This window comes from Protobothrops mucrosquamatus, unplaced genomic scaffold (assembly GCF_001527695.2).
Source record: "Protobothrops mucrosquamatus isolate PMUCROS unplaced genomic scaffold, P.Mucros_1.0 scaffold1558, whole genome shotgun sequence".
NCBI classification, from domain to species: domain Eukaryota; kingdom Metazoa; phylum Chordata; class Lepidosauria; order Squamata; family Viperidae; genus Protobothrops; species Protobothrops mucrosquamatus.
Window position 1 is genome coordinate 44,095 of NW_015387727.1, and position 72,089 is coordinate 116,183.

The 72,089-nt window shown below is 35.2% G+C and overlaps 3 protein-coding genes across 3 annotated transcripts; 2 read left to right on the top strand and 1 right to left on the bottom strand.

The window, feature by feature from the left end:
- Positions 1 to 4,882: 4,882 nt before the first annotated feature.
- On the top strand, positions 4,883 to 22,169 carry GUCA1C (guanylate cyclase activator 1C). The gene is made up of 4 exons (XM_015822416.1): positions 4,883 to 5,074; positions 14,895 to 15,044; positions 18,229 to 18,316; positions 22,039 to 22,169. Exons 1-4 carry the CDS (start codon positions 4,883 to 4,885, stop codon positions 22,167 to 22,169), a joined length of 561 nt encoding a protein of 186 aa, XP_015677902.1.
- Positions 22,170 to 34,582: 12,413 nt separating this feature from the next.
- LOC107293268 lies at positions 34,583 to 46,132 on the top strand. The gene is made up of 9 exons (XM_015822415.1): positions 34,583 to 34,607; positions 34,987 to 35,033; positions 36,172 to 36,226; positions 37,009 to 37,070; positions 38,169 to 38,244; positions 40,442 to 41,955; positions 42,609 to 42,672; positions 43,567 to 43,654; positions 45,545 to 46,132. The coding sequence occupies exons 1-9, from the start codon at positions 34,583 to 34,585 to the stop codon at positions 45,657 to 45,659; spliced, it is 2,046 nt and encodes a 681-aa protein (XP_015677901.1). The 3' UTR covers positions 45,660 to 46,132.
- A 1,483-nt stretch (positions 46,133 to 47,615) lies between these two features.
- On the bottom strand, positions 47,616 to 56,860 carry LOC114922994 (T-cell receptor-associated transmembrane adapter 1). Its single transcript, XM_029285355.1, has 5 exons — positions 56,741 to 56,860; positions 55,841 to 55,871; positions 53,974 to 54,044; positions 51,074 to 51,132; positions 47,616 to 48,951 (listed from the first exon to the last, which is right to left on the bottom strand). Exons 1-5 carry the CDS (start codon positions 56,856 to 56,858, stop codon positions 48,694 to 48,696), a joined length of 537 nt encoding a protein of 178 aa, XP_029141188.1. The 5' UTR covers positions 56,859 to 56,860; the 3' UTR covers positions 47,616 to 48,693.
- Between the last annotated feature and the right edge of the window lie 15,229 nt (positions 56,861 to 72,089).

Here is a 72,089-nt window from a genome sequence, read left to right on the forward strand (position 1 = left end):
AACTTTTAATAACTTTTGGTTGCAAGATAAAAACTGCATAGGGCAAGTAGGGACATTCTAAAATGTAGGTAATGGGAGAATAATATAAAAGTATTTCTTTAAATGTCAGAAGTCTGGAGTTTCTATTAAGACAAAAAGGATGGTTAATTATATTAAATAATTTAAACCTCGTGGTTATGTTACAAGAAACACAAGTGGGCTGAATGATAGGTATTTTGATAAACACCTTTGTCTCTTTATCTATATAGGGAATTTGATCATATAATATTAACTCTAGCATTTATTTATACCTCTAATCGGGTCAGATTGATAACTGACAAAAGATTACAAAAAGAACAAAAGTAATCCAAATAATATTGATGTATTAAAACCTCAGACTGGAATGCACAAGGAATTTTAAAATTCATCTAAATTACGGATTTTTTACTTTTGTGCAATGCATTGCACCAAGAATCCTTTATCAGAATCCTGGAAATAATTTAAGATAATTTTGAACCTTAAATTGAATAAAGACTCCCAGGATTTGGCATTTTATAAACTCTTGTTGCTTCTCAGTATTTGCAGCGTTGACATACGTATTATAAACTTTATACTAAAATTTTAGCTAACAAAAGTGATTACAAGTAAAATTAACCATATGAAACAATCTGGTTTTATTTCACACTGTAATACTGTATATCTACCCAGATCAGGAAACTATTATACAAATAATTAAAATTAATAAATCTTCATTAAGCATATGTTTTAGATATATTAAAAGCCTTTGACTCTTTCAAAGTACAGTTTTTAAAACAAGTATTAATTAAATTTAAATTTAGTTCTAGCATCTGTAAGATAAGTTATCTATGGACCAATTAAAATCTAGATAAGATTTAACTGTTATGATACAAATCCAAGCAGTACTAAGCAGGATTGTTTTTTATCACTTTTATTATTGAATTTAACTATAGAAGCACTGGCAATAGCTCTTAGATTCAGTAATCAGATTAATGGTATAAAATAGGAGATAAGGCATATCTTTTAAATTTGTTTGCAGATTTAAATTTTATTCAGCTAGTTATGTTAAGGAATTAGAGGAATTTGCAGAGGTATCAGGACTAACATTAATTTTCATTAATCACATTTAATGTTTTCCCAATATATCCCAAAATATTCAAATGGAAATTTGCACAGTTTTAAGGATTCCAATAGCATATACATCTTTAAAATACTTTAATAACCAAAATATTATTAAAATATTTACAAATAATTATGTACCAACTTAGAAGAAACTACATAATGAAAACCTGGAATCAGAGACAGGGACCACAATTTTATTAAACTTAATAGATTTTACAGTTTATCGCAATAGCAATAGATTATAATCTGGTATATACCAAACTTTCATATGTATAATACCTTTTTTTATTTATACTGAAATAATATATCTTTGGTACTCACATGTTTTTTTTTCTTTTTGTATCTTCATGTAAATGTAACTATCTGATTTTGTTCAGCTAAAACTAGTAACAAAAATATTTTTCAAAAAAATCTCTAGTTCTCACAAAGATAAAATGAGGGTGGAAAAAACTCATTCAGACTTCAAAGATTCTGTTACTATAACATAATAGAGTGGTTCCCAATATTTTCTATACTCCGCACCCCTAGAACACTTCTGATATATTCTCGCACCCTTTACAAACGTTTGAAACGAATTATGCATATACACTATAATTTTGAAACTTCTAAACCCAAGTTTTCGCACCCCCTGGTATATTGTCTCGCACCCCCAGGGGGTATGAGCACCCCAGGTTGGGAACCCCTGTTATAATAAACGAAGCATTGACATGCATGGATTTGGGTTCATTGTCTGATCCACCTTGAGTGGTTGACAGGTGAGAACTATTGCTGGAGTTGATAATGTGATATTGTGCAGTATAATCCCTTGATTACATATTAAAATTTGAAAAAGGTTCTATGATTTCAGATGATATTATCTGAAAAACTACATTTTCTTATTTGATACATTAGAGCTGGGTTGCAGTTCTTCAGATGGGTTTTCTCCTGCAGACATCTAAGTTAAAATGCTATCCATACCCTTGAATTACATAAAAGTATGCTGATATAAATTGGTGGCCCTATTGCCAATCCCTATCTTGCCACAATAATGAAGGCAATAAATGGCATGTGTCAGATATTTGAGGCAAGCAAGGTCAAAAAACAGACACAGCAGGGATACTAGGAATGCTGTTTATTGTTGTAAGATTGTAAACTTACCATCTTGACAAGCTACTCCATCTTCTACCAAAAAAAAGAAAGAAAGTGAGGATATTTTGAGGGTGTTTTTTTTCTTATGCTTTCCTCTTTCTCAGGATTCAGTAATATTTTCTGAAAATCCCCTTTAACAGCTTGCTCATTCATTTCCCTTTCTTTTACAGTAGTGCCCTTATATATTGTGGTCCAAGTTAAAGATTTCAGAATTCCTTTGACTTTGCTTTCCCTCCCACAAAACATTACCTGCCTGCCACTAGAAAAAAAATATGGTGGACTTAGGCACTTATCATGTTTGTTTGTTCAGCTTAAGAGACCATGTAACTCCATAAAACTCTGTATGACTTATAGCATTAAAAACAAAAAAATAGCACAACAAAAACACAGACCAGGCATGTTTTCACTTAACAGTGAGCAGGTGCTTAGAAAAATAGTTGAAACAAGGAAGATCTCTCCTAACATCCTGTTCTCTCTATGCCCATGACCTGTCAGTTGGATTAGTTCTGCACATGGTACTAGCCTCTCTATGATATCCCAGCTGATGGTTAGAAGGCACTGGCTCAGGATGGGCTGCAATAGAAGAGATGGTCATTAATGTGATTCAAATCATACCCTACACAAACTCAACCAGGAGCTGCAAGGGGCAAAACTCTAAACCAGGGGTGTCAAACTCGCCACGTCACGTGACATGTCACGACATATCACGACTTTTTTCCCATTGCCGGAGCTGGGGTGGGTGCAGTTTTGGCATGATGCATCCGGCCTGCGGGCCAGCAGTTTGATACCTTTGCTCTAAACCATATAGGGAATACAACAGGAATATGTTTTTGCAAAACCCAGATGTTGGTAGAAAAACAGTACTTCTAACCTGCTGTTTGGCCTCCTGTAGTCCTCACAATTTCCACATAAGATATCAGATCAGAACCTTCATAGCATTTCAAGCTTACAGTTGACTGAATTTATTCATCCCATCTTGTGGGTAGGGATGCAATGGAGGAATTAACTCAAATTTAGAAGTCATCAGTTGCTTAGATATACAGGTATTGACAAAAACGAAATCACTTTATAAAGAAATAGGATTTAGATATATAATACTTTTATAAAAATAAAAAACAGGAGAAGTCATCCTATACAAATTCCTCTTGAAATGAGGAAAGTATATGTGTGATATTTAGGAATGTGGCACCTAATGCGTGCAACCATTATTAAGACTGGCTTAATATAATTTGGAAATATTGGGTGTCATTTAGTCATATAGTTTAAAATTTGGCTGTCAAATATTTAAACTTTTTATTAACTTGAATTAGCTTTATTTTAATAAGCTTTGTGTATGAGCAGCATTTATTGTTCTGCAATTTAAGATAGAATGGCACAGCAGATACTTTTCATATAACAATACTTTTACTTATTTATGAGCACGCCAGCAAATGAAACTGTCTCTAATCTACCTTTATCCTCAGACAATGGACTCTGTCTCTCTAATTTTTATTGAAGTTTCTTTTGGCTAAGATAAAAACTGGAGAAAAATAAAAAAAATGTAGAAAGGAAAAGCGATTTAAAAATATATGAAAGACAAAAGAAAAAATAAAATGTTTAGATATTAACAGAGGGATAGAATCAAGATCATGTGAAGTGTTATCACTTTATAATGCCTTGGTAAGACCATACTTGGAATACTGCATCGAGCTTTGGTCGCCACAATGTAAAAAAAGAAGTTGAGACTCTACAAAGGGTGCAGAGAAGAATGACGAAGATGATTAGGGGACTGGAGGCTAAAACATATAAGGAACGGTTGCTGGAATTGGGTATGTCTACTTTAATGAAAAGAAGGACGAGGGGAGACACAATAGCAGTGTTCCAATATCTAAGGGATTGCCACAAAGCATCTGAAAGCAAAGCATCTGATTGCCACAAAGCATCTGAAGCAATGGATGAAAACTAATCAAGGAAAAAGGCAACCTAGAATTAAGGAGAAATTTCCTGACAGAACAATTAATCAGTGGAACAACCTGCCTCCAGAAGTTGTGAATGCTCCAACACTGGAAGTTTTTTAGAAGAGATTGGACTGAAATGGTGAAGTGATTTGTCTGAAATGATGTAGGGTTTCCTATAGGGGTTGGACTAGAAGACCTCCAAGGTTCCTTCCAACTCTGTTATTCTATTATGTTCAAAAATAAGAAAAAGAGAAATATTTAAAGAAATGATTTTTAGTAAATATAGTTAATATTGTTTCTGCCCCAACATAACCTTCTTCCCATGTAGAACCCTTTTTAATTAGTAGTTTTAAAAATATAATGGATAGATTTTCTTTTCTCGACATACAAAATATAATCTTGATTAGTAATCAAATCATCATAATACCTATTTCTGCATGAATTATTTTTAAGAGCAACGCATATCTATTTCCCTTAGGAGTGTTAATGTTATAAAAGAAGTATCTATATTAACTAGTAGAGCTGAAGGTAATCCCACTTCTATTTTTACTTAAACTAAACCTATAGTGATCTTAAGATGCTTACAGTTGTTACATGTGTTGGAGTTCCTTTTATTCCAGTTAAAGTTGAGCCACTGCAGTGAGGGAAAGTGTTCGTGGAAAAAATTTAAGAAGGAAGGACAGATTCATTGCCTCCAAATGGGTGCTAATGAATCAATGGAAGAAATGATGGCTATGGAAAATTACCAATGGTATGCAAAATTCATGAAAGAATGCCCATCTGGACAACTCACCATGTATGAATGCAAGAACATCCTTGGTCTTGAAAATTCAACTACCCTGGCAAATAATTATGTTGAGAAAGTATTCAATATTTTTGATACAAATAAGGTAAGAGTTATATCTATAGTGCATAGTTTTAGGTAATTGTGTGCTGTTTTTCATGTATTGTATACAGAACATTTTGGAATCTTAAGTCTGACATATTTGATTTACAATTCCTTCCAGATTGATTCTGCAGGATATAAATGTAGCCAGAAGAGTATATGCCTGTTTAACAGGGTTTTAATTTATCAGTGCTTAAAAATATATTTTATAGCTGATAGTTATCCTGATATCTCATACATTGGAAAAAATACCATTCCCAGAATATGCTAGCAGTTTATATTAATATATGCAAAACAGGATATCTAAGGAAAAAAGCCAAAAAAGGAAAACAGCCTCTCAAGCTGGCAGAATTTCATAAATGATTATCAGTGTGTTTTCAAATATTCATGTTAACTGGATTTTCTGATTCGATTATTTTTTAAAGAAAAATGAATAAATAAAATAATTAAAAGATTACTTTCAACAAAGGCCTATCTACTTTCATCTGTTGCTTTATACCAGGGGTAGTCAACCTTGGCTCTTTTATGACTCGTGGACTCCAATCCCAGAATTCCTGGCTCAGGAATTCTGGGAATTGAAATCCACGAGTCATAAAAGAGCCAAGGTTGACTACCCCTGCTTTATACATTGGTCAGATATCTGTGAGATGCACAGAATTAAGTGACTGCCATCTTTAACTACGGTTGCCAGCTCTATGCCTTCAATTTTAGAGGTTGTAGAGAGCTATTAACTATTAAAATCAACCAATATGCTTCATGATTAATCTTCATGAATTTGTCACATGAGTCTTTGAAATTTTGGAGCCCACCATACATAATCATATCATACTTGTAGAGTAAGTCCTTTGGTCACTTTGCCCAGTTGTTGTAATATTTCATTCCTAAAATTTTATTTATCTTTTTCTAATTCTATCCAATTACTACTGTACAATATTCTTTCTGAAATACAATAAGAACTGTACATAATATTCCAAATGTAGTTGCATCATATTTACTCACTTGTTTTATATTGGCTTGCTTTTCTAATGATACACACTTTAAAAAACGATTTTGTTTATTTACAATTTATTTGTGACAGTTTCTTTCATCATACATAATGTATTCATAAAACTTTTTAAATTGTCTTCCTGGAAAAAAACTAGGCATATTAAATAAGTATGAATGATTGATTGACTTGTGCTTTGGGGATTATTGACTTAATGTCAGCCTTTGGGCTAAAGTCAAGTGTAATCTTAGCTCAGACAAATTACAAGATACTAATGCCAACCATTATTATTGGAAGATACAATCTGCCATAAAAGATAAGTTTAAGAATATAAGGTAGACTTATGAGCAATATTTCCACAGGCCCAGCAACTATACTGCTTTCACCGAGACTTATAGTATACTTGATTTACACATTAATTATTATTTTTTTGAAAATGTGACAATAGAATATTAGAAATTGATCTTAGCAGATAATACTTTGTAATGAGAAGAGCTTAAAGAAAAGCAGAACTTCAGCAGAAAAAATAATATCACTAATCATTTATGAAGTTTCAAAATAATGTGACTCATATGAACCACAGTTAGCTCTCATTACTTTTTCTTAGCATTGAAACTGTTGCAGAGATCCTGGAAAAAGAGTTTTGGTTAGGCACAGAGTTATAAAACTGGAGAAAACATATTATGCTGTTTACTCTTAAACTGTTGAGGTTGGGTCTTCTTTTCTTGATATGAAGGCTCCACTCATCTAACCATAAAGCCAAACTATATGTATCATGTCCTGAAATGTGATAAAAAAACAGAAGCAAAATCAGTATATATTTAGGACTACTTCTTATGCAGCACGTGATTTCAAATTTAGTTTTTTTATTTTTTTTATTCATTTTTTATTTTTATTTATTATTTTTTATGCAGCCCATCTCCCATATAAGGCAACCCTGGGAGGCTTTAAATCATCATCACTGTCATTTTTAAAAATATTTCCATGGATTGTCTACCCACTCACTGGCTGGCACCAATGAGATTGTCTACCCCTGAACTCACATAATTTTATTGCTTATTCATATGCATAGATTCACAAAAGATGCACACACACACACACACACACAAAATACACACAGCATGTGTTTTTATTGTAACATTCCTCATGCTACACTCTCTTGCAAATAGTGAGCTCCAATGTAGAACTGGCTGTTCTAGAATTCTAGAAACTATAATTCTTAAAAATTGACAAGTACAAGTCTGGGGGTTACAGTCCTAGCTCCTAGGATTCCATTACCATCCAGCTAACACTGTTTAGGACAGTATCCTCAGATTTTATTTGGCCTACACTAACCTACTATATTACACTGCTGCACTTGAGCAGGAGACTAAAATTAATTTAATGTGAAAATTTCTCAGACTTCTCTTCCTGTAGCTTACGTTTTCAATGAATAATATTTGATGTTTGTCTTGATCTAAGATGAACTGATAAATTTTCATTATGATTCACTTGGCTAGGGCAACTTTAGTGATTTCTAATTTTGGCCTATTTGGATAAAGTATATTTTAAACTGATTATAATTTCTAATACACACAGTGAAAAAGTTTCATGCATACAATTGTTAATAATAACATTTAATTGTCCTATTGAAGGCCTGATTGTACTTGCCACTTATGATTCGATTGCCTGTAGACATGGACTGTGTATAAACAAGTATAGTGAAATATGGCACTCATTTATGCACAGTATAAGTTGAAAAAAAAATAGTTGCATAAATGTTTTAGAAATACAGTATATACGTACTAGATTTACTGTATATTTGCATTAGATAAGTATATATAGAATTATATCATAGTTTTTCCTTTGTTGTATTTTTAAAAATCTGTTTAATTAAAGCACTGTTTATATGTTCTTTGACAACATTTGTCTGTCATTATGTTTGTTTTTCTCTTTTTATTTCTATTTTTTGATATTAATTAAAAACAATAATAAATAAATATTTAATAGTCCTCATATATAGGTACTACCCATTTAAGAACCATAATTGAGGCTGGCAATTCTATAGCTAAATGATATGGTTGTTAAGCAAGACAATACATGTTCACAACTTGCAATTTCACTGCCTATTGACTCTACTTGTGAAAGCCAGCTGTCATGCTCACAAATTATGATCACCTGACTGAGGGACACTAAGATAATTGAAAGTATGAGGATCACTCCTAAGGTTACATTTTTAGTGCTGTCATAATTTTGAATGGTCACTAAATAGAGCCGTTGTTAAGTGAAGACTATATGTATTAAAAAGTGTCATCTGTTGAGACCTATGTTCCTTTTAAGGTGTGCTTGTATGAGCATGCAGAGTACTCATAAAACCCGTGCACAAATAAAGTCAAACACTCACAAAATTAAGTTTAAGTAATAATAATCAATTCAGTCATCATAAAACTCTGGACTCACAGTCCCAGGGAGTCCTGCAAAAGCTCACCACCTCTGCTTAACTGCAGTAGACAAGGTGATTGGCACTGCCGTGGCATGGACTGAGCAGGACTGAATGAAGTCTTGAGAATATAACAGAGAGGTTGAGAGGAGCAAATGTGTGTACTATAATGTTATCATGCAAATACCATATAGTTTTATCCCAGACATTGAGACAAATATATAATTGTGACATTTATATAATATACCCACACACTCAAATCATCATTTTGGTGTCAGGGCAGTTTGATGAAGATGCTGCTGATTAATGTCATTCTGGGAAAGACAGCTTTAACAGCTATGCATTCAACATTCCAATTGACTTCATGCATGCCGTAATGGGGAAATGATCTTTTCCTGCCCCAGAAATTGATCTTTGGGTGGGGTGGGAAATAGTAACCAAGCAGTCTAAAGATTTGATTCTGAGCTTATACCTTTACCATAGAGATAGGCAATTTGTGGTTCTGGCTGTCATATAGCAGAAAAGCTAGCCATGCATATGGGCCAGTCACTCTCTGTCAGCCTAACCCATTCATAGGATAGTTGTTGTGAGGTAAATAGGAGGAAGAAGGTGTATTATATATGTTCACTGCTTTAAGTCACTTATAAAAATAATAAAGGTGGGATAAAAATTAGCTCTCTATATTTCTAAAATAAATCCATCTATCTATCTATCCGTCTGTCTGTCTATCTATCCATTTAATATAATTGTGCCCACTTTTCTTCCATATCTGTACTGAAAACAACCGCCAGACTTTAGCAAGACTTGAGTTAATTTGCACATATTTAATACATCTATTTTTTGCAATTTACAAATTGCAAAATGAGACTCTTCGCAGTTGGTAATACTCAGCGGTAGTAAAGTTGAACCAGATTTGATTGATAAGATAAGATAACCTTTATTGTCTTTATTGTTTACTGTGGGCACAACGGCACACATCAAAAATGAAATTTAGTTGCCCGCTCTCAAAGTGAAACACATACATGGCACATACCTAAACATACTATGTACAACATATGTATAGACCCACACCCCTACATATACATAACAAATAAATATTAAATACTGTCCATCTTGAATATATAACGGAAGGAGGAAGCTTGAGAGTTCACAAGGTTAATGCTGTATGGAATGAAAGTATGGCTGAATCTGGATGTTCTGCTATGGATACCACGAAGCCTCCTCCCAGAAGGTAACAAGGAAAACAGGTCATGAAGAGGATGTGTAGTGTCCCAGATAATCTTACGGATCCTGGTCAAGCAACGCTTGAGGGGAGCTGCCAATGATCTTTTCGGCCATCCTCACCACTCTCTGCACCGCCTTCCTGTCTGAAGCAGTGATGCTTCCAAATCAGACTGTGATGCTGTATAACAGGATGCTCTCGATCGTCCCCCTGTAGAAAGTGGTCAGGACAGAGGAAGGAAGATGTGCTTTTCTCATGCGACGTAGAAAATGCAGGTGCTGCTGAGCCCGCTTCACTAGTTTCTCACTGTTGAGCGACCAAGCCAGCCTACTCGTTAGCTGCACACCCAGGAATTTGATGCTGGTAACCATCTCCACAGGTGAATCATTAATGCACAGAGAAGTGTAGCTGTGCCTTCCTTTTCTGAAATCGACAATGATCTCTTTGGTTTTTCCAGTATTTAAAACTAGGCTGTTTTCCTTACACCAGTTCACCAACCCCTCAACCTCCCTGTGGCAAGCTTCCACCTTGTCATCCTGAATAGGGCCCACTACTGTTGTATCATCTGCAAACTTCACAATATGGTTGGTGGCAAACCTAGCACAACAGTCATGGGTCAACAGGATGAACAGCAGCGGACTTAGGACGCAGCCCTGAGGAGAACCTGTGTTCAAGAAGATGGTATTAGAGGTATTTGTTCCAACTCGCACATATTGGGGCCTGTTGGTAAGAAAATCAAGAATCCAGTTGCACAAAGGAGTGTTTAAGCCTAAAAGGCCCACTTTGTCTACTAGATGCTGGGGAATGATTGTGTTAAATGCCGAACTGAAGTCGACAAACAACAAACGCACGTGAGTATTTCTTTCCTCTTAAGTGCTTCAAGCTCAGATGGAGAAAGGAAGAAATAGCATCCTCCGTAGAGCGATTTGGTCAGTAGGCAAACTGAAGCGGGTCAAATGCTGGCGGGAGGCTAGATACAATAATGTCCTTTCTCAGCTTCTCAAAGCATTTCATAATGGTGGATGTCAGTGCAACTGGACGGTAATCATTGAGGCCTGTAATTGTGGACTTTTTTGGTACTGGCAAGATGATGGCCATCTTAAAACACGATGGGACCACTGCCTGCTGCAATGAAAGGTTGAAAATATCTGTGAGAACACAAGCCAGCACCTCTGCGCATTCCCTGAGGACATCCTTGCATCTTGATGGAGCCATCTTATAATCCGTAATGGCCTGGATCCCTTGCCACATTCGCCTGGTGTTTGTTGGGTCTTGAAAAAAGTTCTGAATTTTCTGGCAATCGGCTTGCTTTGCACCTTTTATGGCACTTTTCAGATTTGCTCTGGCTGTTCTAAGTGCCAGCGTGTCACCAGATTTGAAAGCCATATTCCGTGCTTTCAGCATCTTGCGGACCTCATAAATCAGCCACAGTTTTTCATTCGCTCTCACAACAATGCTTTTCAGGAACAGAATAGTTGCAATTTTGCAGAAGTTGCTGGATGTCAGCTCCCAGTAGCTGTGTAGCAGTCCAGTGGTATTGATGGACTTATCTATTCTGCAATATTATTCTTATAATCTCTTAAAATTCAAAAAAATTCACAAAAAATGGTAAAAATGCTCTTTCAGAAAAATGATTTGATAAAAGAAATCAACAAATATTAAACTGTAAATATTTAAATTCCATGATGGGAGGCACAAATTGTATGTCAGAATAGTTTATTTTATTCTGATTAAACTATACATCAGATCCACTTTTGAATATGCGCCTTTTCTGTCTCATGCACATAGCTTGCTCTTTGTCCAGCCATACTTACATACTCTGACATTTTCTTTGCAAGTTGTTGACAAATTTGCTTTGGACTTATCATCATTCAGAGTTCAACAATTTCTGGAATGAACTACCCCCAGAGATCAGGGTGATCCCTGATCTCCCTTCCTTCCGCCGCGCCCTTAAGACATGGTTATTCCAGCTTGCGGGACTGGCCTAGGGGAAACTTTTAGAGGGGTTTTAATTATAATTTTAATTAGACCAATTACTAATATTTCCCTTTTAATTAACTTTTTAAATTTGTAGTGTGATATTTTTGTATTTTTATCCGGTTGTTAGCCGCCCTGAGTCCGCAAGGAGAAGGGCGGGATATAAATCTAAAAAATAAATAAATAAAATAAATAAATTGTGTCACAATTGTATCCCTGTCATGATTCTGATAAATGAAGCCAGTCAAAAGAACTTCAAGGCAAAAAATGTTTCTTCAAGAACATTTTATTTGGAAATAAGATATCAGCACTTACATAGTTGAACCCAAAACTGAAAGTTCCCTCCCCTCATACAAAGTTACAAGTTATAATTTCCACCCCAAACCAAGCTGTCACACATCACATTCCCCAATGACAAATAAGCGCGGGCTTTTCTCCACCACCCTCCTACTGCCAATATTCTTTGCTCACAACAACCTTGATTAAAAATGCAGCTGCAATTGTTATGACTAACTAAGAACCTTCATACCTCTCCCTTCCCCCTTATTCTATCTATATGAAAAATCCCCAGCTACAGAGTGGAAAGTTTCAATAAACAACAAAAGTAAAATGGCTACAGTTTCTTCTGTTGTCACAACGCTGACATTCCCTATGGAATCAGTCATTTCTTTTTTATATCCAAGATGTCATCCAATTAACAAGTATTAGATAAAAAGCTATTTTTGCTATACATTTGATGGTATTATTAAGGATTTAATCCTGCAAATGTATTTCTCCACTAAATTCAATGTGATTGCTTGTAACCTGTCTACTTATGGTTCCAAAAGAACCATTAAAGAGACCCCAGGAATTATATCTGAAAAAGAAAATGAGCATATCGCACTACATACCTGGCATTCTAAAATGAAAAGAGAAGGATACTCCAGACAAAAGACGATACAAATCAAAGAAACGAACACTTAGGTGGCAGTTTGTCAATTAGCATTGCCCAAGGCAATTTGGCCCAGCAAACAGTAGATTTTAAAAGACTTGAAACAAAAGATTCCAGTACAATCAATCCTGGATTGTTGCTTGACCAATTCTAGGTCACTAGAGTAGGTGAGTGCAAAATAAAACATTTGCTTCCCTCCCCTCCTTCTGTTGCATCTGCTCCTTTTGCACAAGAACTAGCTTTCTAGTGTTGTGTGCCAAAGATAAATATCATCCTGAGGGAAGTCAGCCCCCCCCCAGAAAAGGAAAGATTAAAAGAGCAGAAAAATATATTTCCTCAAAAGGATTTTAAAAGCAGAAACCAACCCTGTCCCCAAGTCTCTCTGTCCCAAGCAGAAGCCATCCCTGTACAAATGCAGATGTAAACTATCAGAAAGGCCCCAACTAGGAGATCAAGAAGACAAAGACACCTAAAATCTGCATACCCCACCCAAACTCTAGGAGTCATTAGCCCCATCACCAGGGAAGCAGGGTATGATAATAGGACTAACCCATCACCATCAAGAATACCAGAAAGGCACACCCAGACTCAGGTCAGAATACGTGACATAGGAAATACAAAGCCTAAAACAGGAGAAAAAAGGCTTCAGAGATTATAAAAACCTACTTCCCACATGTGCTCAGCCTTCTTTTTCTCTCCTGCAAGAACCATCTTTCTGGCTCTTCAATAAACTGCAACCTTCTTTCTAAAGCAATCACCATGTTGTTTATTTATCCCCGGCTTGGATGAACCAGGATGAAAACTTTTATTTCAACAATCCCATAACGTTTCAACGATAACAATCGTTGCATGCTGTTTGTTGGAGTAGAAATATCTGAGATTTTGAGTGTGGCACCATCCATTGGTCTCTGTTGTACTTTCCTATTAAACTCTGACTTTCCACCAGGGCCTTGATGCTTTCTTCTTTTGTTTCTGATGATCCAGTACTTGACTGTGTATTCAAGCCTTAGTTTTTGCCACTTACCTATTGTTGACCTACTCTGCATCTTTTTCATCAACGTATTGCAATGAAGTTTGGATTAGCCACCGCGGCACAGTTTTATATATCTTTATATGTGAGTACATTTTAATGGAATACCCTGGAATCTTTTATAGAATAAGCACTGATAGGATAGGGTATCAAATGCCTGAAAATAAAATAAATCAAAAGTACTGAATCAATTGTGATGGATAATAATAATAATAATAAAGCTACAGAATCTTCTCCAAACTCCTTCCCATCCTTGGCTAATGCATAACTCATAACTGGCTATGTTTCTGCTACCCAAAAAGCTTTTTAATCCTATCAAAAAGAAAATAATGAATATTCCTCACCTAAAATAAGTTCATCTACGAAATGGGTGAAAGATCAGATATCCATCCGTTTAACAATGGAATTCTCAGCAGCTTTGTTTGCTAATACATTTTTCTTTGTTTAAACACCTATCTCACTTGCTCAAACTGTGTCCCTAAATCAGCTCCTTCACATGTCTCGCCCTCAACCCTAAAATGTATACAGTTATCTTCCTTTCTATTGTTCAGGATTCCTCTTTCTTGCAAAGCAGGCACCCATAATCATTAAATAAAGATTGATCTTTTTTCCTCAGCATTGTGCTCTTTTTTTGTGAAAATTCCATGACATACCTGATATGACTAGCCTTTTCAAGAAAAGAGATGAACAACTTACATTGCTATTTTTCACATGGAGCAAACAACTGCTATCAACTACACACTCTGCTAGCATCACTTAGATTATTGACAATGTGCTTTTTGTAAAATTGCTTTAACAGAAATTTGAGCTGCAGTAGAATGAGACAATGAGGTTGTTCTTCTCAGTGCTAGAAACATCTCTTGATGTGGAACTGCCATTTCATAATGAACAATTCTGGTTTACTGTAACAGCAGCAAAGTTTCTGATATTTACTACCTCTACTTTTTAAAATCTAGTGGGCAGTCTGAAGTGGTGATACAGAGAGGAAGTGTCTGTACCACATTATTATTATTATCATGATCTATGGATAGACAGTGAGTTTTTTTTTTCTGTTTCTGGTCTTCTACTGACCTTTTCCCTTCTTTCTGAATGGGAGAATCTTCTGTAGCAAGAAAATTACAGGATGGAGAAGCCATCAAAACATCCTTAATTATTTTTGCAACCAGTTATCCTCTTATTAATATTATTGTTACAATAAATGCAATTTCATATACTTTGAAATATACTTATCCCACATTCCCCCCCCCTTTTTTTTTAAAGGATGGATTTATTGACTATTTGGAGCTTTTAGCTGCTATAAATCTGGTGATACGTGGGAAAATTGACCAAAAATTGAAATGGTATTTTAAACTTTATGATATTGATGGGAGCGGAACAATTGACAAAAAAGAAGTAATAAGCATATTAATGGTGAGTAAATGCACAAATTTGCAAGGATGGATCATTCTATGGGATTTTAATATTGTGAACATGCTGATGTTTTGACTGATTTAACAATTGTTATTAAAAAATATATATGACCAAATTATCACATGATTTCTTTGCTGTCTCAGAGACAAAGGCAATACATATCTACACTGAGCTTTCCTCACTTCCATTAGGTGAGACTGAAACTATCCAAAGCTGCTATTGGCTCTTGGTATTTTGGGAAAGTAATCTAGCTCAGGGCTTTTCAACCTTTTCACCCATTGTACCACTTTTAGGATATGGCAATATCCGAGTACCACCAGTCGCCTAGCAAGGTGTCAAAAACTTGATGACCCCCCCCAAAAAAGGAAAAAAGTGATAAAGTACAGGTAGTCCTCGACTTACAACAGTTCCCTTAGTGACTGTTCGAAGTTACAATGGCACTGAAAAAACTGCCCCTCAAGCCACAGCCGAGCAAGACATTTGCCTGCCCACCCGGCGGCGCTCTTCCTCCTGTCTGAGGTTTTCATTGTTGTGAGCATTGGCAGCGGGGGTGGGGTGGGGGGTGTTTGGTTTTTATTCCCCCCCCCATCTGCTGGGTGATTGCAGCAGGTTTTGGTCACTTCACATGACCCTGGGACACTGTGACCGTCATAAATATGAATCAGTTGCCAAGCATCTGAATGTAAATCACAAGACCCTGGAGATGCTGCAACATTCCAGCTGATCGGCACTTCTTCTGGGCTCAGCAGAAATGCCAGGATCAGTGCCGAGCTCCAGCTGGAGCCTGGCGCTGATCCTGGGGCTTCCACTGAGCCCTGACAGCCCCGAAGAAGCGCTGATCCTGGGGCTTCCACTGAGCCCTGACAGCTCTGCAGCTCCAGCCGTCTCTAGCTCAGGCTTGTGCGGTGCTGCCACCGGTTCAGCTCATTCCCCTCCCCGCTACTACTTTTCTAGGATGGTCGTGTACCACCTGCCAGGTGCCAATGTACCACAGGTGGAACCCGTACCACTGGTTGAAAAGCCCTGATCTAGCTCAAGAACATTCAAAGGAGCTGCTTTACATAAGGTAGTGCTGAGTGATCACAACCAAACATTTTAGTACATTTAGAGATGAAACACAATAGTGGAAAGGATTGAACCAAACTTTGTAGATGGGGCAAGTGTTTCATTGCTCATGGGACGAACTGAGTAACAGAGCTGTTTTACATATTATTCAAAGAAACTGGGGAAAAATGCAACTATCTTTTATGTGTTCATTCTTATACCAGGTGCCCAGTATCACAATTACTATAATTCTTTGTGTTTTAAACAGATATGAAAGGGCAAGGCAGAGATTCTTAATCATATATTTGCAAACAGAATAACTGTTTAGCCATAAACAGTAAAACTGTTTATTTTCATGTAGGGATCATAATTCCTAAGCTTTTTTTCATAAGAAAAAGCCTTCCTATATATCAAAGAGCCTTGGTGGAGCAATGGTTAGAATGCAGTATTGCAGGCTAACTCACTGCTCACTTCCAGGAGTTTGACCTGACCGGCTCAAGATTGACTCAGCCTTTCATCCTTCCGAGGTTGGTAAAATGAGGACCAGATTTTTGGGAGCAATATGTTAACTCTGTAAACCGCTGAGAGAGGGCTATAAAGCACTTAGAGAGGGCTATAAAGTCTAAGTGCTATTGCTATATATAAGACTAACTGTGATTCCAATCTAGGGTATCTTAAAACCCTCCTAAAAAATTATTGTATCACTTAGGGCAGCAATTAATCTAATTTCTTTTCTAGAATATCCAACTTAAGACTTGAATTAAAACAAAACCCCAAAAATATGAGAGTTCCTGGGACAAATTATGTGTGTTCCTTAATATGCCGATGGACAGCTTCTTGTTCAAATAATCACATATATTTAAGAAGGAAACACCAAGAGTTGAATGTTTGTATGTACGAGTGATTTTTCTATAACAGTGGGACAAGAAAACTACTTAAACTACTTAACGTAGTTTTTTTGTATTTTAAACTCTTTCCCAAGTTCATTTTTTATTCATGTAGTGCAAGAAAATATTATCATAAATGGGAACAAAATAACAGTGCACCATATCTGGTATTTTTAGCCTTCTAACATTTAATTATTTATTTATTAAAGAATGGAATTACAGAACAGAGACAAAAACAAATATCCAGCATAAAGGTCATTAAGAACTAAGCAAGCAAAAACTAAGGCCACCTAGATTATGTTCAGGTTGAATTATTTCTGATCGTCATTTCTATGGCCAGAATTTTGTCTCAGTTATTATACCTAATTTGGCCCTTTAGAAAAGCCAGTTCAAACATTCAGAAGATTTCTGCAGTGGAGTGCTCATAATTTAGGCTTCTATGTGTTATGCATGTTTTGATTTGGATTCCTGCATTGACTTAAATGGTCCCGTTCCAACTTTATGCTTCTATTTTCTTCTTACTGTATTTATTAATGTTTTTATAGTGTGCCCCAACAGGAAGAGCCTATACAGCAGATTATAACGATGTAAAATATGAAACAGTGTAAACCAATATATGAATTGTAAAAAGAGATTTGGAGCTGAGCATATGTCTCATGACAGAGTTTCAAAGAGTTCTGTTTACCTCTGAAGTTGGATTAGCTCTTATAAGGGACAGATTCAATGCTGGCATACAATGCCTAATAGATATTAGCTATATTATGGAAGACTTCATAAGTATTGGCCAGTATTCTGAACTGACCCGCTAAGCTTACTGGTAATCAGTGTAGTGATTTTAGAAGAGATGTTAACTCTGCCAGAATACTTTTGACCTGCCAGCTGTAGCCTCTGGGTCATCTCCACAGGCTCCTCCACATATAGTATTTTAGTAAACGTATGGTGTTTCTACATGGATAAATACTGAGGCATTCAATCACCATCTTAATTTCTTCAGCTGCAATGAAAAATTAAAAGCAGTAGAATAGTATTAATAGTTTTTTTAAATTAAATATCAAAACACTGTGATATGCATTTCAACACAAACTATGTTAATAATCTCTAAAGTTTTCGTCTCTTTTAAATAATGTGATTAGCTTTCAGTGTTGATTTAACTGGATTGCTTTTCTAACTATGCCTCAAGTGCAGAGTATACAAAAGCTACCTCTTATATTTGCAATATGAATGTAGTTAGTCTTGCATTCTTATTTATTTAGGCTATTCAAACCATCAATAACAACCAAGACATGACTCCTGAAGAATTGACAAACCTGATTTTTCAGAAGATAGATGTAAACAATGATGGTAAGAATAAATACATCTTGAAATCTTTATTTTCATTATTTTGAAATAACTTTGCAATTTGGTAAAAGCATTCTGTTGATATATCTATAGAGTTAGCCACATGTACTGTATATACTTCAGAAATATTATAACTGGTTGAAATTGATCTAATTAGATAAGAAGATTACTATATGATGGACAGTGTACAAAGCAAAAGTTGAATTTTTTTTTAATTCAAAGAGCCATTCAGACTGTATGGTTTGATCTCACTGTGTGTTTGCAGCAAGATGAAATCGAAGGCAGCAGAGAAAGAGAATGGAGAAAAGCTTGGTTCATTCATTTCACTCTTTATTTTTGAATTCTTTGTTGAGCAAATTTTATTAAATTTGGGCGCTATCTAACAAAATGAAATTCAATGGTGAAAAAAGTAAGGTTCTACATTTAGGCAAAAAAAACCAAATGTACAGGTATAGTATAGGGGGTACCTTGCTCAATAGTAGTAACTGTGAGAGGGACCTCAGAGCCAGCAGGATGCTGCAGCTGCTAAAAAAGCCAACACAGTGCTGGGCTGCATTAACAGAGGGATAGAATCAAGATCACGTGAAGTATTAATACCATTTTACAATGCCTTGGTAAGGCCACACTTGGAATACTGCATCCAGATTTGGTCACCACGATGTAAAAAAGATGTTGAGACTCTAGAAAGAGTACAGAGAAGAGCAACAAAGAGGATTAGGGGACTGGAGGCTAAAACATATAAGGAACAGTTGCTGGAATTGGGTATGTCTAATTTAATGAAGAGAAGGACGAGGGGGGACATGATAGCAGTGTTCCAATATCTCAGGGGCTGCCACAAAGAAGCGGGAGTCAAGCTATTTTCCAAAGTGCCTGAAGGCAGGACAAGAAGCAATGGATGGAAACTAACCAAAGAGAGAAGCAACCTAGAACTAAGGAGAAACTTCCTGACAGTTAGAACAATTAGCCAGTGGAACAACCTGCCTCAGAAGCGGTGAATGCTCCAACACTGGAAGTTTTTAAGAAGAAACTGGACAGCCATTTGTCCAAAATGGTATAGGGTTACCTGCCTGAGCAGGGGGTTGGACTTGATGACCTCCAAGGTCCCTTCCAACTTTATTATTATTATTATTATTATTATTATTATTATTATTATTATTATTATTATTAAATTGGTTTACAGAGATTCTAACAAGTTAACTGTACTGTAATTAATTGCCTTGCAAAACTATTTTGTTTTTGCATTTGATCCAGGATATCCTACCAGAAGTGATTATTGACAGCTAGATAGTTATAAATATATTCAATCATATATGTTGAGAAAAGTAGTTGAACACAGGGATAAATATAAAAACAACTGTTTAATAAACTAACAACTGTTTGATAAACTATATATTCTGTGTTTTTTAGAAGCAAAGTGCTGAATCTTGCCATGAGAATCAAAGTGAGAAACATGAATGTTTGAAATGTCGCAAGCTATACTTTTATCCAGATGGAACAGGATAATTGTACCTAGCATTCTTCAGTTGCATTATTACCTAAGATATTCTTGCTTTGGTTTTATGTTAGGGAGATCTGCTTTTTTTAAGTTAAGCTCTATTGTAATGATAAATCTCAGTTTATTGTCAGTTCAGCATCACATTCATTAACCCCCTAAGCGCAACAACCAATTCCAAAAAGAAATATTTAAGAAAAACTTTCATATACACTATTCCTTGGAATATAAAACTGATCAGAATGGAATAAATATGCAGAGCTAAAGGAAGATGAGAGACTCGTTATTTTGACACATTAAAATGAAACTAATAACTGAGATTCAAATTAGATAGGCCCACAAAGACAAATATATTTTTCTTCTGCATTTTTATTGTTTCAGTAAAAGCGGCTTGAGGAAGCAAGGAGTTTGAACTATCTATCTGAACATTTACTTAGAGCTTAAGAGTTTCTTTCCCCAGTTTTCATTATCTCCATTTCCCACCCTGAAGCATAGTCACATAGCTGTGCATATCTAAGCAGTATCTCCAGCCTTCCTCAGTCTAGGGCTCTCCACATAATTTCCTTTAATTATTAGAATGTCATGCAAAAGATTGAAGAAGTCTGCTCTATTCATCTAACAAACTAGTTCTTATGTGGGTTATTTTACAGATGGAAGTTCAGGATTCAGAAATGCATCAAATGCAATTTCAAATAAATGGAATAGTTGGTTCTCTACAAATTGGAGATATTGTTGGGCAACTATATTATTTTTAACAAGTAGTTTTCGAGTTATGACAGTTCACTTAGCAAAGGTTCAAAGTTACAACATTCCCGCCAAAAGTACTTATGACACTGTCCCAAGTTACGTATATTGCAGCACCACAGCGGTTTTTCACCTTACGACCAACCGGAGACATGCTACAACATGTTCCCTGCCAATTCTTCCCCCCAATCCTGCCCTGCCAGGGCTCCAGAGACACTGGGTCTGCTTTGGTCGCCCACCACATTCCATATGCTCCTCTGCACCTATTATCAATTACTCACTTAAATTGGGAAGATCTCCAAAGCTGAAGTCATTTGCTGGAGTGCTGAACCCACTCAGATCTCGCTAATTGCAACACCGTGGAGTTGTATAGAGAAATGGAGAGCTTGGTGCACCAGCTGCCCTGTACCCTTCGCTTACCGGGCACACTATGTCAGAGATCCGGTTGCTCCCACCTTCAAGAGGGTCTCCTCACTCAGGGTTCCCCTTGCGGCCCTCAGGCATCTCTATGCCTGCCAGATCTCTACTAGAGTGCGCCTGACAAGCAAGAGGCACACCACTTCAAATTTTCTTGCGCCAATATCTCTATTTCTCTACCCAGCTCTGCAATGACACAATTGGCAAGATGCGGCCAAGTTTGGCACTCCAGCAAGTGGCAGGGTAGGGCCACGCTCACTTTTGAGAGACGCTGAGGCTCAATGGGGAAGGGTAGGGGCCAGCCCAGGGCTTCTCCGCCTGGTTGAACAAGGGCCTCAGCACCCAAGGCAGTACAGGAAGCGAGTGCGGATGGTGTGGGACTCCCAGGCATGGCACCCAGCAGCTGCACTGCCTCTGCAAGGGCTCAGGAAACCCAGCAATGGTGCTGCTGCTCTGGCTATTAGGAAACTATATGCAGAAGGCACACATGGACAAAACAAGAGATGTGATAAATCTCGCATTCTTACATACGCTTCCGTGTTCCACACAAAAACTCTTTTCCAAAGAGGATGGAAGTGTGTGTAAGAATGCAAGAACTAAGAAAAACAACTTTGCAACAACTTGAGCTGTAGAGATCTTCCCAAAGTAAGTGGGTGATTGGTGACGGGTGGAGAGAAAGCCCAAGCAGCTATGGGGACCCCAAGGGGTGGAAAGAGGAGCATGGGATATCTCAGTGGGTGAGGAGAGGCCTTTGGTGGCTGGAGGCTGTGGTCTTGTCCTTGCACTAGGGCTCCCATGGTCTTCACCACTCCTGAGATACTTCATGTGCTTTTAACAACTTGCACATTTGATTAATGAATGCATTGGGAAGAAGAGAGATGGAGCTCGTTCATTTAACATGATTCAGTTAACATTACAACCGTAATGGGCAAGCTCCATTACATTCGTAACTCAAGGACTATCTGTAATAAATATTGTAGAGGTGATGATAGTGTTTTCCCCAATTCCAAGACAGAAAAAGTCAGTCTACAAACCTTTGACTCTAAAGAAATGTATATTGTTTTCATAATAGGGGAACTGACCTTAGAAGAATTCATGAATGGAGTGGAAAAGGATGAACATTTCCAGAAAATTATTTCAAAGAGCTTTGAGCTCTCCAATGTACTGAAAATTATACAAAGTGAGAGAAGACACAGCATCTGACGCATATTATAAAAGGCACTTGCGACAAAAAGAACAATGTAAGAAATATAATATCAAATACCAAAACTGACTGTTACATTTCCCATCCCCTATTCAAAGCATAAAATGGTCTAGACCACAGGTGTCAAACTCGTGATGTCATGTGACGTGTCGTGATATATCATGACTTTTTTCCCATTGCCGGGAATGGGGTGGGCGAGGTTTTAGCGTGACGCATCTGGCCCACGGGTCAGCAGTTTGACACCCCTGTTCTAGACAGATTATTACTTCAGAACTGTTCTTCATCTATTGTCCCTTCCTTTTCTTTCTCATAAGATACAATAGTTTTTGTCTACATATATAACAAAAATCTTTGTAATGCAGAATGAAATAAACACAGAACATAACACTTAGCACTGGGACAATATATCCAAATAAATGAATAGATAAATACAATGGGAATTGGGAAGATATCTCTCTAGAAAATACAGAATAGATAAATTGCTTAAATATAATTTGTTTAATTTGGAATTTGGAGCATGGTGATAAAGCATTATATAGGACTGGCCTATTCAGATCAGTTTAGGGTGAAGTATGTTTTTGCATTAACTTAATATCTACACTAATCAGTTTAAAAATAGGAGTAAAATTTCTAATTAATACCTCAATTAGTTTAACATTAGTTATTTAAATATAAATAATTATTTGGAAAAGCAGTTAATTACTTTGGTATTATGGGAATTATTTCAAATATAAATTAACATGATGTAATAGTTTGGTTTTTAAAGGTTTACAGTTAAAAAAAGAAATCACTTAAAAAAATTATCATGAAATTGGAGGGGGGACATGATAGCAGTATTCCAGTATCTGAGAGGCTGCCACAAAGAGGAGGAAGTCAATTTATTTTCCAAAGCACCAGAGGGCAGGACAAGAAACAATGGATGGAAACTAATCAAGGAGAGAAGCAACCTGGAATGAAGAAGAAACTTCCTAACAGTGAAGATGATTAACCATTTGAACAGCTTGCCTTCACTGGAAGTTTTTAAGAAGAGACTATTGTCATTTGTCTGAAATAATAATAATAATAAAGTTGGAAGGAACCTTTGAGGTCATCGAGTCCAACCCCCTGCTCAGGCAGGAAACCCTACACCATTTCTGACAAATGGCTGTCCAGTCTCTTCTTAAAAACTTCCAGTGTTGGAGCATTCACCACTTCTGGAGTCAGGTCTCCTGCTTGAGCAGGGGGCTGGACTAGAAGACCTCCAAAGTCCCTTCCAGCTCTATTCTGATGATGAAATGAGACAAATTTGAGGAAATAATTACAAGGATGCATTTCAGAGGATGCGTTTCAAAACTTTGTCTTCAGCTATCAAAGATTAATTCCAATATATTATATGAAACATATATTTAACAATAAAACAATTTAAAGGTAATTATTAAAATTACCTCTTCTTAAATCCTAGAGTTCTTTCCTGCTTTCATATCTTTTTCTTATTATTGCTTTTGAAGAAGCAGTTTCAACCATTCCAAAATTACATATTCGTATATCAAGTAAAACTTTCCTTTTTCTGTCTATTGGCTTCTGACAACATCCTTTACAGTAATGGTGCAAGAATACATACAGCCATGCACGCACACTCCTATACCTGGCTCTAAAAGCTTTCTGAATCTGAAAAAAAGATGAAATCTTCAGACATTATTAGAACAATATGTAATTCCTATGTTCAGATTTGCCACCTAAGTAATTTTCCTAACTTTATAAACTAATGCTAAAAATTGTCCTCTCTTCAGTCCAGGAAGAGGGGAAAAACTGGGCACACATTTTTTTTTCTGTCTGACATATTATTGACAGTTTCCCAAATCCAGAAGTGAGAAAGTCCAAAATAAATCTTCACCGTGCTAAGCTATTGAAAGTAGCTTGACAATGCCCAAAAGTCTTGTTTCTCTCCTGAAACAGAAATATTTTCTTTCCTACCCAGAAAGCATCCTATTTAACTGTCTGTTCTCAGGTTAAACTATACTTAGTGTCCCTCAACCTCCTTAGTACATGTCAATTTGTGTAAATGCTACATTTTTAAAATCTCTTGCTTTTTTGTTATCATCGTAAGCTTTAAAAATTACAGTTTAGTTTTTTTTCTGCGTTCCTTACAACTGTACTCTGTGTAGTTTTATTAAAATGAACCTCTTTTTGAAATCTCATTTCCCTGAACTTTCTCAGAATTCATTCTTTGTATTGTGTTGTTTTCTATTGTATTGTTTTATTGTTTGTTGATAAATAAATATAGAAAAAAACCCTCTCTGTTTCTAATTAAACTGAATAGATGAAATTTTCCTCAGATTATTAGCTGTTTAAGGATTTCTATGTAACTGATCATTGTAATTGTCATCAATAGTTAGCCAACATTCACTAAACTACAGCCTCCATGATAAAGTAATGCCAGAAAGGGACAGAATACAAGGATTCATTTAATGATCATTCAAAGTTACAACGGCACTGAAAAAAGTGACTTATGACCGTTTTTCACACTTCCAACCTTTGCAGCATTGCACAGTCACATGATCATAATTTAGACGCTTGGCAACTGACTCATATTTATGATGATTGCAGTGTCCTAGGGTTGCATGATCCCCTTTTTTCTACCTTCGGAAAAGCAAAGTCAGTGGGGAAGCCAGATTCACTTAACAACCATGTTACTAACTTAACTGCAGTGATTCACTTAACAACCTTTGGTAACCTGTGGTAAGAAAAGTCGTAAAACGGGGCAAAATTCAGTTAACATATGTCTCACTTAGCAACAGAAACGTTGGGCTCAATTGCAGTCATAAGTCGAGGATAACCTGTACACACTTCTCTGGAATAAACCTTAGCACATTTTGCTAACCCTCCTCTCCCAGATTTCTTTTTTTAGTCAAAAGGCAGAAATCTGGAAAGTTGAAACAAGAACTGGGAAAACAGGAAAAATGTTCAGATAATTGGTTGTAATTCCAGAAGAAGTAGGAACAAAGAATCATAAATTCCTCAGATTTTAGCATATTACTAGGGAATAGGCCACTAGTCTAGTTAGATGTTGTATCATGTTGTAAATTTTCTGTTAGAAGCCCTACGTTTTTCCACTCCTGTTACTTTGCACAAGTAGGTCATTCTGATTTTACATCATTTACATATATTTACATTACTAATGCTACATAAAGGATCTTTACAGTCCATATGCCCTCTATTAGGAATTAAACTTATGAAATGCTGATTTTTCAGCAGTATCAAAAAATGATAAAATCTGAATAATCTGTACAATCCATATTCTTTTAAAGTTCTCATATAACAACTTTTACATGACTTCTGCATATGACTTCTGCAGAATAGAATTTTCTATTTTTATACAGTAGATAATATATAGTACTATTGATATGCACTGTATATAGTTATCTAATTATGCAGAACTAGGAGTTCAATTCCCAGAAGGTTTCAGCCCATAAAATAACATCTGACTAGCCTCATGGGCAAAATCCCATGTGGTGCCTCCTGTTGGTCAATGTAACTGAAAATACTAACAGGATATACACAGAATATATCCTAACCAGAATGGTGTAGTAGGCTAGAATTGGGAGAGTATGAGTTCTAGTTCCACCTGAGGCATAAAGTCAATTGGGTGACCTTGGGCCAGTCACTTTCTCTCAGCCTAATAAGGAGACAATGTCAAAGGACTTCTGAGAAACCACAGGGACTTGCCCTGGAAGTTTCTGAGAATCAGACATGATTGAACAGAAGAAAAAAATAGCCAGGATATTGTGGGAAGTTAGCCCAGAGAAGGAAATATTAAAAAGGCAGAAAGAAAGATATTGTTCACCAAAAGGATTTTTAAAAGCATTTTTTGAAAAGCAGAAACCAAACCTGGCCTCATCTCTTTGCCCAAAGCAGTAGCTAGTCTTATACATATGCAGATGTGGAACCATCAGGAAGTTTGGAGCCAGGGATCTCAAGAGAAAAGAAGCTCTTAAGAGTCATTAGCCCCATCACCTGGGAATCAGGATATGATAATGGGATTAAACCACAGATATCAAGGCCTAGAAAAACACTCAGAAATAGCCTCAAAGTTCATGTCACAGGAACAGGAAACTACTCCAAGCAGGGCTGGGAGGGGGTATAAAAGCCCTTCTACCCATGTGCTCGCTCTCTTTCTTCTCCTCTGCTGCTTCTTGCAAGGACCATCTGTCTTCTGCAATAAACTGTAACCTTCTTCCCAAAGCAGTCGCCATGTTTGCTTATTTATTCCCGGCTTGGATGAACCAGGATGAAGACTTACTTCTAACAATATACAACTGCCAACCTATCACCAGATGGGCTCAGTCATAGAGGAATAAGTGAACCCACTACAGTCTGTTCCTTCCTATACATAGAAACATACACACATACACACATTCTTTTAAAAAATGTTTCAAAGGATACTACTGTTTGTGCTCCAGACACATACGCATCCCCCCCTCCTTTTCCCCTCATTTTACTCCTCAGCAGAGCTTTTTTTCTCATAGAACGCCCAGAACGGAGTTCCGGCACCTTTTTTGGATGGAACCCTGTAGGGTAGGCAAGGCGGGTTGTATAACGTGTGTGAGTTCCAGCACATTTTTTTTTTTTAGAAAAAAAGCACTGTTCCTCAGGAGCAATTTTTTATTTTAGCTTCCAGGGGCAGAAACGAGAGGTAAAGTAAAAAGGGAAGGGAGGCTTGGAGAAGAGTTTGCAGCTTTAGTTTATTATTATTTTCTATCAAATCTTCTTTATTCTTCTATCCCAATATTGTAAATGGTGATGTTTTAAGAGTAGTTTAGGGCTGTTGCAATAATTACATGGTAAAATTATCATTTGTTTATTCCTTTGCTATCCCTGGGATCAAAGGGAACGGAAATATAGAGTTACATTTTTGGTCATAATGTTCAGCACCATTTGTGGATTCAAGAAAAAAAATAAACAACAGATTGAATCTTAAGTGGCAGTGCAACTCATTCAATGTAGCTATTTTCAAAGGTCACTTAGGCGAGATGGGTGTAAAACTTTGATAAACTACATACATATACTGTATGTGTATGTTTGTATGTGTGTCTCAGTATCTGTTTTCTGTCCAAACAACAATCAGCAGCCAGTTATTTCACTTTCTCTGAATAACAAAATGTTGATTCATGCGCTGAGCTGTTTAATTTACTTACCTTCTTTTAGTCTAAAATTGGTTATTACTTGTTTTAAAAAAAGTACTACCAAATCAAACATTCTGTCAAATTGATGAATTATATAAAAGTTTGTGGAATTTTACATACTAATATTACAAAAAAGGGATAAAGTGGCCAGTGTTCTCTTTCCAAACAACTAGACTATATCATCTGCATATATCTATATTGTTTTTAGCATTTAAAAACAGCAAAGGTGACCATATTTTTTTTTAAAAAATGATTATTTAGAATATATTTAGATGTTATTACATTTACACATCTTGTTAAAACTTTAGGGCAGCTAGTCAGTATCTGTAATCTCTCACACTACACAAATTAACCTAGCAATATAAAATTTTGATATTAGTGTAGCAAATTCTTACTTTGACATTTACCATACATTTAAGCTATAACTGAGTTTTTCGTCGTTTTATCGCACTTCATGCACAATGCACTTATTTTCATGCAGAGAACAATTTTGACAAATTCTGTATTCATCAAAAGTATAATATAATAGCTTCTAATATATTAGAATCTTTTCATATAACATTGCTTCTGGTGGAATACATGTGCAAGTACATGTTTCACTGAGATACTTTTAAAATGAAGATTCTTCCTAGTTGGAAGTTCTTATCGTTTGTCATTTCTTTTCACCTAAAAACCAGAATCAAATCCCAAATTAGCTGGTTTTGTCGGAGCGGGGGGGGGAGAAGGAGGGGAAAAGAACTTAATCCTTAAAGTGCCATCCACGTCTCTTTATTTTACGTGTCCCAAAGTACAGCTAAATTTAAACTTGGAGGATTATGCAGCCGGCTGTTATGGTATAACTAGGGTCTCCTTCTTGAGCAAGGGGTTGGACTAGATGACCTACACAATACTCTCATTATTTCTAATACCGCACCGAAGAAAATCACAGCCCACCTCCAGCAAACATATATGCAGTCTTTCGGTGTCAGTTTGCAGTGTTTCTCAACCTTGACAATTTTAAGGCATGTGGACTTCAAATCCCAGAATTCCACAGCCAGCATTGCTGGCTGTGGAATTCTGGGAGTTGAAGTCCACATGCCTTAAAATTGTCAAGGTTGAGAAACACTGGCTCAGAGTGGTCAAAATGAAATTGTCTTAGAGAATTCCTGCCTAAGAAATATAGGACGATTTCAAGCGTTCTCTTTTCACTCCCGTCTCCGCCCACGAGAGAAGATTGGAAGGCAGAAATGGACGCCCGAACGTTCAAACAGAAAGATTGTAATCAGAATGACTTTCTAGCCTTCTGATTGGGCCCGCTTGCAGAAAGCGACGTGAGAAGCCGCCTATCGGAGTAAAGAATCGGAAAAGTCTTGCGGGGGTTGGAATGGCGCTATATTTGAATTGGGAGCGGGCGGGTTTTTCTTTTTCGGTTTCGAGTTCCGGCCTTGGTGTATCGGGACCAACCGAAGGTGGTGGAGGGTGGGGGTGCCTGCAAATTAGGGGCAATTGACCTGGACAGAGTGAGGAGAGGGGAGTATCTTTATTATTTTCTTTAGAAGTAGAAGAAGCAGCAACAGCACCATGGATTGGCGTTTGCGGCAGAGCCGCTACCGCTTCACCTCTTCCATGAAGAGCATTGTGGAAAAGGTAAGCACAATGAGGATTCGGCGTCGTTGAAACGGCTTTGATTTAGAGGATCGGAACTGCGTGGGAAGGTTACAAGTGTGCTATCAGGGTCCAAGGCTTTGGCGATGACTACCCTGCTGGTCCCTTTTCCAAACCGATTTCATGATGACAAGTAACACTGCTGTCCTCTCCTTCCTCTCTTGAATTAGTAGTAGTAGTAGTGGTGGTGGCGGCAGTGGTTGTACTTTACCATTATTATATCGTTCTTCCTGCATGAGAATGGAGGAATGGAGAGCATTCCGGTTTAGAAGTCTGTTTAGGTATTTTAGGCCAATGGGCCAAAACTGAGCAGAAGTAGATGTGCTTTTACTGCGGTTTGTTGAACATACAGCCATGCGCACTTAGTTCCTTGGTATAATTGCTTCATCAAATTCAGGAATATAGATGGTTGTTTAGCCGCAAAACATAATGTTGGGTTTGTATAGTTAGACTGCACATAATCCAGACTAAGGTGACCGTTTTTGGAATGCACCAAAAAGGGGGGGTTGATTCCTAGATGGTGACAGAAACGGCGATCATATGAATTTCTGCAACCCAAATTTGAAAGTCTTCATGTGATCCACATCACATGAATGTAAGTAACACAGTTTTCAAATGGGGTATAGATTTTCTTTGGCAAAGTCCATCTTCAATAGAAATTCTAATCCCATTGGGCTACACGTGTTTTGAAAAATTTCTTTAAAAGATCTACTTAGTAGTTAGAAAACATGCAAAACTGATGTCATATTTTCTTAATTTAGTACAACTTTCCCTTTGAGGATGATATAGTTGTCTCTATCAAATCATTGACTTATCAGACACAGGATGGTAAGATTATGTTTACCTTATTTTATTACTATATTTATATTTTATCTTAAAACTATACAAATAGAGAAATATGTTGAATCTTATTTAAGAATAAAATGAAAAATTAGCAAAATTTATTGCATACATCTGTCTGACTCTCTCTCTACATGTGTGTATGTGTATACATGTGAACACATACTCATATCTTGAAATTACTAAGAATAGAGCTTCTATTATATAAAAATATTTAGGTAAGAAATTGTCCTCCTGTACAATTTGAAACAAGATAGTAAGGAAATCAAATACATTAATATGAATAGAAAATCAAAATATAATCCTACATTATGAAGCTTATATTGCAGAATCAACACAAACATACAATAGTTTGCTATACTAAACTAGACAAATGTGGTGCAGTTATCCTAGATATTTTAGTGGCATTAAATACTGTCAACCACAGTGCAAGCACTGGGAGATAGAGGCACAATGGTAAGATTGTTCTAATGCTTCTTTACTGAGCATATACAGAAGGTATTCAGGAAATAGGTTAGATCCCTGGGCACTGTTGTTTAATTTTTTGCCTATTCTGTTCCAAGACATAACTGAAGGTACTGGGAGAGGTCATCTGTCACCTTGGCTGAAGTATAAGTATGCTGATGATACTCAGGTATACATCTCCATCCCAGGCCCATTGGGAAATATGGATGTCTGGACAGTATCAATATCTGGAGAGTATCAGAATTTGGAGAAAAAGAGTCATACTTAACCCAAACATGAGAAAATGGCTGTTGATTACCATATTTAGTTCTTGAAGAGGTTGTGCTTCCTGGAACGCACAGATTCACATCTGGGAGTCCTCCTGGTCTTGGGTTCTTGCTTGAAGAGCAGGTGAATACTGTACCCAGGAGGACTTCTACATAACTCTGACTGATACACCAGTTATGGCTTTTCCTAGAAAAGGATGTACTGAACACACATATATGTGCGCTTAACATATATTATAGAACATGATTGAAATTTGGTCCAAAATCCAGCTCAGGCAATCAAGCTAAATTTCATAAATATTTTTTATGGATTTGGATGGGGGTTTTTTGTTTGAAATACTTAAATGACAGCTAGAGTTAAATATGCATGGAGAAGTAATTTAAGGTCATGGGTAATGTAGGATCAAAGCAGATGGTAATAGAAAATGTTCATAACTTTACTACTTTAAATCTGAATATAACACAGGAACTTGGGATCCAGTTTCATACTTCTCGATGACATAAAGTTTATCTGCAAGGAATCTAAATTTCAGTTAATAAATCGAAGTTGTTCTTATCCTATTTTTGTTTCAGTTCCAATGCCAATTTACAGCAGATAGGATAGAATAGGATAGAATACAGAAAAGAGCAACAAAGATGATTAGAGGGCTGGAAGCTAAAACATATGAAGAATGGTTGCAGGAATTAGGTATGTTTAGTAAAAAATAAAATAAAAAAGGACTAGGAAAGATATAATAGCAGTGTCCCAGTGTTTGAGGAGCTGTCACAAAGATGACGGGGACAAACTATTTTCCAAAGCATCAGAAGGCAAGACAAGAACCAATGGATGGAAATTAATCAAGGAGAGAAGCAACCTAGAACTAAGGTTTCCATTATTATACATAACATACAAAAAGTGAATAGAGATGGAAAATAAGTTTTGCTCATTGATTATTATACAGCGCTTTCTCCTTGCATACTGTAATAAAAACTAATTTCCAATTTTCTGTCATAGTCTGGAGTGGTCATTCCTTATTGGGAGGAAGTCTAGCCCCTACCCCAGATGAGATCTCTAATTCATGACTTTGCCCTAACTGAAGTTTATATAAGATTACAATCTTAATCAGAAATATGTATTCTAACTCATTTATCTATTCTTTTGCAATTTATAGGACCAAGAATTTGGGGAGAAGATAAAATTTTAGATGTGTCTTATGAGGTATTAATATGTATGCCTTTCATTTTTAACCTTGTTATTGCTAATATGAAATTTATTTCTAAGTTGTTGGGAACAGGTTTAAAAATCTAAACATTTTGTGTTGGATGTGAAGGTACCTGCTGGTATTCAGAAGTTAGTCAAGATGGAGCTAATTTGTAGGGCTTTTAATCTATACTAACTCTTCCTTAAAGTTCAGAGGCCAAAGTGAGTTCATAGTTACGGTATATTATTCATCAGTTTTAGGTATTTGTCTATTATTATATTGATTCTGAAGTTATAAAGTTTCAGCAGGGTTTTTTTAAGTATACAGAAAATAAATATATTTTGTTTGATGGTTACAAATAATAAAATATCCAATTTAAATTATTGTAATTCAACCTTTGTTAAATAGGCATTGCATAGATGATTAGAGGTAGCAATAATAGTTGGAAGGGACCTTGGAGGTATTATAGTCCAACCCCTGCTCAGGCAGGAAACCCATTTCAGACAAATGGTTGTCCAATCTCTTCTTAAAAACCTCCAGTGTGGGAATACCCACAACTTCTGGAGGTAAGTTGTATTTATTTGATAGCATTGTTGTTTTTGTAATGATTAATGATGAAATTCAAACATAGTTGTAATACCTGACATTCTTTAATCAATTTACTATAATAGAATAAATGTTTTTAAAACTTGTTATTTACTTTTCCAAGTAAGAAAGCCAGATAGTCTTGTTACTTTCTGAATATTGTTCTGAATACAATTCATCTCCTAATAGTTTTCCTCTGTGTTTGAGCATTAGTAGATGAATAAGACTAATATAGATTAATTAAGGTCTGTTTATATAAGTGGAATTATACTGATAGATAATTTTGCAAACATATAATCTTAAAGTTAGTTTACTATGAGTTGCAATCAAAACTAAATATTTATTCATCAAAAGACAGATCACTAAATTCCTTCTAAATGTGTGAGCCTCCTATTGGATGGATATTGCTCCTATGTTCTTATTAGTATAGTTTCCTAGTTTAGAGAGATATGTTGAGCTTCTACAAGGTATCCAAAATCAGTAGGTCAAACAATTTGTAAAATTTCAGAGAATCAGGTCTTGTAATTTATATAATAGAATCCTAAAACTTTGTTTGAACTTTAATTGACAGAGGAAGAAAGAAAAAAATACTACAAATACTAGTTTGCTGCCAAAACCAAATTGGAATTTATAGTTTAAACAGATTTTCCAATTTTCTTTTGGACACAAACTGGTTTATACTAGTTGTAATTTTCCCAGTTTAAATATGTAATTCCACCAAACTGATGTTTCAGAAGCAATAGAAGGTAGGCTTGAGATCTACTTGCAACTTAATCACACTTTCTATGAATTTCTTTTTAAGATATTCACTACCACTGCAAACAGGTTATAGCAAAAGAAATGTCTTTAGTACAGTAATGCTGAAGTTAGTTTAAATCACATAAAATTAGTGGTTTCAAGTTGTAGATAAACATTTGTCTAGATTCTCTCCCTTTCTTCTCTGGACCCGTGGATGCTGGTAATGTAAGGAAAGGAATACAGTATCTTGAACAAGGTGTATAGGAGAAGATCAGTCCCAAGTGAAAAGTATCTCAGCAACATTGACAGCTTATGTAAGGTTAGCTGGTTTAAAACTTGTTAAGCCCCATAGGAATATGCAGCTTGTTATTGAACAACAACGTTTTCAAGCAAAGAATTGTCTTATTATTACTGTTATAGAGGAATTCATTAACTGAAGTCTTTGTTTAAAACCACAGAACAGTATACAATGCCAGGAAAACATAGGTAAGAAAAGGGTTTTGAAATTTCATAATATCTCTGTCTTACATTGTGAAAGAATTTGGCCTTTGATTGTAATATATAAAAGAAAAAATCAAGATTTGGATAATTGGTTAGCAAATGCAGACAAAAGTTGTGATGACAAGACAGAAAACAAAGAAATAGACCAGTGGTTCTCAACCTGTGGGTCGGGACCCCATTTGGGGTCGACCGACCATTTCACGGGGGTCGCCAAGCAAGGCTGTCCGCCATTTTTTTTGTCCACCATTTTTTTTGTCCACCATTTTTTCCCCTTTTCTGGCGGGTGCCTTACCTCCCTTGGGCTGGGCCAGCTGGTGGTCGGCCTGCTCCGTCTCTGCCGCTTGCCAGCTATGCCTCGGCCGGTGCAGGGGGCGGAACCGCGCATGCGCGGCGCTCCCGGGCAGGGAAAGTCCTCGACTTACGACCGGTTGGGTAGTCCTCGACTAACAACCGGTTTAGTCCTCGACTTACGACCGGTTTAGTCCTCGACTTACGACCGGTTGGGGTCACGGCATTAAAAAGGTTGAGAACCACTGAAATAGACCAATGAATTTGTACAACTATGTGCAGAAATTAATAATTCTTTTTATGCTTATGATACTTATGCTCAATAAGTGTAAATTAAGAATAGTTATGTGTAGATTTCTCAGTAGTTACTTTGAAAGTTATGCAAATTCTATCATAAGATATTGGTATTTGCTTTTAATAGTCTTGATATTCTTAAGAGTTGTTTAGTGACAGAAAATGATAAATTGCATGAGAGCTTGAGACTTTTCTTAAAAAATATACTTCATTGCCATGTGATTCTCTGCTGCTGAACCAGGATTCCTGGTTTATTTAATTGCCCCTAAGAATTTACAGAACCATTCAAACTCTGAGGTAATCTGGAATTCCTTATCCAAAGATAAAATATCAGTAAATTAAGTACTGTAATAAAATATAGATGATTGTTCTATATATAGCAAAACTGAACTTTTTGTTGTCAATTCTAGGATTTCGTTCAATCACAAAGATAATAAGATATATCAAAATGTTGGTAGCTTTTGGTTATATTGGTAAATATAAGTCAAATTGCTTTTGAATTGAGCTCAACTGCTAAATCAGGTTAATGGAAAGTTTGTTTATTTAGTCTTTTTTTAAAAATAGATGTATATGCTGTCCAGTCTTTAATACTTGACTCTTTGCCCAGGTGTAATAACATAATGTGGTAATATCAACCAATCTCCTGTTTAAACCATACAGTCATATCATTATATAAAACATAAGATGCTTAAATGAACTGAGTATTTTGAACTTAGTTCTAAATGTAAGAAAGATGTTCATCAATAAAATAAGTGTCTGGTTTGTATGTATGAACTGACTTTAAATGCCATTGAAGATGACATTTTATTTTCAGATGCCCATATCTAATTAAAATTTGTCTTTTTAATTAAGTGCAAAAGCAGAATTCTGATTTTGAAGAAGACTCTACAGATGATCAGGTATGATCTGCCAGTAGCTTAGAGACAGTAATATGAAACTCTTTTCTTCAGTTGCAGGTATATGCATCTTCTCATTCTCCATTTTTACTGCCATGCACCATATTTTTTTTAAAAAAATTAAACACTTATTTGTTGATTCCCTCTCCCTTTTCTTCACCTGATAATTTAATTTTTATTGTGATTTTGATAGCCAAAATAGTACACTAGGTTACAGAATGATCTTATATTTTTAACTGTACCAATTATTAGACAAACCTATTTCTTTTTAATTGTGAATAAAGAATAATATATAAAATATATAGATGAGTAATGCTTATCACTGTTTTATCGAAATATTACAACAGAGCTTATATGAGAAGCCACTTGGAAAAGTGGTGATCTCGTTATGGATTTCATAGCTTTAATTCTACTATTCTACTATTATTCTACTATTGCCACATTGGCTCTTATTCCCAAGTAGCCTTAAAACATAATATTTCTGATAAATTGCAAAATGAAATAGCCTGATAGGCAAAAAAATTATGAGGAATCTTCAGAATCCTCTTGAATAAATCATAGGGGCATTTTATTTATAAGTTATTGAAGGATCTGCCCAAGACTATTATGTAAACATTAGTATATTTATATTTAAGGCCTGAAAAGCTAGATCATTTTGTCTCTGTTTCTCCTTGTGGCATTGTCCTGTATAAAAATGGAAATTAATGCAATATAATATTAGCCACTCAGAGTTGCCTGAAACACAACATGGGTGGCAAATAAATTTGATAAATAAATATTAAGTCAGCAAAGTATAGTTTTGTTTGATTCCTCCTCTCCCCTATCTCATCATATAATTAGCAGCAACATTACAAATACATAAGTGATTGGTGCAACAGATAGTTCTTCTATATGTTTGGAAAACATAAAAAGAAATTGGTATAGAAGCATTTTGGAGCAAAAAAATCTAAGTTTGTAAGGTAGTGCATAATTGATTTCAGAATATTGTACATGTGTGCATTTGTGTGTATGCACACACATTCTGAGAAACTATTTTTGTAATAACTAGTCTTTGTACTAACTTCTTTGTCACTCAGTACTAAAACTGATTTTGTACGCTAATTGAAGTTAATGCAATGTTTGTAATTTTGGGTTTTTAAAGACATTTGAGGAAGGCCAGTTCACCAACTTAAATGAAGAGAGTCAACTCAGTCCAGGTAAGCACAAAACATGTAACCCTGAAAATTACTTTCAGCTTATCTACACATGCTTTATTATGGATCAAACTTATTTTAAAATGCATTTAACTGATACTTGATATGCAAAGACAATTCCTATATGTCATACTGTATTTATATTTAATAATACCAGTGCATCATAAACCTCATCCTGTGAATTAATGAATCAAAGAATTTTAGCCAAAAATGTAATTTTTATTTTTGTTTTAAGCAACATTTTTGGTATCTTTTTGTACGAATGAAATACTCAGATTGTAGTATTTGGATTGAAGTGTATTTAAGTCTGTAATTAAGAATTGTATGACACATATGAAATTAGAGCTCCTTTTACCCTTTTAAATCATTAATGTGTTGCTAATTCATTATCCATTCTTCAAATAACTCAGATTACTGTATTTGTGTCATTATTTTTTTAAACCTTGATTTGAAAGCTTTCTGTATGACATTCACTCATGGCCTCCCACGTACATTTCTCAAAAAATGACAGTACAACCAGGCAATTTAAGTGAAAACTCTTTATTCTAGTTATACAATTACTTGTCAATGAAAGGCTTTTAAAGACCATGGTAATCACAATGCTTGATGTACGTTTTTTATATTGGCAGCAATATAATGTTTGTTTTTTGATAGCTACCAAAAGAAGAGTAAATCTTTCCTTTATGTGTTTTTTAAAAAAGTGAAAAAATCCTGTATGAAAAATTAAAATCTTGGTATTAGTTATGCTGACTAAAATATAACTTTTATTTAATTTTGAATTGCAGATAGCAAAGGGAAGGCTGAGTTGGCGTCTATTAAATGTCAGTTGGCCAATATACATATCCAGGTAATAGTATAAATAAAAATAAAATTTTGCTCACAATATTAGGATATTTATTTTAGGTGTCATACACCTAAATGGACATGGACATATAGGTAGTCCTTGTTTAGAAATCACAATTGGGAGTGGCAACTTGGTCATTTAGCGTAGCAATTGCTAAATGAAACTGGAACTGTGTGCCTACAATCCTACTTCACTTTTTCTCTACTGTACAAACCTTCAGAGGTCATAAATGAAAAAAATGGTTGTAAATTACTTTTTATTCCATCATAACTGTGAACGGTCACTAAACAAGCTGTATAGTCCATATTTTTCTATCGATGGTCTGATTCCTGTCCAGGGAATTTCAACATATTATAAAACTTTTATATATTTTCTATAAGAGCCGTGATAGTACAGTGGTTAGAATGCAGTATTGCAGGCTGACTCACTACAGTACTCACTTGCAGAAGTTTGATTCTGACTAGCTCAAGGTTGACTCAGCCTTCCATCCTTCCGAGGTCGGTAAAATGAGGAGCCAGATTGTTGGGGTCAATATACTGACTCTGTAAACTATGAAGTGGTATATCTAAGTGATTGCTATTAAAGGGACACAATCTACACAATCATTTCTATCAGATATGTAGATTAGGACTTTTGAAATTAATTATAAAGGATTAAAAGATAGTACTCATATTCCTGTTTCCATAAGAAATTAAATCTACTGAAAGCAACACAAAAAATTCCTGCTTAATCCAGTCCAGCATAGTGCAAAACCAGATGCACGTTCACAAAAAGGACATAGATATAATAGCATCTTCCCATTGCCTCTGCTCTGAGGGAATAAGTTTGTTACTCTTTTCTGGTTCATTTATTTTACATTTCCATGTTTATCTTTTTAAAATTGAAATGAAATCTGTATATAGTATTTCATGTGTTATCACACTATACAATGTTTACTTAATGATTTTCAGTCACTTTATATGCATGTTTCAGTCCTTCTCCAGTCTTTTTGCCTTAGCAAGTTACATGAATTTTGTACTGCAACAACAGTAATAAACATGTGTATCCCAACATTTGGTTTAATGTTTTTACTAACTATATTCTTTGTGTATCTTGTTTTAGGCTACAAAACCAAAAAGTATTTTTCAGTTGTCTCCTTTGCAGCAAAGAAAGAAATTGGAAAATAAATCCTTAATCGGTGAGCTTTGCAACAGCTTCAAGATGCTTCACAGTACTGAAAATAAGAAAATTTCTCTATTTTCCTTTTTAAATTTTTTAGGAAATTGTCCTTATTTTTAGGATTTTCTTTCTTTCTTTTTTTTTTAATTAAAAGACAGTATCAGATGTCCTAAAAGATTTTCAGGTTCTTTTGTGTGCAAAGCTCATGCTTTCTAATTGACTAGCCAAGAACTTTATTAATTTGGCTCATAAAAAAAATGCTTGGCGTGATACTTGTTAGATACGCTACCTAGGTAAGATTATTTTTAAAGCACTGACTGATCTCATGTTATATGACAATTCTAGGACATTTATTTAGAAAAGAAAATTCAAATGCAGTTGCATGATCTGGATCCAATAAGGAATGCAGGAGTTTATTTATTTTATGCCCTATTTTCTTTTATCTTTGTAAATACAAAATCCTGGTACAGAAACTGCCATACACCCTATTCCCCACTCTCCTATTTCAGTTTTCTTCAGCTCATCTGTCTATACCAGAGGTCCCCAATCTTTTGGGCACCAGGGACCGGTTCCATAGACAAAGATTTTTCCATGGGCCAGAGAGTGCGTGGTTTTGTGTGCCGCCTGCATCCCACGGATGGGGCTTTGCTTGTTTGTGCGGACCGGTTGCTGGCATGTTGCGGCCTGGTACTGATCCACGGACCGGACGTTGGGGACCCCTGGTCTATACCATCTGAATAGAAGGAAATGAACAGTCAGGCAAGAGCTGAAATAAAGTTGTACTAGCTGCCTTGCATTAAGAATGCTTTATAATTATTCTTCCTTGTGTTGAATTAATGTTTTGGTCCATCTAGTTTAATATTTTCTTTACTGAAAGTAGCGAAAACATCCATGATCTCAACTAATAATCTTTCCTTAGAATTCTTATAATGGGAGTGCCATGAATCTTCATTATTTTGTATTTATCAGTGGGATCTACTGTACATGCATTAATTTAGTACTACCAGAGAAAACAGTGCTTAAGTACGGTAGATTATATAATTGGATCAGAATGTCTGTGTGCAGCACACATGCTCATGCATGCATTTAATCAGTATCCACGTCCTGCCTTTTTACATATATTCTGGAGACTAGCTGGTCACAATTCCACAAATATTTTATTCTGCATTAGTGTTTGAATAACTGGCCTTTAAATTTTACTTTAAAACATAATATTGTTAGCTGCAGACAATTGCTATAGTGATAGGACTCAGAATAATTTAAAATGATTCTGCTTAGAGCTACATATTAATAAATCTGTACTTAACAACACACTTGAAAATTTATGTGGACAGATTAATAGGATTAAATGTTTTCAAACTATTAACTACTACTTTATCTCACAGGAATATTTTCTAGTCCTCCATCATAAAGTTATTTGCTCTATTCTCCTTGTAGAATGATATGATTATATTTCACAGTTTGACATACTGTGCCATATTTGACCTAAGTTTAGATATATAAATCTACATTTTCATATCCTCGTTTGACTCTGCAATTTATAAAATAGCTTTGGAGAAGTCAAAGTTTAACTGAATTTATTTCTGCGATTAAGAATCATTTTTAAATACGGTATCTTTGTGTTCTGTGTATCATTAAATAGTTACACAATTAACTGGATCTAAATGGATGATTAGCCTTGACATCAGTAACTTACGGCTTTATCACCTTTAGAGTAGAGTGCTATGATATGCATTTTTTTTAATGAAACTTTTTGAACACTACTTGGAAACTGCTATGGTTGTAAAGTGCATCATCTTGCATACTGGACAGTAAAAGCTTGTACAACACACACATAATATCTGTACAGTATTATGGATCCATATTGGCTGCTGATAGGTTCCTGGCTATAATTCAAATCACTACTTTGGAAGAGTTTTATTGTTGTGTTTTATAATTGTATTACAATGTTATTTTATATTTTGTAGTTTTATCTATTATAAAGTAAAACAGGACTATACTTGTTTACCATAGCATACAAGTATAATAAATAACCAGCACTGCAGTGAATTAAGAAATAGGGTATACCATGAATTATTTCAATGAATCAAGCTATAGAGTGACATTGTAACAGATCATAGACATTTTAGAAAATATTAAGTGTCTTCATTAAATAATGTAAACAATTCAATATTAAGTACTGCTTTTTTGTACCTTCATTTTATTGGATCTAACAGGGTATGATACAATCCAGAGGAAGCAGTTGTCGCCTTTATCCCTGAGATCTCCAGAACTGCCCATTTCTGCTGCTTCATATTCAGAGCACAGGACAATTGTGCCTAAAAACCAATTGCTTCTTAATGGAACTGGCCAGAGTAGCTTTTTAGAAATGTATGAATCTGCAGACGAAAACTGTTCGTGGAATAATGTCACAATAGCAGACTTGTATCCAGGAATGGTAAAAAATCTTAGCAGACTGTTCGGTAAAGTATCTCAAAAATCTTTTTCCAATTCATTAACAGAGCGATACAAATACGGATATTGTCGTTCTAAAAAAGCAAAATTTAATACCAACACAGAGAAAACAAGAAAGTTCAGAGTACTAAATCTGACACCTGGCTTCATTATTGAAAAACATGAAAACAAGAAATTATCTAAAGGAAGTAATGGCGACAGAAGTCCTTTTTACAATTCAAAGCGTCAGATACAATGCTCAGAAAAAAGTATTTACAGAATTGAATCTGCTGTATCTCAGAACTCAGATAGAAGGATAATAGACTGTTCTGGTATTGCAGAAGATTATTCATACAGTGAAAGAACTGGAAAACGTGTTACAGAGGAAACTTTTTTCCCTAGAACTCTTTGTGCAGATAAAACATTTTTGGTCAATAATACAACTTGTTTCCCTTTATCTTCAAACGATGTAAAAAAGAATCGAAGTTTTGAAGATTTTTCCCATACATTTTGCACTGTAGATTTAGACACAACATTTAATCCAAAAACAGGAAGAGAAACTGGCGAACTGAGTACTATGGCATTCAAAACTACTTCAAGTTTAAGTTTGTCCTTGAATGGCAAAACAAACTCCATTTTAAAAGGAAGCAAGTCTCCAGTGAAAACCTGTAATGGACTAAAAAATCATGAAATTAAAACTTTCACTGCCAGTGTTTCACTACCACGAAGTCATTCTTTTTCATCGTTTCATGTTAACCGAAGTCCCATTTATAAAAAGAAATATGAAGATGCATTTGAAAAATTATATAAGGAATTGTGTTCTCCAAAGTCACAGAAACCATTTAAGTGTTCAAATATATACGTGAGCCCTAGAAACTCTGCAGACGTACATTTTTCGGGTTTAGATAAGCTGTCCTCAAATTTCCCTAAAAAAGCAAACAATACGATTGAAGATCTGTACCAGAAATTATGTTCCGAAGGTTTCCCCAAAATTCCAACATTTCTAAGAGCAGCAAATTTAAAAAAATACGAAGGAGTGCAGATATCTGAAACTGTAAATGCCCTTGTTAATTCTCCAATAAGAACTCTGCCTGCTGTTGCCAGAATTAAAAGAGCGGCACATTTTTGTAATGAAGATTCTCAGTATTCGCCTTTAAAAAGGTTAAAAAATAAATGTAGTAATTCTTACAGAATACAGAATCTACAGAATCAGAAATTTCCTTGCTGGAAAACCATTAGAAATGACGCAACGTTCACATTGCATTCACCTGTTAAAAACAGTTTGGCATCAAATACGGTAAGTGAAATATAATCTTCTATAACGCCTTCAAACCTAAACATTGTTTTAAAGTACCAAACCCTTTAAAAGTGTTTTATTTATAGGCAACATTTCTAAAATACATGAACTTACTTACAGAACAAAATCCTATATGTACCTAGGTATAAACTTCATTGAATTTAGCACAACTATTTTTAACTAATCTCTTTTTTTTTTCAGTATAAAATTTTTATTGTTTTCCAAAAAAGAAAAAAACATCACAAGTATTACACAATATTATAATATATCCCACCCCCCCGGACTTCCCAAACCAAATCCCAGGCTAATATTAAACTAAGTCTTACTGGATGTTATGGCACTATGTAGTTCTCCTTATCTCTGTTCTTTTCTAATGTGTGAATTAGATTATGGAAGAATATTAATATTTGGATGCTAGAATTTTTTTTCTTTTAAACCTTTGTATCCAAGCAACAGATTTAACATGTACGGCAGATGAAGGATAGTGTTTGATCCAAATCGTCTGCAAAAAATAGCTTGATACTTAGAAACTATAAAATAATGCAGAATGGAAAAAAATGTGGTAGAAGCTTATTGCTAAATTACATTTTCTTCTGGGACATCAGCAATCCAGGTTGATGTAAATTAAAATTTTTAAACTTTTTAATTTTCAGAATTACGGAGGTTCTGTTTCTCCAGGCCATGGCTTTTTGGCCACTTCAATTGCTGATATGGAAGGTTGGTTTAAAAGATTTAAGTGAAAACTATATAGCAGTGTATTGTTCTTTGATCAGGCTAGGCCAGGGGTGTCAAACTGCCAGCCTGTGGGCTGGTTTCATCATTGCCTATCCCATTGCCTGCAATGCAAAAAGAGTCACGATGCATCGTGACATGTCATGTGACGTGGCAAGTTTGACACCTGTGAGTTAGGCAATTAATTGTTTATCCCAAGAAACATTCAAATGTCAATATTAGATCAACTGTAGATTTTTAATCCTTTATGCTCTATAAAAAACAGTATAAGCAACAAACAATAAATAGGGCCAGCAGATGCTGTCAGAATAGCACACATTCATAATTGGGGGGGGGTTAATGACATCCCAACATTGTTTCTTGTTCTGTCTGAACTTATTTCCCAATATTCCTAATTCTTAATATATCTAATTGGGAATATTTTTTCATAATATTAGATCATTGGGTTGAAGTTTCTGAGTCTATTTTTAAACTTCTTTGTGTGTCCACTGATTGACAAATCCATCTGCATTTGCTTTTGTTTTTCCTACTTTCAGTGATGTGAATATTAATGTATGAAATTTTTGACTTTTGAATTATCATATAGAGAAGGGTGTCAGAAGGTAAATGCAACAATATGTGTATTACATACTGAATTTGGATGATTTGTTTATGAATAGAACTAATTTTACTATTTTTCCCATTTCTGAACTGCACATTTGAAGTTAGTTTAACTTGGTTTATAAGAAATTTACAATAAGATTAATCATTATTCAACCTGCTAAAGAGACAGTATTTATACTTTTCATATCTTTGTCTTCGCTTTTTTTCTTTTTGAAATAATTTGTAACCAAAATATTTAAACAGACACTTTTTAATCCATATCTAATTTGTTCAAAGAGTCTGGGATTTCAGATATGAATGAAAATATTCCCAGGTGTTTGCGGGGTCGTGAGTTTTCAAGAAGGTCACAGAATGTTATACCAAAGTAAGCAATATTTTAATTTCTTTCCAGTATTCCATTTATTTATCTATCAAATGTATATTGCTGTCCATCCCACCTAAAGTGATAGCAATTCCTTTCTTATATTTCTTTGTGAATGGATAAAAAGGAGGAGACAAAATGTTCAGGTATCCCTATTAGCTACAATTAAGGCAAGATCACTAACCTTTCTATTGTCATAAATCATATCTAAAAAAATTTGGTCCAGGGAATCAACGACCCTTGTGAGCAGGAGAGATACCCATATCAAATTGGTAGATCAGAGTGTATTCCTTGTTTTTAAACTATGAAGAGTTTACTGTACAATTGCATTATAGTTTTGAATCTACCTCACAACATTGGAAAATGTGAGGTAGAGTGGTTATAAGGGGTCCCAAAACTCCCAAAGGAGTTGCATGTGGCTTTGATGCTAAAAGTTGCTCATGGGTAATCTAAGGCATGTTTTGTAGGATTATAAAACAGTTTCTTGCATGAGGACATACAATATAACAAAAGAAGATCATTGGTGTCCTCTTCTACAGTACATTCCTTCCTACTCTAATGGCAGGCAGTTCAGGGAAGAGGAGAATTATCATGAATGATCACAGATAAATAAAAATAAGGTCCAGTCAAAGCAACATTATTTATCTCTGTGTGTTCCTCTACGTCACTGAATTTATTTATTCACTGCACTGAGATGATTAATTATTCCTTTATCAATATGCTGAGATGATTAGTATTGCTATATTGCTTATGGAAAAATGATAAATTATGGGCATACCATAGTGAGAAGAGAAACAGGCATTAATAGTCAGGGATTATCCACTACTAGAGTTGGACATTAATTTCTTTTAGTACTCAAAAATAAAGGAAAGAGACTATATTTGAGCTTACTGTGAAACAGTCATTTCTTGTGTAAAATAATAGAAATTATCTGAAACAATTTGTTTTCCCAAATGGTCAATACATTTTCCCAGTTATAGTTTTCATCCCAATTGATTGACATTCATTCAGAAGAGGTTAGGCAAGAGTTTTTCCCAGTTTATACAAAATGGAATCTTTTGCAGGTAACGATATGCTTTGTTATGGAGCTGTGCTCTCCCCCAGTATATTTTCAGTGGTGGGGAAAACAAGATATGCATGGGAAAAGGCTAATACAGGGACTTATTTAACTTTAGTCCAAATAAACTAATTCATAAAAAAGAAAAGAAAACAATGTTATGTTATCTTGGATTGAATTAGTTAGACCAGGTAACAGCAAGTGGACTTGTCTAAAGATAATCAACATCAATTATATTAAGTTAATGTTCTGTTCAGTCAAATGTCCAGGGTTGTTGTTACTTTTTTTTAAAAAAAAATAATACCCTGCATATGTTGATGTACAAAACTTTTCATAACATATTTTTTTAATATTCACAATAGTGTAAACACTTTCATATGAAAATTTTTAACTAAGAGTGATGGATACTAGCAGATATCATACGTTCTGCTGTTAGTGTTAAGAGCTCATATTGGTTGATCATTACATTTCACTAACAGAAATCAATGAGTTTCTTGTATATCATGCATTGTTGATATTACAAGTGACAGTTGCTAAAAACAAAGATTATTTTGCTATGTTGTATGCTAAGATACATTCTGGAGTTAAAATTATTATCTTCTGAAATACAGCATCAAGATCAGTGGCATGATATTATGCTTTGATGGGCGTTATGATACTTCTTATGTTAATGTCAGTGTATGAATTTCTTTGAAATGCATCGGAGAATCATTAGTTTATTGTTTATGTATGGATGTAAGGAAGTGGGGGGAGGGTTTCAGTTAAAAGTCAATATAACTGTGCTGCTTTTTTCTTGGTATTTGTATCAGTTTGATCAAGTTTTGTTTCTTTGCTAGAGTTTCCAGAAAGCTAAGCTATAATGATGGGAGAATCAGAAGCAGAGAATTCATACAGAAGGATTATGAGGAAACATTTCTGGAAAGATTTGGAGAGGAAAATGATATTTTTTAACAAAATATATCTTAATCCCAGTAATTTCTAAACAGAACACAAATTAAGTGGAATATTCCTGAATTAAGGTAGTAAAATATTTTCACCAGTTCTTTAAAATTCTTTAACTCATCAGCTTTAGCACAGGGCAATAGACCTAAAAGACTGCAGTGAAAATAGAGAAATAACAACTACTAATATAGTTCAGCATCCATCTCTATCCAATTATTCTCTGTCATTTGAAAGTTATGGAGATAATGGAAACTGTTTCTAAAATTCAACAGTTCAGTTAATTGTTTTTTTCCTTCTTGGTGATTTATTCAGCTTAAGTGACTATAAGAAACATCTTTTGTGGTACTTAATTTGTTTAATCTGCACCTCTAGAAAAAGGTTATTGGAAGTTGGGGTATAATCAAGATTTAAATGTGTTTTTATATAGTGCTTTTAACTTACTATTCAATAAGCTCATGCTTTAGGAAAAATCTTTATTTCATTAATAAAGAGTAAATATGAAAATATCATTTTTTGTATTTTTATTTTATTTTAAATGTACCTAATATTTGATTTATATCTTTGTCTAATAAACATTTTAATATGTTTGTATTTTGACTGAGTTTGTTATACGTTTGCTTCTGGAAGTGTTAATTTCACCTAGGATAAGTCTTTCCTTATTTTTATTTGCTTATCAATTTTCTAGGCTTCCCAAAACTAAGTATGGAAGGTTTGATTTATAGAAAAAACTATAAATTAAAAATAAAATACAATAGATACTGTTATTTGGGGGTAACAGCAACTAAACTGTTCCACACTGTTGGGTGTTCTCAGTTAACAAAGGCTCAATTCTATAAGGCTGTCTTGTGAAGGAAAGTCATTTCAATCTTATTTTTTTGCTTTTTGAGAAAAAGTGGGAGAGGAAACGAAGGAACCTGTGTTGGAGAGGGGACTAGTAGCACACAGTGATGAGGCACTTGGTTCTTAAGTAGTCAAAGAGCATACTTTCAATTCATGTTCACCAATCCTTCAGGATTCTTTCTGTCACCTGTAGTATTCACTGTTTGTGAGACTGGAGTTCGTTCTCCAAGCTTGTGGATTGGTTTCTGAACATTTTGTTACCAGGCTAAGTAATATCTTCAGCGGAATTTAGGGAATGTCAGTGTTGGTGTTCTGCTATTGTAATACTACTGTAATATAACTTTCCTGTTGGTTCTATATTCAGCAATCAAAAATGATAGTTAAGCTTACTGAACTATATAACTATGAAAGTTAACTGAAGTAACTTTCTAGTCATAAGAAATTGCCTTATTGTTCCATCCTATTTAGGACCAGAAGAGGATTAAGAGGGAAATCCAGGAGTCCATGGGTTTAAATATGTTACTTTGCTAAATTATATCACTTATGTTTATTTATGTATTATGTACTATATGAATAAATAATTTGATTTCTGTTCAAAATGAATTTATTTATTGGCTTCCTAGACCACCTAACTCCAAAAAGGCTGAACAGTTTACATAATTTTAAATAATACATAATTTAAAAGGGAGCAAGGTCACCAAAGCAATACCACATAAATAACACCCAAAATCAACAGTGTTTGCCAGGGCCTCCAAACACATCTCAATCCCAGTATGAAGAGATTTCTGTAGCATTTAAAGGATGGGAAGCATGCATCTTGAGGAAATTGCTTTTCTAAAGTACAGAGACCATGCTTCCTCTATCCTGCAAATTATAACATTTAATGAAAGATCCTTGGACCATGCCAACTGCCCAATCATACCACATAGGCAGAAATAGTTGAAGAATTCAGAATAAAACTGCTGGCTCACAATTTTATGACATAATCAAGCTCAGGTTATTCTCAACTTCTTAGATAAACATGGTTGGCAGCATATATTTTTCTAGATGATCTTGCATATGCACATTAGCATTTGTGTAATTCTAAGAATTAGGCATAAGTTAAAATATATGAAATAATTATTAGAGGAAGCATATAATACATATTTTGGAACTAATTGTTTACTTTCATGTCAAATTAGATGAAATGTCATTTAAATATTTACTTCCTGGAACTATACCAACTATATCAATTTTTTCTTGAATCTGTTCACTAGGAACAAAATGCCACTGTTACTTAGTAATCAAAAAAGGTATAAGACAGATTTAAAGATCATCAACTGATTTCAAGACAATAAAATGCTTAATTCAAACTTCATTGCTATATTATGAGATTTCCAATGCATTCAGGTAGTTTTTATTACAAGACAATGTTTTGGACTGAATTGAACAGGTATATCTGGGGAGTAATTAGGAGTATCACTTCTTATAGAATACACTATAAAACTGGTGTAAAAGTCAATAACAGTTACTTAAATACAATGAAAAATGTCAAATTCTTCCTTGGAGATTTATTTTTATACCTCATTTACTACTTTTTTTACAGACCATTTAATTCAGATGCTCAAGACATTACATTCTCATTGAGTAATTGGGATTGACTCTAGCAGTTCTTAACTAGCAGGAAACTAAATACATGCCGACATTACATTTGCTAGCTGTACAACTGTTAATTAGATGAATCAAAGCTGATACATTATTCCCTAATTAACCTTAAATATTTCCTGATGTTATTACATGTGCAGTATGGCAAGTTATAATTATACTGAGTAGAGCTGAATGAATAAGTTTTTCTCAGGAAGTTAGCAAAATTTTTGTTAGTGGTTCTAATCTTCTAATGGACTATAACTGCTTTACAGCAAAGATTGTAATTTGGCTCCTACTCATATATGAACCAGGTGGAGGGTATTGAACCAGTTCCCCACTGGCATGCTAAAGGGCCAAGCAAGTTTCTCCACTGCTCAGACAACTTCTTCCATGATCCAGACTACTCTAAGCACCATGTCAAATGGTGGGCAAAATTTAATTAAAAGTCTCAGAAAGTTATATAAATTGTTCCTCTACAGAACTCAATGGCACAAATTATTTTGTTCAAGCAATCACTTATCTAACTTGGCAATTGACTGTCTTAGTGAATGTTTACCTTGAGAAAATTATTTGTTTACTAAAACATGACATCGTTTGCCTTGTGTTTTAAACCAAACTCTCTGAACGAATCAACGTGAGGAGTGTTTTCAGTCAACTTATTTTCAGCACTGAGTTGTTCACTGTTGAGATAAATGCAAGACAGCGTGGTGGTGTTTCTGGTAAGTTGATTTTCACCCATTTCTAATGTAGGATATTTCTTTTTGGGCAGAATTTTTTGCTTTCTTCTGACACTATGATCAAGGGAAGCATAGCACATTTGGCGTTCAGCTATCTGCTACAAAAAAAGGAATTCATATTGATCATGTTATTTCATTTACTATTATGGCAAACAGCTAACAGTAAAAGTAACAAGTCAGTTGTATGATACACCCAAATGAAATGATATAAATTTGCAATTATGTGTTTGGTAACTGCTTGGAAACAGGACTTTTTCCTTAGCCAGTTTCCTACCTTATTATCAATTCATCATTTTTACCTTGGAATATTGTCTTTTCTGTCTCCACTGATCTGTTCTTGAATCCATTGGAATAGGATCATAAAATGTAAGGTAATATTGGTTTCTCTTTCTCAATTTGAATTGCTTATCTAAATACTTCTTGCTGATACATTTTTATTGCAATCTTTGGAATTTTAGTGAATTTCATTAAAACTGATATGCTTTTAGGAGTAACACTGAGCTTCCTGCAAATCAAGAACTCCACTATAGGACTCTTGATTTCCTGTTAAACCCAAAAGATTAAGATTTGTCATTATCCACAGTCATCTTTCAATAAGACTGTTTCCTTAGGTTTACATTCATTGATTAAGATGATTATGGGCAGCTTAATATAAGCAATGCTGTCACTGCAATACTTGATTCTGATATGATCCACTTGAACTAATAGTTCCTTGCTAGTTCCATAAGCATTTGAAGAAGATTATATTTTTACTGATATTGCATTGGCATACTATATCGGAAAAGTCTATTCATTACTAGGTCATTTCCCCTATTTTACTCTCTATTTGGATGAACTGGTTCAGTATCTTGATTTCACAATTCTACTTCACTTGGTGGTGTCCTACTTTATCCCCACCCACACACACCATTGGAGGGCTCTTATATGGGTTAATAAACTGCCTTTGTGCCATCTTTGTAAATGGGTTATTGCAACAGTGTTGCTGTGTTATGAGATAGCCAGATAAGTCTCAGATATTATTCCATTAAGGTTCTGGCAATGTCAGTAATTTCTCAGCACAATTATCATTAACCAAATTTGCAAGGCAACCACATAGTTGCACACTTAACTTTTATTAGGTTAGATTTATGGCAGAATATGAAGCAGAATTTGGCAGATTCTCCAATATCCTGAAAACGAACCCCTGCCTAGTAGACAGCTACTCATTTGTGTGAAATCACAGATTCTACCAGTATCTGTAACAGATAACATTTGAATGCTTATCTATGATTCACACAACCCATCTTATATTTTCTAACTTGGAGATTAATGTGTTGATCTTAAGAATTGAACAGCAAATAGGAGCCATGTTCAAGCATATTTAAGCATATCTCCTATCAAATTCAGGAGGGTTCCAAATGAATCTTGTTAATGCACAATCCAATTCACAGACCCTTTGTTAATCGTAATTAACTAGGTTATCTTACACCAAATTGTTGTATTATTATGTGGAATGTGTACCTGCAGCAGCACAGTGGGATAATTTTGTCAACTTAGACCTTTCTTAGAAAGAGATCTGGATCAAGAGACAGCAGTCCTGAACTGGATGAGGGAGGGAGAAGAGGCTAACTGTAATTTTGAATCTCTTGGGTATGCCTAGTAACCTAGAACTTGGGTCCCCAATCCCTGCCCCCAGTCCATTATTGGGCTGCAGCTTCTTCAGAACTGGACCACACAAATGGGAGTGTATGTGCACACTCAAAGCTTCTCTTGCACAAGTGGTGGCCCACCTGCCACTTGCAAGAAACTATCCCCTCCCCCCCCCGCCAAGCCAGAAAGGTTGGGGACCACTGGCCTAGAAAGTTATAGATTTTGTTTGGCAAGATTCTATGTATTAGGTATAAGCAAATAAAGGATTGGACTCAATGAGATTTCACTGTCTCATCTCTGACCACTGTATCTACATGTTAGTTTACCTGCAATATCTTGGAACTCTTGACTCCATAATTTTATTATGGAGTAATAAGTCAAGTTAAAATAATAAATGTGACATATCTGATAAAGAAGATTTATATATATTCCAGGGCTGAAATTAAACATTAAATTGGCCAAGATTTTACAAGGGGAATCCTGTATTTTAGGGCAGCTAAGATCTAGATAGATCATTCAGCACCATAAACGGTCCTGGAAAAAAACCTGTTAGAAATTAAAGAACATTTACATAAACAACCATGTACAAACCTGTACATCAGTGGTGGATCTGGGAGAATGGACATTCATTTTCTCATAGCAACTTTCATCTGAAAATAATTTTTGATGTAGAATGTTTTAAAATAGTTACTCTATATTATTATCAATCATAAAGTTCTGCACTAACCTGTTATTTTTCAATACCATGCAGCGTAGCAGCTATAACTATACTGTGCTGGTAACTACCTGACATATTTCACTTCCTCTAAATTAAGGAAGGGCTTTTGGAGGGCTCAGTATAGTACTTTGCATCCACTTTCTTGCTGGGCAGATATTTAAACTTAACTGAAGAAGCTTCTTGGATGAGAAGCAAAATGTTTTCAAGGAAAAAACAAAGGAAGTCCAGTTGCCTTTTGGAAAAGCACCTTTGTGATAGCCATGACCTGAATGACTGAGAATCTCCATAGACGTGGAAATTTTAAAAAGTTATTTGAATGGAGTTGTCCACAGAGTTCAAGAGAAATCAAAACCATAACTCAAGCATGATTATATGGTAATTAGAAGAATTTACTTATTCTAGTTCCTTGCAACAATATTCCAGATAAGCAAATCTTTAGTATACAAAAGTTTTTATCTTCTGATTGTCATAACAACATCACTAATATTGTGGCCAAATTTTCAATGGCAACAGTTAACACAAATAATTCAAATAATCTGCAATGATTGCCATGTATTTAATTGTTTTTATATTCATTTATATGGACTATTTATCACAATAAAAGCAAATATAAAAAGTCTATACATTCCTATTAAAATGCCAGATATTTGAGATGTAAAAATATCAGACCAAAATAAATCACTTGGGAATTTTTTGCACCTTTAATATAACGTATAAGCAGTATAATTCAATTAAAAACAAACTGAAATATTTCTTTGGGGCGGGATAACAATAAAAAACTTACAATAATGTGGTTACATAAATGTACCCACCCTCTTATAAATAGTGATGTGGCTGTGTTCAGAATTAACTAATCACATTCAAACTGATATTATACAAGTCGGTACACACTTGCCATTAATTAAAGTGACTCTCATCAAGCCCATATAAAGTTCAGCTATTCTAGTAGGCTTTTTCTGACATTTACTAGTTACTTCTTTCAGCAAAAACCATGGTCTGCAAAGAACTTAAAAAGCATCAAAGGGATCTCATTGTTGGAAATTATAAGTTAAGAGAAATGTGCAATACCATTTCCAAGGCATTGTTATATCATGGAACACAATGAGGACAGTCATCAACAAGTGGAAAAATATGGCACAACAGTTATATTATCAAAACAAATTCATCAAAATTGATATTTAAAAAAAGAAAACTCATTCAAGAGGCTACCAAGCAGAATTTCTGGCAACTACTGGTTGTGTACTACAGGGCTTTTCAACCTTTTCACCCATTGTACCACTTTTAGGATATAGCAATATCCGAGTACCACCAGTCGCCTAGCAAGGTGTCAAAAACTTGATGACCAAAAAAAAAAAAAGGAAAAAAGTGATAAAGTACAGGTAGTCCTCGACTTACAACAGTTCGCTTAGGGACTGTTCGAAGTTACAATGGCACTGAAAAAAGCGCCCCCCAAGCCACAGCCGAGCAAGACACCTGCCTGCCCACTCCTGTCTGAGGTTTTCATTGTTGTGAGCATTTCTGTTGAGGATTGGCAGCAGGGGTGGGGTGGGGGTATTTGGTTTTTATTCCCCCCATTTGCTGGGTGGTTGCAGCAGGTTTTGGTCACTTCACATGAGCCTGGGACACTGTGACCGTCATAAATATAAATCCGTTGCCAAACATCTGAATGTAAATCACAAGATCCTGGAGATGCTGCAACATTCCAGCTGATCGGCGCTTCTTCTGGGCTCAGCAGAAGTGCCAGGATCAGTGCTGCTTTCCAGCTGGAGCCTCGCACTGATCCTAGTGCTTCCACTGAGCCCTGACAGTCCCGAAGAAATGCTGATCCTGGCGCTTCCGCTGAGCCCTGACAGCCCTGCAGCTCCAGTCATCTCTCGCTCAGGCTTGTGCGGTGCTGCCACCGGTTCAGCTCATTCCCCTCCCCCACTACCACTTTTCTAGGATGGTCGTGTACCACCTGCCAGGTGTCAATGTACCACAGGTGGTACCTGTACCACTGGTTGAAAAGCCCTGGTGTACTACATATGACAACAATCCCCCCTGTTCTTCATATGTGCGGTCGGATGGCAAGATAGCAGCTTTTTCTTATAAAGAAAAGCATCCAAGTCCAGCTACATTTTGCAAAAAAACTATATCAAGTCTGACAAAAGCATGGGGAAAATATGTTATGGTCTGATGAGACCAAGGTTGACCTTTTTGGCCATAATTCCAATAAGTATGTTTAGCAGGGGTGTGCACTTTTTTATAGCCACTGTATGTATATATATAGATATTAAAAATATTAAAACATTTTAAAAAGATATAAACATTTGTTACCAACTTTTTTGTTGTACTAAGGATGGGTAATTTCCAAATATCCTCCAAACCTTAGTATATTTTATCTATTATATTAATGTAATGTAATGTAATGTAATATATACTCATATATAAATATTAGACACAAATATAAAATATAAAAGCATGTAAACTATATGATAGATAGATAGATAGATAGATAGATAGAGAAAGAAAAAGAAAGAAAGAAAGAAAGAAAGAAAGATAGATAGATAGATAGATAGATAGATAGATAGATAGATAGATAGATAGATAGATAGATAGATAGATAGATAGATAGATAGATTAGATAGATAGATAGATACAGACTACAGACTACAGACTATAGATAGTCTTCCAGAAGGGAAGGGAAGAAAAAAGGAAAAAGCCTACAAGGATTAGTTCAAGTTAGCCATATGAACCTATATGCAATAAATGGATAACTTTATCTATAGCTTACTTAGCATCTCCTGATGGTAGGGATTAAGGTTGTCATAAACTGGATAAGCTTCTGCATGAAATTCCTCATTGCTGTAAAAGAGTACAAGAGAGTTTTAAAACAAACTTAATGTGGACACATTGTATTAAATTGTATTGCATAATTTGTTTAGAAAATATGATTTATATGACTAGATGATTTATTTGAGTTTAGCTAACAAAGAAACATAATAAATATCCAGATTTCCATTTATAGAAACAGATTTCTGATGTTCACCATAGAAGACGCTAACATGGTTTCTTCTGATTTCTTCTCTTCTATTTCTAGCAGTCCCCTGAAAATATAAGCAGTGTGTTTGTGGAAATCCACTGATGCAACTTGGAAGATATTATGGGGACTATAGGAATCATGGAGTATGAAACAGCCATGAAAATTGTTTCTTTCCACTTATCAATAATTGACTACAAGGACATTTACAGCAGACAATCACAGCCTTTTTGGCCCATTCAGAATAATTGAATTTTTCAGACTGTGTTATGGACATGATCACAAATGGCTGCCATAATAAAAGTACCCATAGAAAAACCTTTGCCAATGGCTGCTACCATTTTTTTTATTTTATTTTCAGAAAATTTCTAGGGTATACACAGTTTGCAATATATTCTTGGAAGTAACAAGCTGCATGAATCTGATACTTTATTTCCAGAATACTGAATATTATTATCGATTCTAGAAAATTAAGCTCCCATTTTAAACAATGTAAAAATAATTTGGAGCCTGAAGTGTTCCCAAAATGTATCAATTGGAAGCCACATATATTACATTGGGATCTAGAATACACTGGATAAAGGTCTTTCCATGTAAGCACACCACCTCAAAAAAGGAAGACTTTTGCCATACCTTGGATTATATTCATTATAATCTTCACACATTTCCTCTGGAAAACATTTTGAAGAAATCAGCAAAATTTAAAAAACAGGTGTGTTTGACATTTCAATATAACATATTTTTGAAGATGTGATATTTCTTTATAAAGATATTCCAAAGATAAGATGGAATGCTCTCTGCATTTTTTTTCCTACCATAGAATTCTAACTGCTATGTTTCCTTGGTTTTGCTACCTCCCTGGTACAACTTAGTGCTATCTTGGCCTCTAATGCCAATTTCTTTCTGGTCTTCCTTCTGCCAGAACTGCCCCGTGCCCTTTGTTCCCATCTTCACTTTTCTTCCTCTTTCTACTTTGATAAACCTACAAAGCAGTCTACATGCAATAAATAGCAAAGACCCTGTTATAGCCAGTATTTACACTGCATGTAATGTTTATTCTATACAGCATATAGACTGCTTTATAAGTTTGGATAGAGCAATGTTCCAGGTCTAAAATGTTTCTATATACTCATGTAGCCTAGAGTGCTTTTCAATAAATAAAGATACCAGCAATATTGTACTATATGCAGATTGTATATTTTTTCCCTTTTCAACAGTCTTGGAGAAATGTACTAGTGTGGCAAGAATGCTGATTACATACAGTATACCGTATGTCGATTTAGGACATAGAAATAAAAAGAATAGGCTTGAATCAGGCAACCTTCACTGCAGATATGGAGTTGAAGGTTAGTTGCTAATGTTGGTAAGAGTATGCATGTGTGAGAATAAATGGAATGCTACTGAGCAAAAAGGAAGACTGGATAAGTAATATCTCCTTTAGTATTTAATGCACCTATAGAAAAATATACAAGACTGCTTGCAGAAATGTATTGCTGAGAATGGGAATATAAGTGACATTCTGATGCAAAAGAATATGTGTTTGCTGAGAATCTAGACTATCTACAACAAAGGTTAGATGGTTTGATGCAACAAATAGTATGAAATCTGGACATTTATATACCAAAGACTAAGGTAATTACATTTTATAGGGAAATTGGAATAAATGATTAAAAGTGAATAGCAAAAACTAAAAGTAAATAGTTTGATAGGAGTCAGACAGACTGACAGAGACAGACAGAGACACAGAAATATATGAAAAAGCAAAATGCCAATGAATGACACATTATATACCAAGCAGGATGTAAAAATGGTGAGCAAAGATAGAAATGCATGGGAAAAGGTATTGAATGGTACTGAGTTAGAATTCATTGACCCTTTTTCTTATCTCCTGCTTTTCATGTCTTTGCTTACGGTTTTGTTATTCCCATTCTGTGCTTTCTGTAACAGGCTGTAACAAAAGAATAGAATTAAATATATGTATGTGTGTCTGTAGTATTGCTTTGCGGTATTCCACAAATGTTCTGCACTTTTGCTGGGTCCTTTTTTAAAATAATAGCGCTAGGCTGGAGACATCAAAATCTGGGCTATTTGTGTTTTCTGGCTGAAAGTGGTGGTGGTGGTGGTGTTGGCAGTGACTATAAAAATGCATTTTTGGCTCATATGGTACCTGAAGGCATTTGCATTGAGTAATATGAATTCAGGAGCTTGTATAATAACTAGAAACAGCTCTAAAGAAGAAGCTTCAACAGCCATCATGCTATAATAGTCATTTACTAAGGGAAGATTAAACTTGACAAGTTTCTTCTTGTTAAACCACAACTTAAAGTATCTTATAAGTATAAATATATGAGATCTGAGATTATTTTTAATGTGGCCTTAGTAAAAATTAGAACTACCTTTACTGAGATCAGATAAATAATTACTCTTTTTATTCCATTGCAGATGAAAGTGAAACCTCACTTCCTGCTATTTCTGTAATTTGCAACTTACATTATTCTGCATCTTTTCCTTCAGCTTTCCTTACCTTTTTGTTTTTTGTTTTTCAAGAAGTATGACACGTTTTTTAGTAAAGAAATTATCATAATTACAGTTACAAAAGAAAGAGGTATCCAGCAAATGGTACACTGATTAGCTTCCATTCCTGTAATAAGAGAACAAATATAAACAAAAATAAGAATTTTGTTCATTTAAAGTTTTCAATTTGGGATACATTTGACATGCTGGAATTTATATCCATTTGTGAATTTCACAAACACAAACGTTACTTTTTACTTTGAAAGGATCTTTGGCTATGAGTATATATATATATGATATGAAATATATTCAATTTTGAATAACTAATTGTATCTGTATGTTCCCATTTGAAATGTATAATTTTATTTGCTCATATATTGAAAAATGGATATCCATTTTTCTAATATTGAGGCATAAAAAGTTAACAATAATTACAGAATTGTTAAAGAAAGCAGAACATTTAAATTCTACTTCAGAAATGTTTTTAAAAATGAGTACATAGGCACATAGGAAATTACAAATCTGTATTAAACTCGATTTTTGTGCTAATTCTGTAAGCTCTATGAAGAATGTGTCAGAAAAGTTGTACCGTAATTCTTTTTTTCCAGAAATTTTGAAACCATTGCATAAATGACAAAACATGTAAGATATTCTCCACACATTTTAAAGTCAGAAAAATGAAAAATAGTACACTATTTCCTTTATTTGCTGACAAATTTACATGTTTTAAAAACAGATCGTTTATGTACCGTATATCAGTGAAAACATCTTTAATGAAACTATCCCAAAGTGTCAAATAATAACTTTTGTGTTCTTCAAAAATCTGGTCAGAAATCAAACAGAACAGGTAACATTGACAAACATATGAGAAATTTAGGAAAATATAAAAGAATATTGAGCAAGTCAACATTCAAAACAAAACAGTAAGTTTAATGAAATGTATTCTGGGATTTGTACCTCCTGCCTGTGCTGCCACAGTGCTATAAATTCAATCTTCAACAGCTATGCTGATTAACTGAAAACACCACAAAGGCACGTTTGCAACATTTATTCTGAACTATGGGACAAACATTGTCCTACAGATAGGGATTTGTGCCTTGTCCTGCCTCCTCTTTCTCCTGAAGCCAAAGTGTATTAGTGACTTTCAGCCATCATCATTTGCCACACAGTTGTCAGCCTTTTTCCTTACTGCAAAAACAAATGCAATGAGGAAAGTACAAAGTGGTCAGGAGTATCTGTAATAATGGTCACTGGGTTTCAAAGTGGCAAGCATGGCAGAGAAATCAAAGCTCCTCCCCTTTTAATGTGCGGCACAGCATAGCACGCTTGCCAAAAGGAACAAACTTTCAATTAATCTGTTGTATTTGCCATTTTGCAGCCAGGGACTTCGCAGCAGCTATCCCTGACTGACTGGAGCATTTTTTTTTTCATTTCTCGCCTGGTTATCTTTACATTACCCCCTTCTCTGCTCTTCAGCAACTTTTGTATTCAATTTTATCCCATCACAAACCAATGTACTAAATGTACACTTTCTGACATTGCTATAACAGTTATGATAATAACGCAATGGAGGCCATGATTTTCCCAACTGCTAACAGTCACTTTTAACTGCTTTGGCTATGCCGTTACTCTGCAGTTGCTGCCAACTTTTCTCCAAAGCCACTTTAGCTGGGCAGCAGGAAAGGTCAAGAATTTGCCTGTGTTATGCCTGCCTCACATATTGCAAAGCACTGACCAGACATTCCAGGGACTGCTTATCTACACATGCGAAAAAGCAAAAAACTTTTGCCTTTGCTAACAGGGATATTGGCAGTGTTTCAAGCAAGAAGGGGCTCTGGGGTAGAGGCAGAGGCTGTCTACCAGATGTTTTAAAGGAAGGTGAGGCAGGTAAGCTAGAGAGGACAAGAAAAATGAGCAAATAAAACTCTTAAATAAGCAAAAAATAAGAAAGCAGAGCAAATAAGAGAGAGAAAGAGAGAGATGAGAGACCAATGAAGAGGCAAAGAGAACAAAGCAAACAGCAGAATGAGAAAGCTTATAAGAGAATGGCCTCCAAGAAGCAAGAAACACCAAATGAGAGAGTCAGCATGAAAAACAGACAAGCACAAGAGCATTGTAGCAAGAGGAGCTGAGATTAGCAGGTGTCTGATCCACAGAATGAGTGTGGGCTTCCAGCAAAGCAGGAAAACTGTAACCCCACAAACCAGGTTCTGACAGATAACCAAATCAATAGGTTGCTAAATATCAAAGCTCACTTCTTGTCCCAGCCCTATCCCATAGTATGGACAGTGAGAAGTAGATGTTTTTCCTATTTGCAGGAGATTCACCAATGGTTTTCTTATCCCAAACTAAAGCTGCCTTATCATCAAATCAGGTTAACACTTTGATGACAAGAGAAGGCAAACTAAACCAGCTTTTGAATTGCTATATTTCTCGGACTGGAAGAATGTTAAAGGCTGGTTTAGAATGCAGTACAAGGTGAGATATACCTATCCCAAAGGTGCTTTTTCAAGAGGCAACTGGACTTCCTTTGTTTTTCTTTGAAGATGTTTCGCTTCTCATCGAAGAAGCATCTTCAGGTCTGAAGAGGTTTCTTGAATGAGAAGCGAAACAATCTTCAAGGAAAAACAGAAAATCCAGTTGCTTCTTGAAAAAGCACCTTTGGGACAACCATGACCTGGATGACTCAGAATCTCCATACCTACTGTATGTTGCCTGATTCCCAGCTTGTTTCTGGACACAGTTGAAAAAATAGTTGTTGTTCTTTTGGCCCAGGATATCTTAGTCGTCATTATATCCAATAACAGAATGTTTGGGCCATAGATTCAATGGAAAGACAATTTCTAACTAAAGAGTTCCATTGCTATCCTCAGTTGTCAGACGATTTTCCAATGGTTGCACATAAACTCTGGATCCCTCAGCCTGAATAAACTAGGCTGAGACTCTATTAATAGGCTCATTTATCTTATTTTCTTAAAGAAATATATTTAAAGCTTCATTTAAGTTGTTGCAATCGCCTGATCTTGATTTAATTATTTGCTCACTTTGTTGTATTTCATTTATTACAAGTGCTCCTTTATTTGATGAATTTTAATTGTTTGAAAATTAACCTTAGTGGTACATGAGCACTAGATTGTAATATAAATAAGTTATTATATAAATAAAAATATGATAATCAGTGGCTTGGATCCACCTTGTCTTTGCCTATGCAAAAGACCCATATTTCAATGTTAAGATCTTATTATTCCCACAAACAATATTGCAGAATGAGTGCAAGAATTTGCAACAAGAAATATTGTTTTACCAGCATTATTCCATTGAAACTAATATACTGCAACATTTGCAGTTAGTCATGGGTGCACACCTTGTTCCAGGTAGAGGTATGGCTTTAGCTCTCAGATGATATGTCAGCAGCAGTAGATGTTAAAAAGTAGGAGGGCCATGATAAATAAATAAGATAGAGTTAAATTTGATTTATATAATTAAAATAAAGTTAATGCTATTTATATGATTATTTAATTATTCCCTTTCTATTGCACTGAAATCATGATTGAGAGGCAAACTTTTAGAAGGGTTCTGATATGTATATCTATGGTTTAGATACTATTTAGGTATCTCTGGCTGAAATCAATAGAATTGATCAAAATGAAATGTAATTCTCTTTTTAGAAAAAATACTAAAACAGAATCACTCTACGATAGCACTCATATCTATCATTTTGTTTCTATTTTGTAGCTATTCTATTTTTATAAAATATAGAATATATAATACTATCAAAATATTTGGTAACAACTATCTCATCATTCTCAAATTCTGCCCAGAATGTAATCATAACAACAATTAACACCAATTAGCAAATCTCCAAATACTTTGTTAAGACTACAGTATGAATATGCATGCATTCATCTTTCCCTTTATATCAACTCTAATGTAATCTAATCAGATTTCTCCAACTGTTGCTTTTTGGATGAGCTTGGGTTAATATGTCTTGTAAAATTGCTGAAATATTCTTCTTAATTACATATCTATAATTGTCTCTTTCTGCCATTGGAATGTGTAATCTTAGAGCATCTGAAAAAAAGAATATGCAAGAACAAAATCTTTATTTCCTATCAGTAATTGATTTTATTGCCTACTTCGTGCAGCAATGCTCCTAGCTTACAACCCTGTTTTTGCAATGCTATATGGACCTTTTTTAAAGCAACTACCTCAGTCAGACATAATCATACACTCAATTGTCATTATATGTGAAACCATCATTTTGTCAAAATATTAATCAAAAGTGTCCAGATTACAACATTCTATATTGGTATTCCACTGTATAGCTACTTTTGTAATGAGAAATTATAAAAAATGAAGTATTGGCTAAAGGGTTAAAATCTCTATATCATAAAAGAAGTAGCCATCACACTGAATTGAGCTTAACAGAAGGAAGTACTTCTTGGCATATTAAGAAAATACTGGATACATTTTTACTGCCTTTACTGTCTATACCATTTTACAAGCAAATCACAGTAGGGAAATCTCAAAGGAACTAAAATAATCACTGAAATTCAAATGAGCACCAGTACTAACTAAATGGAGTAAAAAATTCTGCATGCTTTAAGCAGTTGGCATATGAAAATGACTGGAATAATGATTGATGCCTTATATCCGCTTATCTGGGAATAAATTTAATTGAATTCATTAAGACTTGAGTCAATGTAGACATGCATGGGATTACATCTTAAGGTAAATATATTTATAAGAGGGATCATGTTGGGGATTCATATCTCCAGGAGTATCAGCTGTTTTAATTAAGGGATCACCTATGGTTTATTGTTTTCCCATTCCACACAATATCACTCAAAGGCAAGACAATTTATATTTCAGAATTGTAATTCTGCCTTTGTCTTGGAACAAACAAACATTCTTCTCTATATATTTGTGACATAAATAAAGTTCTGGAGCTCCCATCTCCCAGTAAAGGCAAATCCATTATATGATTGAACAACCCTGAACCAGCATAAACACAGATATGGCCTGCTAGAGTAAGTTTTAAAGGATTATCTAAAAGAGAATTAATCAAAACTTAGTTGGGTTTTTAGTTTTCAAAGTATATGTCTCCGAAGCAAACTCAAGTAAAAATTACTGAGCATTAGTTCTTCCCAATAAATATTTAATAATAATGTTTCTTTCCACTTATCTAAAGATCAATTAAGATTTATGAATATTATCAAAATGAATAGACATTGAGCTCTTTTGCCTTTGGATTTATAAACTTTTTGAATAGGTTTTTTAAAAGATACTTGAAATTGATGGTATAAAGGAAAGATACTTACTGTTCAGTTTCCTGCTGGTTATAGAAACAAACGGAAACAAAAATAGGTCTCAGTCAGAGACTCAAGAACTGACTTTTGTGTTTTCAACACTGAGTTAATCTGGGCATTTAAAATTCAAGTTTAAATTCTACAAACAGGAAATGTGGTAGGCTAGTGGAGCATTCTATAACAGCCATGAATAAAAGCTCAATTATTTTTCTTCATTGACTGAATTCTTTTACTGAATTTAGCATTGCAAGTATGAAAGTAAATATCTTTATTCTTCAACTGAGTTTTATTAAATTTTTCATAGAAAATCCAAAGATATATAACATATTGCATATTGACATACAGTTAGCACTTACTAAATATAGAACTTCTAGATCTTTAAAATTCAGTTTCTTTCATTAAAGTACATTATGAATCTTAACAAACCTTTCTTTGGGCAGAAATAGTGCAAGACAAGTGCTCAAAGGTTTGAAGACTTACTGTGATTTCAGTTTTCCCCAATGGCCTGATCTCCAGGGTGGTTAGACTTCAGCTCCCATGATCCCCAGCCAGAAAAAAGATTGCAATTGTTTACTGCAGTAATAAATAATAAAAAGAAAATATTGGATAGATAATTTTATAGGTTATGTGACATTTTGGAGCCAAGTCAATAGACTGCAGCAATATAAGCTATAAAGACTCCTTTCACTTTTTCAGTCAGAAAATAACAAAACAACAGGAAGGAAAACAGTGAAGATTTGCTTTCTTCACAGATATGCAGTTTCTTATTTGGTTTGTTTCTACATTATCTCTAACTCAGATATAAAGGCAGGTAGGCAGATAGGTGGGTGGGTAGGTAGGTAGACCAATCTACCTACTATAGGTGAACAGACAAAAATACCATAAAGAAATTTGTAGCCTTTCAAGTTTGCCAGAACTTTCAATCAGAAAAGAAGGCAGAAAGCAAAGATAATGAAGAAATAGAAAAGGTTTTTTTTTTTAAAAAAAATAGTTAGCTACATATTCAAAGCCTGTTCTGGATAACAATATTAATATACTGGAACTTGTTACTACTAATTACAAGGAATTTAATTGGCTATTAAATTAATAAGTTAATTGTTTTAATAATAATAATAATAATAGAAACAATGGAATATATAACAAAGAGAAAAAAATACTATGTATAAGAAATTGTATAAAACAAAAATATTTAAGTATTATCAACAATCCTCAAAATTTTTAGCACCTACAACAATCAAGTGCAGTGCTGAGAATTTATGATGATATCTTCAATGAACATCTGGCAACAATTATTCTTGCACAGTTTTGGGAGGCTATGGAGACTGTGCAAAAAAGGGGTAGTTTCCAGACCATCCAGAAGTCATGTAAGAGGACTTTGCTGTCATGTGGCCTCCAGACCTTCAAAAAATAACCTTGATTTACCTGTATTTCATTTTTATTATTATTTTATGTTTCTTTATATAATACATGGCAACATACATGATTGGACTGTATTTTAAAAAAAATAAATAAAGAAGTAAAGAATTGTTTCTCTTTTGCTCAGGAGGCAGTAGTGATATGACAGCAGACTCAAGTTAGGCATTTTTCAAACGTTTGACATGCTGACCCCAAAAGGTTTGCCATCACTGTTGTAGTGGCTACTATTTTACAGCAACAAGCACATTCTGTTACTATAGGAAGGATCTGGTATTTTCAGCATTCAAAGGATAAACACATCAGTAAAGAAACTGGCCCTATTTTGATATGAGGGATTGGACAATACCCATTACTTTCTAAATTTTCTTCTATACAACAGCTCAAAAGGATTTAATGCTGTAGTGACCTGTGGCATTTCACTTTATCCAAAGAGTATCCCGATGCTTTGGATTTTCCTGTCCATGCAAGGTTTATACCTCAGTCCATTTTTCTGAGAAAGATAAGGAGAAATTTTAATCTTAGTTATTTTCAAGACTGCTTACAAAGGCTTCAGCAAGCTAGCTGAACGTTTTGGCCTCATTTGTTAGAAATTCTCGAAATATACCCTACTCTGGTTAAAATAAGATAAGATAACCTTTATTGTCATTTTTTTTTTTACTGTGGGCTCACTGGCACACATTAAAAATGAAATTCTGTTGCCAGCTCTGCTTTCCAATGATGGACTGAGTGCAAGAACATTCCCTCATAGTATCTTCTTGTTCAATCACAGATATATTGGTTCTTTCTAGCTGGCACAAAGACCATTGGAATTATGGTAGCCTTGTCCCATTTCCCCTAGGCTTTCTTATTCCAATACTCTGGCTAGGATTGCAAATGAATTTCCACATCTTGGTCATTCCTAGTCAAAATAATCTGTTTTTTCAGCCTCATTCTTTTTTTTTTTTTATCCCATGCAATGATTTTCATGGATATGTTTCAGTAAGCCAGTCCTGTCATGCTGTAGAACCATGACTAGCATCATTTTTGCTTTAACCTGTGCAGGATTCTCTCTTTTTAAGGGGACAAAATACCCCAGAATACTCTACCCATGATTTTTCATTGTCAGTCACTGCCCTGGGTTTATTTCCATTTTTGTTACAAAGGGAAGCCTTATCAATCCTGCCTCACTGCTTTTTCTTTTCCTGGCTGGTTTCCAGAAAATTAGATCTGGGAAGATAAAATTCTATAGAATGCTTCTCTTACTCATCTTTTGCCTGCTCTTGTAATGTTTTGCTTATGTTCTTGTAGAGACATCTGCTACTTTTGTTTTTCCTGCTGTGGCTACAGGTGAGACTTTCATGAACCAGTTGTCTACAATAATTGCTTCATAGGCATCCTTTTCACAACACCAACTGTGATTTCTTGCTTCCATCCTAAGATTTGAATTCAGGCTTCAATCCACGAGACTTTTCTAATTTGGCCAAAGATGCAAGTGTCAGCCTCTAACTCAGGGGTGTCACACTGCTGGCCCACAGGCCGGATGCATCATAGCGAAACCCAGCCATCCCATTGCCGGCAATGGCAAAAAAGTCATAATACATCACGACACGTCACGTGACATTGTGAATTTGACATCCCTGCTCTAAACCCTATCTGTATGTCAATAGATGTGGTCTTACTAGAACTCTCCCACTGCGAGAGTCCAAGATATGTCCTGCCCATTGACTTCTATCTGTACCATGTCCCCTTTCTAGGAAAGGAGACAAAAGTGACTTATTTTGCAAAGCACAGTTAAATTGTTGCTAAACACTGTATTTAAATCAGATCTTAATGAATATGTAACTCAATAAAATTTTAACTGAGACTGTACAAGTCACAGCTGAAATGCATGGGTTCCACAGAATGACAATTTCCACCACCTCATTGCACTGACTTATTATGATTTTAGTCAGAATTTATTGAAGCTCAATGGACAGATTCATACAACATGCTAATCCCCAACCCAGAAAACTAAAGGGATTTTTTTATTACTCATATGAATATAATCAGTCAGAAGTATATTTCTTTTTATTATGTCATTTTTATATTATTTTATTCCAAAAGATTCTGAATATAATTTTGAATCAAATGTGATAAAGGTCTACCATAAAACAAGACAAAAAAACCCCCCCAAATGAAAGTGTAACCAAAAAAATTAAGAACTATCTGCTACATGTAATTTTCCTTAGCTTAGAGGTATATCAGCTTGAGACGATTTACCTAGAAGAGATTTATCACATCTCGTCTGGGTGTGGCAGATCTACCTAACAGAAAACGTCTTCTGAGCATGAGTAACATATTCCCAGAAACTGCTGGCATGGCTAGACCAGCTGCCAGTGAAAATCTGAGCTTCCTGGATCCCCTTTGAAAGAGCACTCCAGTCAAATCTTTCTTGAAGAGAAATGCACCTTTGAAGATATGCATAGCATATTATACATGCCATTTACATTTATGTTACCAGACTGCTCAGTTTTCAGTAAGTGTCATCTGTATATTAAAACTACAGAGCTATTTGCAGTTTTAATAATATTTAAATTCATGATGCATATTGCATGGGAAAATGTGATATCCTGATCATGCTCTATCTTTGTATAATTCTACTTCAGGAAGCATGACAGGCAAGGCCGATTGATTTCAATCAGGAGCTTTGTCTCAAAGGAAGTAGTTGCTGATGCAAGCTTAGACACCACATTCTTCAAATGAAGGGAAAGATGATGGCTACACTGTTACTATGGTAACGCTGGGCTTCACCATTTTGCATCAACGAAGTGCTTCATTAGAAGCTTCATCAAAACAAAATGCCCCTTTGAACTACTGGAAATGTGATTCTTCAGCCCCTCACAACCAGCTGGCCAGTTTGTGATACTATGGTGTTTCCATTTCCTTGTCTTTCACTTTTTGTTTGAGTTTGGTATCTCAGGGTCTTCTGCCATTGTTCACAGGTACTATGTACATGCATACATGACATATTTGTCTATCTCCTCCTGACTGAATATAGTTAGGTAACCTGTAGACTCTGCTTATTCCTTCTGTAGGTTTCCTTAAATAGTCTTTATGTTCAAGTTATAACCTTAGTCACTAATCCTGGCTCAAGTTAGATTCACACTCTCAGGAACATTCATACACATGCACAAATGGTTCACTTCTAACAACTGGAAGGCCCTTCAGACAATCACTCACATCTTGCCACCTCACACATTGACTACTGCAACACCTCTACATCGGGTTGCACTTGAAAACCACTCAAAAGTTTCAATGACTAGTCCATTGGCATGTGCAATTATGGGCATGCCTTGGTATGACTATGTGATGTCCCTGCTTCATGAACTATACTGGTTGCCAGTTTGCTTTTAAGAGCAACTCAAAATGCTGGTTGCTGCCTAAAAAGCTCTACATAGCAAAGAGCCTGGTTCCTTCTCTGCGATAGTATTAGCGAGACTGGTTTTATCCAACAGGTTTGGTGCACTCCAGGTTCCTTTGATAAAACAATGCCATTTATCAGAATCCTAGAAGTATGTCTTCTTTGTTGCAATGCCTATGCTCAGGAATGAAGATACCTCTGAGATCCAGATAGCTTCCATCTGATAGCATTCAGAAAGTCTTGATTCCAGACTTGATTCTGCTTCCAGATGTTAAGCTAGAAGGGTTGGAACACCTTGTGTGTCTATCATTTTTGCTTTATTAATCAATTTTGCCTTCTAGTTATTGCTTTTGTTCTATACTTTTGTATGTTTGTTGTTTGTTTTTATTTTATAGTTGGAGTCAGGTGGTATCCAAGTTGAATAAAATTAACAAGTAATTACTAAGCAAATAAAATGAAGCTCTACACGTATCCCCAATATGGAGCCATTTTTAAAAGCACAGCTATTGGACCAAAATATGGCTGTCACAGTTTATATGATCAGCACCTTCTTCAGATGCTCATATACCAAAATAACTTGAGCAACCAAAGAAAACTTTAATGTATTTGTCTGATGTATCAAACAAACAATATTAATGACTAAGCTGGCAAAGAAAAATTATAGACTTATTCCACAAAAGTAATATTTAAATACATGAAGAAAAAAGAACAAATTAGAATATTTTCTATGTAATAGTATGCACGTTTCTCCCAAATAAATCCCACTAAGCTTTACTAACTAGTAGATGAACACACAAATGCAATATCAGTCAAGCAATTGAGTGACTGTAAAGGATGGGAAAACATTAAAAGAATATCAAAATTCATGAGAGCCTTATATTTGTTAGATCAAACAAAACACTATGAAGTTAATATATTTTATGACCTTTTGATTAGTTCTAATAATAGTATTTTAGATTTTGATTATGTAAAGTTGCCATGTTATATCTATTCCCTGTAGTAAGAGCCAGTGAACTCAATACCATTTACTTGTCAGCTGACATTTATATGATTGTACTGGAAGTAATTAAAACAGTTTTTACAGAATAAAATGTTATCTTTAATAAAGAGGATAAGATAATATTTTTATTGCCCCAGATTTTTAGGTATTGGTAGTTGATAAAAAATGATGTTTTAAAAGGCAGCTGCCTTGTAAAAGGGTGTGTCTTGCAAGATAATGCCAGATAAAATATAGATATGAGAATCCCAAGGAACATGTGGTTCTTCATATTGCTTCTGAACAATTATACTTTCATTCTTACCAATATGAACATTGAATCATTTCTTAGATTAAGTTTATTTAAATTGGTTAATAACCTTAAAAACTGCCCACAATCTTGGTTTAAACAGCATATAACTGTTAAGTACTGTAAGTCTGAAAAAATTACTACTACAGTATCATCTGCAACTGAAAACATTTCTTCTTATAAACAGCATTGCAGACTTCCGTTGGAGAAACCACTCAATTTTTTCCAGGACTTTGAAGAATGCTTTCAGAATCAAAGTACCTAGATAATTTAGTACACACACATTTTCCATTGACATGTGACATTCTAATTATAACCACTGATGTCAGGTTATGCTAGACTTTGATAATTGTCTGAAGTGACAACACTGAAAAAAATGGACTTATGACGGGTTCTCACACTCACGACCATGAAATCAAAATTTGGTTGTTTGCCAACCAGCATATACTAGCATTCCAAGTTCATGTGATCACCATCTGCAACCTTCCCAGGCAGTTTCCAACAAGCAAAGTCAATGGGGGAAGCTGGGTTTATTTAATTCACTTAACAACTGCAGTCATTCACTTAACAACCATAGCAAAAAAATATTATAAATTGGACATGACTCACTTCTACCTTGCTTCGCAGTAAAAATTCAGGTGTCATTTATGATGATAAGTCAGGGATGACTTGTAATGGACACAGTACTGTTACATTCTGAACCACCTTCTAAATTCCTGATTCTTTTAAAGTGGTAGAAGAGAAACATTTGTTCGGATAGTGCTCTCTAGGAATGCAGTCCCATATTTAGGGAATAAAAATGGTTTTCCCAGTTATTGTCACTCTGACAGTCTCTTTCATGTTGTAAATGTATGAAAAGGTCCCATATGATTAAAGGACAACAGGACTATACTAATTACATCACTCTGTGCCCATTTTTTATGGAAGTCATATACTGGATGAACCTACGAGATAAGGAGAAAAAGAAAGACGTGGACTTTATGCAAATGTTTGTGAAAATACAGCTTGTTTGATTGTAGTTTCAAGAGTTGGATGAATTTTTAAAACATGTTTGATGGAGGTATGTAATTTTTTGGCAGCTAGGGGCTACACAATGCTTTTGGAAAGATTGTGGGCTGCGCATACAATATCTGTATACAAATTACCACTAGTAGACAATAGAAAGAAAAACCATTAGAGGAAAACGTCCCTATTTGTATAGAAGATGGAAGGAAATCCCAGTACTATAGGCTGAATTGGAAAAAGAACAGGTCCCAGAAGAAGATAATGGTTTTTTGTTATTGACAAGATAACAATGTGGACATCTCCATGAAGTCATCTGGAGTTGGCATTAATAAATAACCTTCTTTTCCAGAAGAGTTTGTTTCATATAGGACAGTGATGGCGAACCTTTTAGAGACTGAGTGCCCAAACTGCAACCCAAAACCCACTTATGCATCGTCAAGTGCTGGGTGGGTGTGGCCCATCGGGTGGGTATGGCTGCGGTTGTAACGGCAGACTGGGTGGGACTAAAAAGTTCAATCAATCAATTCCAACTTTGCAAGATCTTTTTTTTTCCCCACGAGAAGTTGAAATTGACTGATCCTTTTTTTTTTTTTTGCACACGGCGGCGAAGGCCTGAAGTGAAAAGGTTTTATAAAACCCAGCTGAAGGCCTAGGACTGGGGCAACGGCATGCGTGCCCACAGAGAGGGGTCTGAGTGCCGCCTCTGGCACCCGTGCGATAGGTTCGCCACCACTGATATAGGATAATATCTTGAAAGTATGTACTATATAGGAAGTCCTATATCAGTGGTAGCGAACCTATGGCACGGGTGCCAGAGGCAGCACTCAGAGCCCTCTCTGTGGGCACACGCGCCATCGCCCTAGTCCTAGGCCTTCAGCTGGGTTTTATAAAACCTTTTCACTTTAGGCCTCCACCACTGTGTGCAAAAAAAAAAAAAGGATCAATCAGTCCATTTCAACTTCTCGTGGGGGAAAAAAAAGATCTTGCAAAGTTGGAATTGATTGATTGAACTTTTTAGTCCCACCCAGTCTGCCATTACCACCACAACCACGCCCACCCAATGGGCCATGCCCACCCAATTGACCACACCCACCCAATCGGCCACACCCACCCAATCGGCCATACCCATCCGGCACTCACTGTCATATGGATATTAGAGACCTTCAGTTTAATGTCAGATGTCAAATGTCAGTTTAATTTGACATCTGGTTACTTTTACCTGCTTTAATGGACACTTAAAAAAGTTTAAAAATAATATATAATTGACAAAAAGCTTACACACACAACATACAAGGACTTTGGAACATTTGCACTTTTGCTATGAGATCTGAAATACAAGAATACGCATTATGTGAAGAAGATTTTTGTTTGTAATTTTAAAAGAGAATTAAGAGTTATTTTGTTAGCTTGTGCTCAGTGTGGTGAAGTGGCTGGAAACAAATTGCCTTTGTTTCTTTTTTTCTTTTTCCTTTTCTTTTCTGTCTTTTCTGTTTCTTTATTTCTCTTGCACTTTTTACGCTTCTTACTTTTCTTTAATTTTTTAGTTTAGTTTGTTTTTACTATGTCTCTTAAAAACTTCAATAAAATTATTTAAAAATGAAACAAACATTTATTTTAATTATACTTTTCATATTCTTATTCTTATCTAGACATTATGCTAATAAGCTTTAAATTATTGGGCAAATGTATATTATATTATTTTTTAAAATCAGATAGTATTATTATGGCAATAAATAGGACTGAATGTGTGCTTTGGAAAATAAGGCCCAAAGTTATCTAATATTAAATGTACCTTTGAATTACAGGTTTCTCAAAATAAGAAAAAGTATCAACTGAGGGATGGTAGGCAGGTAGAATGGAGAATTTAAACTTTCTTGCCTTTAGATCTGAATAAAAAAAATGTCTAGAATTTATAGTGGGAATTTATTGGTGCCAATGGAAGTAAAATTTCTTTCCTGTGCAAAGACCACCTTCAGAGGTTGGCTATTCTTCAAGTTAATGGCAAACAGGAAAGAATTATGTTCTCCTTTTTCACCTACATCATTCCAGATTTTTTTTTTCAGTCTGTCCCATCTGCTACTAAACTTGTATAGCTACATTAGCCCTTAAAAGATATTCAGAGAGAGAGCTTGAGAAGAACCAACCTTTTTCTGATATATCCTCCCATTGTCAGGACTCTGTGCTGAGATGAACTTTGAAAAAGGAAAGGCAGACTTTCTGTCAACAACTACTTGGAGACATATTGTTATGGGTCTGAGAGTTGTAGGTCTCAGAAATTGCTCACCTTGATTCCCAGCACTCTTGTTATCAATGCTGAGTCACTTCAGTAATATCCAAAGAGCCTTAATTTTCCCATTCATGTTCATTGTTAAAGCAGTGATGTACTTTAAAACACTGATCTACTAGACCAGCGGTTCTCAACCTATGGGTCGTGACCCCATTTGGGGTTGATCGACCATTTCATGGGGGTCGCCAAGCAAGGCTGTCCACCATTTTTTTGTCCGCCATTTTTTTCCCCTTTTCCGGCGGGTGCCTTACCTCCCTTGGGCTGGGCTAGCTGGTGGTCGGCCTGCTCCGTCTCTGCCGCTTGCCAGCTACGCCTCGGCCGGCGAAGGGGCGGAACCACGCATGCGCGGCGCTCCCGGGCAGGGAAAGTTCTCGACGTACGACTGGTTGGGTAGTCCTTGACTTACGACCGGTTTAGTCCTCGACTTACGACCGGCTTAGTCCTCGACTTACGACTGGTTTAGTCCTCGACTTACGACCGGTTGGGGGTCGCGGCATTAAAAAGGTTGAGAACCACTGTACTAGACTTAAAAATTACTATATTGTAGAGAAAAAGAAAAAAAAATAAAGAGAAGAATCGGTGTTGTCAGGCTAAAAAAAAAAAATCTGAATGAGAAGACTCTTCCCTCATTCCCTTTTGTATAATCAGATCCCTGACAAGAATTCATGCTTATA

Excerpts from the sequence above, each read along its gene's own strand:
- GUCA1C (XM_015822416.1), top strand. The coding sequence starts at position 4,883 with ATGGGTGCTAATGAATCAATGGAAGAAATGATGGCTATGGAAAATTAC. Across the intron at positions 5,075-14,894 it reads ATATTTTTGATACAAATAAG|GATGGATTTATTGACTATTT; the intron begins GTAAGAGTTATA and ends TTTTTTTTAAAG. Across the intron at positions 18,317-22,038 it reads GATAGATGTAAACAATGATG|GGGAACTGACCTTAGAAGAA; the intron begins GTAAGAATAAAT and ends TTTTCATAATAG.
- LOC107293268 (XM_015822415.1), top strand. The coding sequence starts at position 34,583 with ATGTTGGTAGCTTTTGGTTATATTG. Across the intron at positions 41,956-42,608 it reads ACAGTTTGGCATCAAATACG|AATTACGGAGGTTCTGTTTC; the intron begins GTAAGTGAAATA and ends TTTAATTTTCAG. Across the intron at positions 43,655-45,544 it reads TCACAGAATGTTATACCAAA|AGTTTCCAGAAAGCTAAGCT; the intron begins GTAAGCAATATT and ends TTTCTTTGCTAG.
- LOC114922994 (XM_029285355.1), bottom strand. The coding sequence starts at position 56,858 with ATGGAAGCTAATCAGTGTACCATTTGCTGGATACCTCTTTCTTTTGTA. Across the intron at positions 54,045-55,840 it reads TGTAATTACCTTAGTCTTTG|CAATGAGGAATTTCATGCAG; the intron begins GTATATAAATGT and ends ACTCTTTTACAG. Across the intron at positions 51,133-53,973 it reads CTACCATCAGGAGATGCTAA|ATGAAAGTTGCTATGAGAAA; the intron begins GTAAGCTATAGA and ends AATTATTTTCAG.